The sequence below is a fragment of the Fundulus heteroclitus genome, chromosome 5 (assembly GCF_011125445.2).
Source record: "Fundulus heteroclitus isolate FHET01 chromosome 5, MU-UCD_Fhet_4.1, whole genome shotgun sequence".
NCBI classification, from domain to species: domain Eukaryota; kingdom Metazoa; phylum Chordata; class Actinopteri; order Cyprinodontiformes; family Fundulidae; genus Fundulus; species Fundulus heteroclitus.
In genome coordinates this window covers 17,238,232-17,310,048 of record NC_046365.1, presented here as the reverse complement: position 1 = coordinate 17,310,048, position 71,817 = coordinate 17,238,232, and the positions used below count along the sequence as shown (strand labels likewise).

Genomic DNA, 71,817 nt, shown 5'->3' with positions numbered 1-71,817 from the left:
ATGTTCAGAGGATGGATTGGACAACACTTTTTCAGACATTTAAAGCTTAGGGTACAGGTTTAGAACCTAACCTTGTGTTAAATGTCTGCAGGTTTTCCCTGACCTGCTGTCAGCTGTTTGCCTTGGTCTTTGTGATACTGACTAATGTTCTCTAACACATATCTGGCTTTTATTTACATGTAACAGAAAAGAAGGGGGGTAAAATGTAAATCTACACCTCACTTCAGATTTCTAAGCTGAACGTTTTACTTTCTCTTCCCATTTATGGACCATACCTTTTATACCATCTATCACATAAAACCCCAAATAAACAAATGTAACTTTACTGGCCCTCAGGACTGAATTTGTCATGTTTTGGTTGTTGTAGAAGTGATCGTGTGTTTCAGAGGCCTCTTAGATCGGAGAATGTTGCTCTATTTGGAGCTTTTTACCGTCTTTTCCAGTTCACCGTTTCAGTTCATTTTTATTTTTGGCTCGGTTCAGGACTTGCACCAACTGGTTTCATGACTGCTGTGGTTGTTTTTCTCGTTTCGTATTGGTTGACTTTCTGTATGTCCTTTCTAAACGTGCTTGCAGCTCAAGGGGGCCACTTCAGATCCCTTTTTTTTTTTTTAAACTGTTTCCGGTGTTTTATACCTCACACCGTTTGGGGTTTTCTGTTGATGTGTTGGCAGAAGCTGACTTTGGTTACATTGGAGTGTTTTGTTTTGTCCACCAGGTGGTGGAGCATCACGTCGGCTCTGGCAGGCAGCCTGTGGTCAGTCCCAAGTACTGTCCTGGAGCCAACAACAGCCCAGGTTACCGGTGTGAAACCGGACACTGCTGTGGAGAAACGGGCTGCTGTACCTATTACTATGAACTCTGGTGTAAGTCAACTGTCTTTACTCTGAAATCATAAAAATCCTCTTCTACTTTCTCATTGTGGTGTCCATATAACATCAAATAGTCCCTGCTTAAATTATAATAAAACCATTTACATGTATAAATCAAGCGGAGCACTATGGCGGAAGCCGTACTGATCCACTTGTGAGAATAAAATCTGTCGGGCTCTTTTTGGCATTAAGACAACAATTATTTTTGCCGCATTGCCAGACAGGACACTGTTAAAAAAAAGAAATCATAATATCAATGCTTGAGTATAAGTGATAAAATGGCATACTTAAGTTTTCTGTCAGTTATTTTTCATTGTATTTAATATATTTCATTTTACCTGAACACTATGATTTTAAAGCAAACTTAAAGAAATTTTAATTATTAAAGGAATCTCACAAACAGCAGGGATTATTTATTCAGCTTTTCGGGTCAGACGTTTACAGAGCAGTAAAAGAAAAAAAATTGGTTGCCCCCTTTTACAGATGTCTTCTGTTTTTGTTCTTAAGTCACACTTAAATGTTTCAGGTCATCAGACAAAGTTTAGTGTCAGACAAAGATAACCTGAGTAAATGCAAAGACCAGTTTCCATTTTGGTTTGATTTCACAAGCAACACCCAGACCGGATTACTGCCAGACAAACATAATCAATACATCCCTGGAAAAGAACCTATCTGACAACATGAAGTTGACCCCAGAATAAAAACGTATGCCCCGATCTTTAGTTATTCAAGAAAAGATGAGAAACAGTTATTGACATTTATCAGATGACAAGGGCTACAAAGCTATTTATAGTTCAGCATCTACAACAACTCTGTGGAGAAACCACAAAACATGAGTTGCAGCAGCATTTAATTTCCCTTTAGGAATATCCATCCATCCGTTTCCTAACACGCCTATCCCTTGTGGGGCCACGAGGAATGCTGGAGCGCCTATCTCCAGATGAGAGACACCAGACCCAGCTAGGAAGATCACCCGAAGGCAGCTATCGAAGCAATCTGGGCTTCCATTACACCTATGCAGCGCTGCAGGCTGATGGCCTTGATGCCAAGGCGCATTGATGAAGTAATTCATGCAAGAGGAGGCCCAGCCATGTATTGAGTGCATAGAAATGAACATACTTTTCACAAGTCTGACATATGTGCTTAAAACATCCTTTTTTGATCGGCTTAATTTTCTGAAACGCTGGATTTTGGGTTTTCTTTACCTGTAATCCATAATCATCAATATTACAAGGATAAAACATTGCGATATTTTACACTATATGTGTAACAAATCTCTATAAAATAACTTCTCTGATATGTACTAATGCGGGTGACCCTCTTTAGTTTAATTTATGCTTCATACAACAAGTAAAGCCGCATATGCTAGAGCAGGGATGTCAAACTCATTTTGGTTGAGGGGCCGCTTACAGCTTAATCTGATCTCAAGAGGGCCACACGAGTAAACTCACTGCAAGAATAAATAGAACTAATAAGTGTGAACTTGTTGATTTTTATATTAAATTAATTTCACTTTTACACAATATATTATGAATAACCTCGGCGTTTTTAAGAAAAGTATGTGCAATTTCAACAATACTTTAACTCAGTTAAACATTTACTTGTGCATTATGCATAAGAACTGATCACAGTGATTATACAACGTTGAAAAACATTTATTCAAATTTTTTGGAACTTAAAAACGCTGTCCTGCATGAGAAAATACATCAAACAGATAAAAATTAAGAAATGATTTAAATTTTTCCACACCTAAAGCTTAATCTGCTAATTAAAAAACAGCGCCCCTCGTGGACAATATAGGAACTGCATATTTTCAATTAAACGAAGTACATGTTTTTTTCAATAATTGTTTTATCATTCTCTTCCCTTTATCTCCTCTTTCTTCAGTACTCGCAGTACTGCTCCACTTGTGAAAGTCAGATCTGATGAGCTCTTTTTGGCATTAAGACAACAATTCTTATTGCCACATTGCCAGACAGGACATTGGGAAAAAAATAATATATATATATATATATATATATATATATATATATATATATATATATATATATATATATATATATATATATATATATATATTTTTTTTTTTTAATAATGATAATGCATTTAGCCACAGGGCTGGACTAAATTGTTCGGCGGGCCGGATTCGGCCCGCGGGCCGTATGTTTGACACCTCTGTGCTAGAGGCACAGGATGCCAACATGCATTGATCTTGCCCTTTGTCACCCTGTGTCTGATGGACTGTGCCGAACATTGTTGCTGATTTACAGAGCTGTCTTGTTTCCGGCAGGGTTTTGGCTGCTGTGGACGGTGCTGATCCTCTTCAGCTGTTTCTGCGCTTACCGTCACCGGCGAGCCAAGCTGAGGATCCAGCAGCAGCAAAGGCAGAGGGAAATCAACCTGATCGCCTACAACGGGGCCTGCAACTACCCGTCCTCGATGCTGGACCTCAGTATGTTGAGTTTATCCTCATGTAATTCAGGGCAGGTTTAAATGTGACTCGTTTGAAGGACTCGTGTACGGCCTTTGCTTTGAATTGAGACACTTTATACTTCACAAGTAAGTGAAAACATTCTCAGTGTGGTAATCATGGCCCCTTCCAACTAATCACACCATATTTCTTGGACACCCCACAAAGAAAATGTTCTTTGCCGAATATGTCAAGAGCAAGAACTTCCAATCAGCGCTGCAAGGATAATGTTTTGTTCCTACAGCTCTGGAAGAGAGAACGAAATTCTCTTTCCTGAGTTTGTTTTAGACATTAAACTTAACATTTTGTCCCATTGCAACCACAAATTTAAAACTATTATCTACAGCACAAAGTTGTGTATAATTGTGAATTTTAAGACTTTGGCAGATAAGTCAAAGACCAAACTTTCAAATCTAATAGAGAAAATGTGGAAAGACTTTAAACTAGGGCTTCATGGGCGCTCTCCATCCAATCTGGTTGAGTTAGAGCAAAATGTTTAGTCTCTACAAGATGTGCGGCTGTAACTGCAACAAAAGGCGAAGTGTTGACTATGGGGCGAATACAAATATATGCCACACTTTATTAGATTTTTATTATTATTTTAAAAACACCTGTCATTTTCCTTCCACTTCACGAATATGCACTTCTCTGTGGGGAGGAGCAATGATCGGATCAGTTATTATTATCCTGAAAAGTTTCTTATGTCAACGATGAACTCAAGTTACCGATGTTTGAAATTCTGATAAACCGACTGTGCTGCCAGAGTTATTTTTACTTCCCTCTTGGTTCCAGGGAGCATCAGTTTTATGTTAATAAATGTGAAAATATGACTGAACACATATAGCAGTAATAGTGATATTAATCAGAACTCTGTATGTAACAGATGTCACGATGAAGCCGATTTGAAAATGTATTTTTAAGAGCAGTATTTATGGAGCTATGACATGTAGTCCCAGCCAGACAGTTGCCTAAAAAAGACTGCTAAGAAGTTCTTAATAGTTTTTTTTATCATCACTTTCATTTTTTTTGACAATAAATACTAAAAATATCGTAAAAGAAATCTTAGGTTCATATCCCCCACCCCTTCTTCTTAGTATTCTATAAAATCTTTATAGAATACGCTGTTTAAGCATTGACGGAGGACTTTTGCAGAGCACAGGAAGTAGACTTGTTAGGGTCTTTGCTAAGCTAAAGAAATGATGCTGCTTTAGTCAATTGTAATTATAAAAGCAGCCGTTTGGCTTCTCGGTGAAGGTGTTTGTGTTTTAGAGCAGAATGACATAATTCAAAATGCTTTTGTTCTTTTCCGGCAGGTTTTCTGACGTCCCTGAAGCTGCCCTCCTACGAGGAAGTGACTGCCCAGCCCTGCACTCCTCCGCCTCCTTACAGCTCCATCTTCGCCCTCCAGGGAGGCACCGCCGCGGGGCCCAGCTCCTCTTACCCCCACCACCACCACCACCGGCACCCCTGCCCTCCGTACCTGGGCCCCGGCCCGAGCGGCCTCACCTCCTCTCAGAGCTCCGACAACTACACCAGCTGCTCCTGCGAGTCCTGCTCCCTCACCTCCCCGTCCAGCACCTCCTTCTCGGTCCAGGTGACCGACGAGACGTACAACAGCAGCCACGTGTCCACGCCCAGCGAAGCCGGGGGGGACTACGCCGTCATGCTGAGATCCTTGCCGTCCCCGTCGCAGGTTCCTCCGGACGTCATACCCGCAGCCACTCCTGACGTTATACCGGCGCAGCGACGTCCCTCCGCCGGCAGCGACAGACTCTCGCCTCCTCGCCCTCCTCTTTCCCTCCCCTTGCACTCACAGTCCTCGCATCCCGCTCGCCTTCCTCTCTCCCCCCTTGTCCTGTTGTCCTCTGTTCCTCCTGGTCAGGTCCATTTCATCGTGCCGTCTGATCCGACGGCCGCTGGTGAGTCCCCGCCCCGCGATGTGGCCCCGCCTCCTTCCGCGCAGCGTCCGCGCTCGTCAAACGCGGGTGATTGCAGCGGAGAAGGGCAAAAACGAGAGAGAGCAGAAGAAGAGGAGGAGGAAGAGGAGGAGGAAGACGAGGAGGATCATTTCAGCCACCGACGGCTCACAGGCGACTCTGGCATCGAAGTGTGTCGCTGTCACGTGAGGAGAGGGGAGGCGGAGCTGCAGAAACGGCCCCTGGATGAAGGGAAGGGAGAAGGAGCGGTGCGGGGAAGTGTTGACGGTTCCCTGGGGTCAAAGCACAGCGCGCGGTCATCCATGTCGGGTCCCTGCGAGACGCGGGGCAGTGAGGCTCCTTCCTCCTCCACCGTCGCCTACAAGGCCGGCGAGGCCGCCGTGACCTTGGAGTCGTCGTAACCCGACAGCCCGCGTGAGGTGGTCGATTGAGCAGGAATTAGACGTCCATGCTTTGCAGCATTCCTATAGGTCAAGACTAGTAGGTGAGGAACGGGTAAATCACTGAAGGAGAGTCTTGCAGGTCTTACCGTAGTAGTCGAAAGGACAGTAGGTGTGATGGAGCTTTCCGATCGCTCTGTTTCAAAAGAGAAACTCCCAGAGAGACTCGAAGCGGAACTTTTAAATTATGGAGAGCATAATGGGTTTCTGGCAGAACAGACAAGTGACTAATTTCTCCCTTATGTCGTTTCCTAGCTGAAAGCAGCATAGCAGTAGCTACGGCTTCGCTGTTACCTGGCATGCATTGCATGCAAACCAACCACAATGGTATTCCTGCTCTTCTGTCATTCACTCTGCACTGTCCTCAGAGTGTCGTTCTAACACGGGAACCCTATGTGTCCGGTTCTGGTCGGCTTCGGGTGATTTAAAAAATGAGATGAAAAGCCTAACAACTCGGTTTTCTAAATATCGTTTCCACAGGAAATGCCGACCTTCTTCTGGAAAACCACCAATCAGTCAGATCGGTTTGCGTTGACTCGCTTTAATTGGTGATCGGCAATATTTTCAGTCTATAAACACATCAGCCGACAGAATGTTACATTGATGCACTTATTTGAGTTTGCTCAGATATGAATTGGGGGGAAAATATCGGAGTTCTTCATTTTTCTCTGAAATTCAAGGCTTCCACCTCAGTCAATGAACTTGCAGCTTTTCTTTTTTCTTTTATGTGTTATCAATCCTGACTGATGTAAACTGGCAGGCCAGGCTTCAAAGAAAACGTTCAATCGGTAAGAAAAAACCCGATCGGTGCATCTCAAATGTTTTTTTTTTTTTTTTTTTTACATTCTGGAAAAAGCTGTGTATGTGTAAAGCTAAAATCCAGCTCAACCTTTGACTGTTCTAGATAGAATCCAGCAAAAAAAAAAAAGATTAGGATCCACTGCCTTTGAGACCACTCTTGATTTCCAAGCATTAAAGTGCAAAGCACATCATCAAGCCTGTTAAACCAATAACAGTTTCCCTGAAGTGGCAGAAAATTATGCTTCTACTTTTCGAAGTGCGGCTTCGAAACAGAACTGGATAGGACAACGTAGTCTTATTTCTCTTTCTACAAAGTTGGAGTCACAAAAACTGAACAAAGCAATGTTAAAAATGGATGTTTTTACTAACCTGCATCCCGTTGGTTGTACAAGGAGCGTGTTTTAAAGCTTTCATACCTTCACGGTGGTATCACAGTGGTTCCACTCTGTTGTTCCAGACTGTTAGGTGTGCGTGCTGTAATTACCAAGTGTGTTTAACCTTAGACTGAAAGTGTCTTAGCGTGTTTCCAGCCAACCGTTGTCCGATTTGAAAGGCAACGTGAATCTGTTTTCCTCCATGAACTGACGGTTGAGTTTTTTTTTTTTTTTTATATAGCATTGATACTTTAAAATGAACTTTTGTCAACTGATGATGAATGTAGAAAGGTTATGCATACTAGCGAGTAAAAACACAGTAAGCTGCATGCAAAACCACTGCAGGACAATGCAGCTAAACCTTTGGGAGCTTTAAAAACAAATGGAGCGGTTTTATGTCTAACCGTGTTTTGTAACGTTGAATATCAGAGATGGCATTGTACGGGATGAGGGTTTTGATTTTCTGACCTTCGCCTCATTGGATTGTTGTATGTAAAAATAACAAGCTGGACACAGCGCATGTTTTCTATCTGTAAAGCGTTTTCTCTTCTTCCTCAGTGTTTCTCTGTACAACCACATGGAGCTAAAGGATGGCCATACATTTTTGTCAATTTAAAAAAAGATGAAACAGAATTCCAAATTTTGGTCTTAAACTTTGAAAAACATAAAAATAAAACTATGAAAGTGAAGAGAAGTTAAGGTCCAATCATGTGGATTGGATGTTCAATAATGAACAAAGTGCTTATTTTATTCTTATTTTAAAATACCAAATATTTTATTTTTATCAATCACCATTTTCTATTAATGTAGTCACAAACAGGTAAAAATTTTAATTTGGTCAAACTTTTTCATATTTATAATTTAAAAAAATCTGCAAGAGAAATCAGAAAGTCTGATTTTTTTTTTTTTTTTTACATACCTAGACACTTGTTCTGTGAACACCTATGCTGTATTTGTGGGAGATGCTGTTTCCTCCGTATCCCTCAAAAGTCATTAAAGTAATTTACACCACAAAAAACAAACAAACAGATGAACAGTATACAAAAAATAAACACACACAAAATGCTGGTGTGTTTGATAGAGGATTAGTACTTTTTTTACTACAAAACACCCAGCTCTTCCATATATGGGCAGTGACCTCGCGGGATGAAGCACAGATTTAGCTTAGCTGAGGGAGACAGAAAATGAGAAAACACTTTTTTTTCTCTTTGCCGAATATTTCATGCATTTTTTACCTTTTTTAAAAATGAAAAGAAAATACAACCAAATTTCTGCAAAAAGCAAACTAGCTTGTTTCAATTTCATATCGTGAAATTTAAACTAAATTAAACTTTTTTTTTTTTTTTAAAGAAAATCCAATTACCAAACCATGCATGGTCTAAAGGAAATTTCTTTCACACATATGTATCCTTTTTCATGTTTTTTTGTCTGTCAATTGACAAACTGCTTCAGCTGTAGGGCCAGAGGCTTCATGCGACAAGGATGGATTTTTGATGGCTAATAAATAGCTTACAGATGTTATTAATCAATCCAAAAAAGCTTTATAACTCATCCATAAGTGTTTATTATGTATACTTAAGGGCAAGTAAGAGACAAACGTGACCCTTTTCTGTTAAACTATACATTTCTTCTAGAGTTGCTTAAATTAAAAATTTTAGTCTGTTACTACCTTGTAAACCAGTAGTTTTCTCTTGTGCGCCTATTATGCATAATAAACACTTAGGAAAGCGTTATAAAGTGTTTACAGATTAATTAATAATGTATATATAAACTATTTACTAGCCATTTATGAGGGGAGCCTTATTGTAAAGTGGTACCCTTAGTTTAAAGAAATAAAAGTTAATAAAATAAGCAGTATTCTCAGTTACATTTTATGCGTTCATATTTCCTATATTCCCAGCAGCAAAGAACAGAAAACAGATTTAAAATGAAAAAAGACTTGTAAATGAAAAGCAACTTGGAAATTATTGAAACAGGAAATAATTAAATTAAATTTTATTTTTATAGCACCAATTCACAACACGTCATCTCAAGGCACTTTACAAAGTCAAATTCAATCAAACCATCCAGACAGATTGGTAAAAAAAAAAATCCAATCTAAGGAAACCCAGTGAGTTGCATCAAGTCTTGTCAAGCAGCATTCACTGCTCCTGAAGACGCGTAGATCCACAGGGACGGTTGTCTGCATTGTTGATGGCTTTGCAGCAATCCCTCATACTGAGCATGCATGAAGTGACAGTGGGCAGGAAAACTCCCCTTTAACAGGGAGGAAAACCTCCAGCAGAACCAGGCTAGGGGGGGCTGGCTATCTGCCTCAACCGACATGGGGTTAGAGAAGACAGAACAGAGACACAAAAAAAGCACAGAAGCACACATTGATCCAGGAATCCTGCAAAATACAACAACAAACTTAATTTGAAAACCTAAAACCTTCAAGTGAAAGAAAGAAAGCCATACATGAAAAGTTAAAACTCAAAATACATGTAAAAAAAAAACTGCATTCAAACCACAAGAAGCTTCCATTAAAATTTTTGAATACTTTTTGTTTCGTTTCAACATTTAAGATCAAAATCTGACTTTCAGTTTCAAGTTTTAAAGTTGCTTTTTCAAAACAAGATCTTTGAACAGGCAAAAACTATGGCCCTGATTTATCTCCATACAGATGGATGTCAGCAAGATGAACCGGCCTGTAGTTAACGTCGGTACCAAACGTAAAGGTTTGGGACAAAAGAAAAAAGTTCTCACGTCAAACTTTCTATGTGTTTGTCCTGCTGCTGGAACAAGTGTCTTTGTAGTTCCCTGACTGAAGGCCTCTTGGCTGTGTCCTTACTGAAAAGCTGGCTTGATTGTCAGTTCAAATGTTATCCATGTGAAGCTTCAGGAGATGAGCGACGCGAAGAGGGTTTTTGTTGCGGTTCATCCTCTGATTATCTCTGTTCAAAGCTGTGTAGAGTGTACGCCTAGTTGCTGTTCGTCCTCTGGGCGGCAGAAAATCCTTGTAGAATCGATTTGGCCTTCGCTGATCGAAGTACTTTGTGCCTATAGATGAAAACAGATACTCTATGAGCCATTCTGTGGTTTTTAACATGTTTTCTTTAGACTGTGATTAGTTCTACTTTGGCAAATGTTTCTACAGTGCTGAACATTGTCTTTTATTTTGTGAAAAACTGTACATGTGAAACCTAGAAAGAAAAACTGTATTTAGCAATAGTACTTGCACTTTTTTCGTTCTTTGTTTCTATTCCATGCTGATTAATAGGACGTAAACTGTTAGAAAACATTTACCTCTTTATAAAAGATGTATGAGCCATGCTGGGTGGAGACTGTACATCCTTTGGCTTAAAGTTCCTCCCAAATGCAAAGTGAGATTATGAGGTTTTACCTCAGCTCAGCTTTTCTTTTTCTTTTTTGTGTTGGTATTTTTAATTCACTAGCCTAAGCAACATCAGGTTGGAGATTAAATAAAAATCATCTGCAGTAATATGTTGGGCCTTAAAGGGAATTTTCGGCCCCATTAAAGTTGTGAAAAAAATCCTTAAAATAGATTTCTTTGAGAATCCACCTCCACCATACCTAACTGTGGGCATGAAGCACTTTTCCACATATCCATCTTTTAGTCAGGCCAAAGCACAAGGTTCCAGTTAAAGTTCCAGTTTAGCAAACGCCACATGTTTATACGCGTGATGGTAGGAGAAAAAAGGCATTTTGCCTCATTAATAACCATTTGGCATGTTTATGCGTCTAATGGTATATAGAGACTTTGTCAAAAAACTACATTTTTCCTAATTTCTACGTGTGCTCCTACCGCTCCTGCAATAAATGATCAACTTATTTGAAAGCTTTTCACAAGTTTACCAGAGGCGCAGACAATTGAAGAAGCTACTATTTATGCTTTTCGTTAACTAAAAGATGCCACGAATCAAATGCACAGCACATGTTATTTATTTCTTTTTATTAAACCGGTTTTTATACCAAGGAGTCGTGGATTTTCCTTTTTTTCCCTATTAACCCTTCTCTGTATTTTGCGTTCAGAAAGCTGTTTGACTGTTCTAGCTCTCATTTATTTTAACAACTTAACTTTTTTTCACTACTAAAGACAACAAACTATTTTAAGAAAACAAATTGTTCATTGTTTTATCTGAACAAAATCAGATGAGATCAGAAGAGGTGTTGCAGGATTCCGTAATGTAGTAATAATTTATAAAGAAAAAGGCACAAAATGAAGTCAGCCCCCCCCCCCCCCCCTTATGTTGAAACCAAACAACCTGGAGTTCACATCCTTCCTGCCTTTCCTGCAGCTACAAAAGCCCAAACTGTGGGCCGAGGCCTGATGCTAGACTGTTACCTTGCTTGAGTTTTGTCTGCAAAAGACTGTTTGCTTCTTCATCCAAAGCCACTTTCTTCTTCTTCTTCTAAGCTCACCTTGTTGCAGCTGTGCTTCTTTACTCGGATAGCAACTAAACATCAAATCCTTCTGACTGAGGACATTTCAGTTGTCTAATGGGGTGCAGCGTGTTTTCCTTTCTCTCCTGTAGCTGGGAGGCAGCAGGAGCTATAACAGTGTCTAAATGTTGCTGTCTGTGTAGTACTTCAGATTAATATTATTACTACGTGTGGTGTACTCTGAGGGTCTCTTTGTGCAACTCTACCTGCAGCTCTCCGGCGTGTCGTGCGCATGTGTGAGAAAGTTTTTGTGCGGCTGTGTTGTTGAAGTTCTTGCGTAGTGTTAAGTGTTTATGGTACTTTTCATAAAGTCTGTTGAGTAATAACGCTCAGTTTTATGTGTACCAAGTTAGGTTTTTTGCATCTTAATGGAAATTGTAGCTATTTTGAAAGGTGATGTTTTCAAATGTGTCCTGTTTTTTTGTCCATTTGCTGTTTTTTTTATTATTATTATTATTGTCATTTGGATGTCATCAAACAGTTGTGCTACTTTTTTTGACAAAAATAAATATGCTACCATTCATAGGTCTGGTTTTCTTCATTATAGATATGACGCTGCTCTGTTTGCTGCATTGGGTGTAAATATTCTGATACACAGCAAGAGATGTGTTAAAAAAAAAAAAAAAAAAAACTTCCACACATGGAGATCTGCCACTCTACCTCTGGATACAGCAGTCAAAGCTTTACGCACATTTTTAGAGTTTAAAATCACTCTTTTGGTTTGGCCATACCAGAATCATGCACTACAATTCTTCAATCTTCGAGATCCTTTTCATATTTTGTTACGTTATAAACCAGTGTACACCTGTTGGTGCTAGCTCAAAAGATGGTTTTAAAATACCCTGTAATCAATTTATGACTAATATGCAGTCCAGATTTGTCAGGTCCATGTAATATGATTGCTCTTCTTGTGTTTTTCCAAATTATAAAATGGCTTCCATTACTCTCAAACCGTCACCGTTTGGCTCGACATGCAAATACGCAACAGAGAACTCACCGAGAGTCATGCAGCCCATAACAAGGGCCAAAAACGGGTTACAACCATAACTTTCAATGCAAGGATGTCAAAATAAATGAAGGGGGGGGGGGGGGGGTAAATACACTCACCCATACTCTTTTATATTTTATTCATGGGAAACAATATTTTAAAATAATGTATAATTGTCCATCCATTTCATTATGGAGGTACCCTGTGTCCATGCATTCCTTTGTTAGTCTGCCACTTGAAACCCCAATAAAATACATTGAGGTTTTTTTGGTTGTAATGTAACAAAGTACAAAAAAGTTCAACAACTATAAATAGCTTTGCAAAACACAGAATGTAAGGCAAAGATGAAAATTACTCTGTAGGTTTGCTACAGAGTAAGAGTAAAAAGTGCAACATCAACAAATGACTTCGATGTGGGCCCCGGTATTCACGTGACTATGAAGTCTATTTTTCAAATTTTCAGAACATCAGTTTGTAGAGTGTTTTATAAATATGTATCCTCTCATGCGGCATGCATTTTGTTGCTTCCAAATACCAGAAATATATATTTACAGGAATAAAACCCTCTGCAATCACCTCTGAGCTTGAAAACAGTAAGACTTCTTTGCAATATTGTTTGCCGTTCATTAAAATCACTGCAGACTCATGCGCACAATGTTAGTGCGGCTGTTATTACATGGCACATCTTTTTGGTCAATGAGCAAATCGATTACTAATTTCTTCAGTTTGTCTTTTGAAATCATGGCTTGTTACAGATCAGTTTCCAAACAAACTGGTTTTTAGAATCTATGTTTCTGGCCCCAGTGCAGTTCAATTTGTGAAACTTGATCCCTGGCTTTAAAAGTGCAGATTAACCAAATGTGTATATCTGCATTTAAAACGTCTATGTGCTGGAAGCGAACCAAAAAAAAAAAAAAAAAAAGAATATCAATATTTTAACTGTAATAAAATGCATTTATACATTGCATGTTATCTATAAATATGATTTGAGTATCTCACTGCTACATCGTTGTTGAAAAGGAGCGTTGAAAACAGGATTGTTGCAACCTCACAATCTCTCTTTTTCCTGCTTTGTGGAGTATTAGGAGCTCAGAAAACGTCGCAAAGGTGGCTTAATAAATCTGTAGTATCAGTGACCTTGAGTGAGTAAATCTGCAGACACAGTTGATGTTTTAGCACCATCTACTGGTTAAAGCCGGGTTGACAAAAACATTTCATTTATGCACACAAAACAGTTCTATCAGCACAATTTTTGTATCGTAGCAGGAAAATGGTCACTCTTATGGAAATACTGTGCAAATTAGACTTAGTTTGCAACAGTTAATGCTTATTTATTTAGCAGCGACTTAAACAGAAAGCCTCTGATTTAATCACTAAAGGACGAGATTAAATGTGCTGCGAGTAGCTGGAAAAGGTGCGGCCCCAGCCATTAAGACAACTTTTAATTATTACACATAATATGTCTAAAGGACTTTAACGTCTGTTTTTCCCTGACGCAGCTGCTGCTCTGTGATTGGTCGAGCCGGACCAGCACCCACCCCCTACACTGACCACTCCCCGTCCGCGTATTTTTCCACGTGACTGCTCTGCTGAACGCTCCTGCAAAGTTAAAAACAGACTTTGTTTATCTTGCAGGCCGTTTGCTGAAACCCAATCCGACCAGTTAGCTCGCCATACTTCCCCGTCGCAGCCGCTGACACTTCGCTGTAGCATTTCTAAACTCTCTGCCATCATTTTTTGTACCCCCCCTTCAGCTCCCCATCTTTATCGGGGACGGTGCACCGCTGGAGAAAAAGATAAAAGACGGTTAAACCAATCGCAGCTTTTCTCCACGCAAACCCAATCTGTTCGGACAACTCTTCAGTAAACCAGAGCAGGCGTGCGGTATCCGTCGAGGAGTGGGGGGGATCCTCCTGCCGCTGATCGCAGCCCAGCACCGTGACTGACTGTGAGGTCGGTTTTTTTTAACCGAGCACTTGCAAGAGCGCCATGGCGACCCAAGTGGATGCGTGGTCCTCCGCAACGCAAGCCGACGGTGAGTACGTGTGTGCTCGGACCCGCGTTTGGTGGCGGATTATGCGTGGGGTTGAGAATAAAAGAGGGGGAGGGTGTGGGAAAAATAATAATCACGGTGGTTTAAAACTGCTGAGACGCGGCCTGCAGACGTGTTTTCCACCATGCATTGTGCCCGTGCATGGGATGGGCTGCAGCGCCAGCCACGCTCCAGCTACCATGTGCCCTTGTTGGAAAACGCGCTCTCCACGCACCGTGGACGTGTGCCACTCGCAGCACTTTGGGGGGGCAGGTGTGCTCCCCCTCGATGCGCTACTTGAGTTTATTTTGTTGTAAGCGTGCCGTTTGACCCGTCTCGCGTTTAACCCTCTCGCGGCCTTTGATTGGACGAGGCCACTTCCGCTTTGCGCTGAAGACTGCTCAGCGATTTCCTATGCGTTTCCATTTTGACGTGTAATCGCGTTTCCACGCAGAAGGAGCCCACATAACCTGTCCCGAACTCCCCGACGTAGTTTTTATTTATCTGTTTTTTTTTTTTTTTTTTTTTTTTTTTTTTTTTTGGCAGGAATAATCACGGCGCGCACGGGGACCGTTTACCTGTCCCCTTGGACTCCTATTGCTTCCACGGGGACGCGCTGCAGATTTATATTGTTTTCATGCATAACGTTTTTTTGTGACTAAATGAAAAAGGCACTAAAATATATTTTATTCGAAATAATAAAATGGCCAATTAAATGGGCGGGTTCGTTGTATCTTCATAAATTCCTGCACAGCAATAATACAGTTTTGATGAATTCCTCCTTGTTCATAGCGGAGCTCCTCGCGCACGGTGGGTCCATGCTTGCGCTTCGTGCCAAGAAATGACGTCAGCGCGGTTATCCCACAACAAGAGGCACCAGGAGAAGGTTTACGTAACCCGCGAGGCTGTGTATTTAAGTGTTGCGTAACGAAACCTATACAGTGCCACGCAAACGTATAGCTCTCCCAACACGATCCACGGGTTTCAAACTATCACACATAAAAGGCTGAAAAGTGCGGCATGCCTTTACATTCAGTCTCTTTTTGCTCTGATACCCCCTACACACGATCCAGTTCAACCAATTGCCTTCAGGGGGCAGGGCGAAGGCCGGGCAAGGAGAGCAACTATCAGAGAAGCAGCCCGTGGTGATTCTGGAGGAGCTGCAAAGATCCACAGCTCAGGTGGAAGAATCTGTTGACACGGCGGCCATCAGTCGCAGAAGAAGACAAAGCCATTGCTAAAGACTTGAGTAGTTCCTGTTTTTTTTTTTTTTTTTGTATGTCACAAGTCCTATACGGGACACGCAGAACATGTGGTAGCCTGTGCTCTGGTTTGATGAGGACAAAACAAAAGATTTTGACCTGCAAAACGCCACATGTGGAAAACTAAATGCCACAGGCGGACCATGTTTACTAATCGGGTGTTCCGTGGTCATATTTTTTTTTTTTTTTTTACGATACCGTGTTCTCTGATCACGTATTTTATTCAAGCTCTCTGTTCCCCTTTTGGATCCAGCGTCTGCTCGTTGAGCCGTCTCGCTGCTGCTCGGTTCTCGTCTGTTTTTAACGATAACCTTAACGTTCACATCACGTGTTCTGAAACTAAGGACCTGATGTCCTTTTGTCAGTCTGGATCTTGTCCTGCAACACTGTGGCTCCCTTAAAACGCAGGCGTCCCCAGACGGTCGGCTCAGCGCTGCCCGTTCTGCCAGACGGACTGGCAGGAGATCAACATCTCCAGGTCTTCTTTGACGTGTTGAAAGATGGTCGGCGTGTTTATGGGGGGCCACTGTTTGTCAGCTTGAAGGTCACTCATTTCACCTCCTTCATGCGACGCCTCCGTTCCAGCCTGCTTTTGACCAGCTGGTGCCTCTCTCGGTTCTGGAGGATCTTATTGATTAGATGAAACCTTCTGGTTCCCCCAGTGATCCTATTCCCCCTCACCCTTTTAGAAAGGTTTTTATTACCACAGGGCCCTCTGTCCTGGCAGCCGGGAACAGCAAAGTGTGGACCTTGGTGCTTTAAAGCATGCTGTTGTGAAGCCTTTGATTAAAAAACAAACAAAAAAACAGGTCTTGATTCATGGATTGTCTAAAATTTTAGTCCAATCTCCAAACTCAACTTCCTTTCAAAAATACTGGAGAATTTTTACACATATTCTTTTCTTTCTTTTTTTTTTTTAAGTGAAATTGTATTCCTGGGGTTTTTCAGGCTGGTTTTAAAAGGCTTCACAGGACATAATCTGCTCTTTTTAAGAGTTTTTAGTTAAATAATTCTAGCTTAGTGCTGGTATTTAAGATCTCCTTGTGCGTTTAGCCTCCATAGCTGCGTTTGACAGTTGATTGTGGTATTTTAACTTCTCACCTAGGGCAATGTGTTGGTGTTTCAAGTGCATCCTTGGCGTGGGTTTGGTCTTACTTGACAGACAGAACATTTCGTGTCTGCATAAAGGAGTTGGTGTCGTCGTCTACTGTGGTTTTTGGCTGTGTGGTGCCTCAGGGCTCTATACTAGGACCCTCTCCTTTCTCTCTGCGTCTCCTGCATTTTCCACATTTGGATTTTCATTTTATTACGCTGCTGATTGTGAAATCTACATATGACCCCCTCCCCCTCTCTGTTGGGATACCTAAATAAAATAAATACTTTGATGGCCCTGAATTTTGTTTAAGCTTTAATGACAAAAAGACTGGGGTCACGTTATTTCGTCCAAGTGGTCCTTGTGAAAAATCCACCCTGTAAATGTTGACTTTAAAGCTGACACACAAGTCATCTTAAATAAATACATTGGATGAATAGGATTAGATCACTGGTGGAAGAGCTTCAGAATAAAAGGGGCTAAAGCAAATGTACGCCGCTCTCTGCAGATTTTAATTACTAAAAAAAAAATACATTGAGAGTCACATCATTTTCCTCTCGCTGCTCCACTCTGCACTGCTTCGTGTTGGTGAATCACATAAACCCCCAGCAGTGTGAACACTTTTGTGAGACGCATATCCAGCCGTCCGTCCCAGAACTATAGGACTACCCTGTTGGGTGTGACCTGAGGATGATGTCCGAACCTCAATGGTCTCTTCAGCCAGACCCGGTCGATGAAGCTCTCTCTGTTGTCGACGTACTGTCAAACACTGCAAAAAGGGAACTAAAAGTAAGTCAGATATTCTTGAAATGAGTGTTTTTTTTGTCCCTTGATTTGAGCAGCTAAATAAGACTATTTGCCAATGGAATAAGATTTTTGCACTTAAAATAAGAACAAATCAACTCCATCATCTTATTTCAAATGCGGGATATCTAATTATCTTATTTTAGGGGTAGAAATACTAATTCCATTGACAAATAGTCTTTTTTTTAGTTGCCCAAGTCAAGGAAAAATATAGTAATTTCAAGAAAATGTTACTTACTTTTAGTTCCCTTTTTGCAGTGAACATTGAGGCTGCTCCTCCGTACAATATGGGTCAGAGCGGACGTCAAGCTCACACTGGGTCAAACTAATCAGACCCTGAAGACGCCTGTTCTGACTCAGTGTTTTTTTATTTTAACACATTTAGTGCTTACTGTTAATATGAAGTGAGCGAGGTAGCAAATGTTGCCTTTCTTCCACCCGTTCCTTGCACCTATGACAGCCATTCACAGCCATTGTGTTGTGTTGACGCCAAAAAAAAGTGTGATTACACGTCGGCCTGAATGAGAGTCTAAACTGAACGATAAGCCTGAGCAAAAGACGCAGCGACTAACGTAAAACGCGATCTACTTGATTGTGCCGCAATTACAAGGTAAGTGTAACTGAATCCACATCCTGAAGCCTTAACACCTATAGTCCGTCGAACCTTTCTGTGAGGAATAACATTAATACGGAGAGGTATGCCCTGGAGAACATTGAGCGCAACTTCAGACATTTCAGTGCACAAGATCTTAAGAGTTCAGAGAGTTTTGGAATAAACATTTATTTTTTTTAAAGAGTTGCAGGTAAATGTGGATTTATCTCAAGTGAAATTACACTTGTTTCTTTCTTACCTGACCCATGGTGGATGCTGCTGTAGACGGAGAAGCTAAATTTTACCCTGTTTAGTTGGTTTCTGTGAAAGATTTGCTCTTAATAGCTATATCACGTAGAACCACAGTGGTAGAGTATGCAGTTTGGGATAAAATACACAAAAGCAGTGATGTATGCAGAACACAGATCACTTATCCAAACAAAATCTGGCTGCAAAGCAATGTGATTGATCTCCCCCCCGCCCCCCCTCCCACTAATGTTACTGGGAATGATATATTTTATATATTTATATTTTATATTTATATATCTGCGTGGGCCAGGCATGATGTGGCCAACTGGTAAAATCAGGCTCATCAGATAGTATTCGTTCTCGGCAGTAGCAAATGCTGCGGGTCATTTTTTTTTTTTTTTTAAGAAATCATTTTCCTGCTCCGACTCCCTACAGGAACGCATTGAACCGGCAGAGCGGTTTTAAACACAAGGTTAAAAAAAAAGGCGAACAGTTGAAAACAACGCTTTTCATTTAGTGTGTCCTGTATTATTCATGCTCAGGGGTTTCTGGCTTTTAGACGTTTTCCTCGTCATGTCCGTACGAAGAAGACGGCGACGTCACCTCCTGCAGACCCTGATGCTATGAGTCTGTCTGGAAAGAAAACTCTTATTCCTTCGTTGGCAGATGGTTTTACTCAGTTTTAAGCGTAGATGTGTTTCAGACTTCTTATCTCTTTCTGTTGGAGTCCTTGATCTGCGTGTCGGTCTGAATCTGCTCCTTCTAATGTTGGGAAGCTTTTCAGCTGGTTGTTTAGTCATGATATTTGTCATGGTGTCTGTGAGTGTTAAAGCAGGACTTGTCCTATAGGGGCAGATTAAAGGGCAGTGCACCCCCCCTCCCCCCCACCCACCCCCCCAAAATCCATCTCTGGGAAAATTTCTGCAACTCCTCGAATAAACGCGTCCGCATCATGGAAGAAAATGTTGCTGTAAATGTCAAATCCGATCTCTTCGTGGCCCGCTGAGTTCATTCTGCGAGCATCTTGGTGGTAACCTCCTCTCTCCCTGTTAACCCTCGGGCCGCTCATGCGTTAACGAAATGTTTGCTCACACTGTCTGCTTCCATTAAGTCCCGCACGCGTAAGCAGGACGAGCCCATCCACCCACCGTCACGTCTCAGATTATGCTTTGGGGAAGTTGCTGGCTAAAGATTGGAGCTGAAAGCCAGACGAGCTACAGGTTCATCCGCTCTCTTCTGAACTTTTGCATGAACGTCGTGTTTTTTCTGTGGCTCTGCTGCTGTTGTACATAGTCTCCCCCCCAGAAGCTAGCTTGGTAAAAGTCCTGAAACGTCGTTGCACCTCTTGACGTTAAAAGAAGACATAGTTGCTGGTAGCTTGTGTGGTCTTTTTTCCCTGGTTTTTTAGCTGTTCGCACACAAGTCTTGGCTTTTTTTTTTTTTTTTTTAACAAACCCCATATTTAGGGAAAAACATCTATCCTGGCTTCCTTTCATTAGACAAAATGACCGTTTAACCCCAAACACATCCACGCCCTGCCACCCAGACTGTATAGATAATGCAGGCAGGCTGCCTCCTTTATCTCATTGCAGAAGGTTTTTTTCCCGTTGTTTTCAGCCTCTTGAATGGAGATCATCTTGTGGAGGTTTTGTGCAGCTTAAATTGATTGTAATAGTTCATTCCACTGTGCAACTAGCTATTACAAAAAAAAAATCTATAATCTATATACAATCTATATATACAATTTCTTTGGAGAACATTTGTGTGCACCTAGCCTACGTTTTCAGATTTGCACATTGGTGTAGTACAACCATATGTTTTTTTTATTGAGCTTTTTTCTGTTTTTTTTTTTTATTTATTTGTTTATTCATAATGGTAATTAAATGAGGAAAAAAAGATTTTGGAGAATTACATTTTTGTATATAAAGCGTAGTATTTTTTCACTCCCTTGTATTTGAGGACCAGAGGCGACGTCACACTGTGCGTGAGACAGAAAGGAGTCGCTGTAAATCGGTTTACTGGTCCGAGCAAAAGACAAAATGATTAGAAGTCGACGCTTTAAACAGTTTTCAGTATGCTATATTGGGTATTACCTTGGCTTACTATAAACACCAGTCTGTGTGCGTAGTAATGACTTTTTTTATGACCCGCTCTCATCTAACATCCTGCTAAGGTTCTCGGTTACAGTTTTTTATTTTTTTGACCGTACAACCATGTCTTCTTAGGACTAAAGGGGGTGGAGTTTTTTTTTTTTGTTGTTGTTTTTTTTTTAGTCGGGGCACCTGTTCTGTAAAATAATCTCCCAGAGGAGATCGGATGAATGAATTCACCGTAATTTTTAAATTCCCTTTGAAGACCTATCACTTCTTGAACAGATTACTCCGAAAGTGTAGTCAAATAAAAAAATTTGCACTAGTTTTGTCACTTTGCACGTGTTAAAATATGCGCCTCTGCTTACAAAAAGAAATCGAATGTGATTGGCATATTAGTTTTCGCCATTGAGATTAGAAGCCTAATACAAAGGTGCTTTATTGTGTTTCAGAAATCATCTTCAGATACGTGTTTAAAGTCAGTATGTGGTAAAAGACCATATGTTCTTGTCCTAATGTTGTTTATTGAGCTCATGCTCCTTATCTGCCACAATCTTTGGTTCTGGACTCCAGTTGCTTGTGGTCTTGTTTGCAGACGTCTTCGACTCGGATTTAACCTGCACAGGCGTAAACTTCTTCTTTCAACCCAAACCTAAAACCACCTTTTAGTCCTGGCAGTTATGCAGCATGTATGGGTAGGGCAGGGGAAATCTATAACCAGCCGTATGTATATTTAGAGCCTTACACATGCGCTGTCCCTATGCGAGTCATGTGAAACTTCTGCCCCACTGACTCCGTTCTCATTTCTAAACACTCCTACTTGCATGTATGCCAACGTTAATCCAGACGCTTCAGCAGATCTGCAGGCCTGGAAGTCTTCCCACAAGGCATTGCAGAGGCATACGTTCCCTGCCCTGCGTCCTCGGTGCGGAGCGCAAACCGGTTCGCTGCGGGAGTGTTTCTGGAAGATCGTCGTGCCAGTTGTGTGACTCTTTTTGCTGCAGAGACGTGCAGCGCTGGCGCTTTGTTGCGCAACTCTCAGCAGTTATGGTCAAGCTCTGTTATCGCAGAGCACCGTTGCCCTCAGCGCCTTCAGGCTGCCTGTTGTTCTGCTTGTTTTCCACGGGCCGTTTTGAGTTTTCCTTCAACCTCCTATTTAAAAAAAAATTTTTTTGTTGGTGCTTCATTCCAGTTGGCTGCAGAAACGGTTTGGCGCATAGCCATTAGTTAGTTCCTAATTTACGATCTTGCTGGGGCCTGTGGCCTACATCGGGGAAGGAGGAGGTGCCAAAGGAAGGGATGACACATGGTCGCCTGTTTACAGATTTGTGAAGGCAATGGGTGTGGCTCTTTGCTCGCACTGGAGCAGGTTGAGTTAGGAAGGCGTCCGGGTTTAGATATGCACATTGCTGACTCGACTGAAGTCTGCCGTTCTGTTTTGTTTTTCCTTCTTTGGTGTTTTCTTTTTTTTTTTTTTTGTAATAAACAATTATTATAATAAAAGTATTTTATTCCCAGGTTGATGGCAGGAAGTTGCAGCGTTTACTTGGAGCATGATGTATTTTTCTGTTCAGAGTGAAACCTCTCTGATGGGGGGGTCCTGTTGCAGAAGCTTCAGTCACATGTTGGTGCTTTACAAAAGTATTCACACCCTTTACACTTTTTTTCACCTGTCGTCACATCAGAACTACTATTTTACCGGGATTTAACTTGACAGGCCAGCAGATAGTACTTTACAGCTGTGTGTGAAAGAGGAAACGAATGCACGGTCTTCAAATGTTTAGTAAAACAAAAAGAAACGAGATACAAATCTTTTTACAGTCACCTTTTGTTGACTTTTGTTCTGTTATTGCAGCAGCAAGTCTGTACCAGGTTTGCCAATCTGGAGACATGAGATGTGTTCCCAGTAGGGCTGGACGACAATTCAATAACAATATATATCGAAGGATAGATGTATATCGATGATAGAAAAAAAGGGTCAATAAAAAGTTCAATAGGGCAGTTTTCCTTCCTTTTGCATTCTAGCCTATCATGTAGGTAAATATTACAGTCGTTACATCCTCCCAACCAATCAGAAACGGACCCAGGAACACTCCGCCCCCTTCAGAGAGTTCAAAGAGCACGCGTTTAATTTTTATTTTTTAAATACTTGCAGTTTTGGTAAATAAGTTGGTTGATTAAAGGGTTGAGTTTGAATTCAGTGTTTCTTTGTGTTCTATACCTAAAAACAGGTCGCTAAGCAACAGCATAAAATGACCAGGGCTGCACTTAAAATATATGTTTTGAAATATGAATTTGTTGATAATTATCGATATCGATCAATATGATTTCTATTTTATCAATATGCTTTTTTTCTATATCATCCAGCCCTAATTCCCATATTGCTTTGAAAATTACCGCAGCTCCGTAAGATTGGATGAAGAGCATCGGTGAATCAATAGCTTTCAAGTCTTGTAACATATTCTCAGTTTAATTTAGGTCCTAACTTTGACTGGGCCGTTCTAATACATGAACAATGCCTCAATCTAAACCACTCCGTTGAAGCTCTAGCTCTATGTTTAGAGTTGTTTTTAGCCTTCAATAGGCTTTCTTTCAGTATTTTCCTCTTTTTAGCTTTTTCCATCTCACCGTCAACTTCTGCTTCCCTGTCCCCGCTGAAGAAAAGCATCTCCACATATTGAGTTTTCCACAGGCAGCACAAAGTAAAGTTTTGGTCCTGTCAGATCAGAACACCTTCTTCCACACGTCCGCCGTCCCTCACGTACGTTCGAACTGTAAAAAAAAAGTCTTCTTATGGATCTCTTTCATCAGTGGCTTTCTTCTTGCCACAGTTCTGTTAAACCCAGATTTGTGGAGTGCATGGTAAATAGTTCCACCTGAGCTGTGGGTTTTTGCAGCTCCCCCAGAGACACAGAGTTTGGGGCTAAGAAAACGTTTGCAGGAAATGTAATTATCTTTTTTTGTTTGGAAACACTGATTGTTAAAACCACCCCTATTATGATTGAGATGCTGGGCTACCTAAGGAGTCTGGACGCTGTCTAATATCATTTTATTACGTGTGTTGGGGCGGCACACTTGGATGAAAATGTTTTGTTTGCATTGCCTTGATGCAGACTGAACCGTATGAAAATGGCAAAAAAAAAAAAAGTTGCAGTTACAAGGAATGCTTTAGTTAATGGTGCCTCCTAGTATTCAGGTTCCCACGAAGTAGAAGAAGGATGTTGTTTTTCTTGTGATATATTTATCACAAGATTCCACCAAATACTATTTCCTAAAACGTTCCTGAAACTGGCCAGTTCTAATGCATGACAGGCCAAAGGGAGAAGCAGCCAGAGGACTGAGGGTCTTTAAGCTGTTCCTTCACCTCGGTGTGCTTTTATACAGGCTTTCCAATCTGCCATTTAAGGGATTTGGGATTAAATGACACCCTCGGGCGTCCCCGTTCCTTATTTGCCTCATCGCTGCTTTCCACGTCATGTGATCAAACTAGCACCACCCATGGCATATGGCGTCAGGTCCACTGTTAAAAAAAAAAAAACAACTGGTGTCAGCATTTCTCCAGCATGTGCTCACTTTACTCCCTCCCTCCCTGCGCTGCAGCTGCGCTGCAGCTGCGCTGCCCCCTCTGCTTCTCTACACTCTAACCTGATAACTAAATATAGGTTTTCACCCACAAAGGAGTAGTAGTTTATTAACCTGACCTGAGACATGTCTGTAGATATAGGAATGTAAGCACGGGTTTTCTCGACTACTTGTTGTCGTGTTTTAGCATTTACTAAATGTTTTATCTGGTCTGTATGTCAGTTTTGATTCTGCTCCAGGTTTAGGCTAACTTGGTGAGCTACTTTCTAGAAGTGATCATAGTTTCAGCATGCAAGCATACCTAAAACCACATAAGAGCATTTCCTATCAGAACCAGCTTACGTTAGCATATCACGCATGACAAAACCAAAACAAACTCTCACTGCTTGTAGCACAAGTGAAAAGCATTGTGCGATAACATTATAAATCTGATCGTATAGATTAAGGTTTTGTGGCTAAGGAAATGGCGCCGTCAGTCTTTGGTTTTATTCTCCGGTCGCGATGCAGCGTCTGTTTTGCACTCAGCGCCACACCAAACCCTTTTGCATGCGCAGCTCTACACAAAGGTCAACGGTAGCGGTGGCTGAAAGAATGCAGGGCTTGGGAAGGCCAGACCAGCAGCTGGGATGAGCCAAATGCTGGAGGGGAGGAAGCAGTGAAGGCAATACAAAATTACTCTTTATGTAGTCTTAAAATTGAGTTTTATATAGCCTACAGCACAAAACTCAGTCTCTTTGCAAATCAAAATAGGGTTGGAATTGTAGAAGATATTGAAAAATGTAGTTCACTGTTAGGAGTGCTTAGAAAAATTGGCTGCCAAATATTTTGATTTTTTCCTTTTTTTGTTTTTTTTCACAGCCTATTCAGGCCTGACATGTGACCAGACACTTAAAAGTCCCATTGTTTGGTGATCTGTAAATCCATCATGCTTACATTGCAAGCCAAGAGTTTGGAAGCTATATTAAATTTATTGGGGGAAGAAAATGGTAGTTTGATTTGCTTTATAAAGAGTCAATTATCAAAATAATTTTTTTTGCTAAAATAACGAGATATTTAGTTTTTTTTTTCTTTTTTGCTTAGACTTTGCTTTGTAAAGGTAGGGCATTTCTCTGTCATGGAAAAACAGGATTTGTTTTGCAACCTTTGCACTAAAGTTGTGACTCTTGCTAATCTTATAAATCCTAAAACCAAGCTCTTGTTTTCATTTTATTAACATTTATTCTGCTATGGCTGGGTAACAAAATCAAAATGAGGCAACTGGTGTATATCAAGGAGCAAAGTCTAATCATGCAGAAAATACATCCCAGAGTGTTAAAAAAGAAACTTCCATTGCTTTTAAGGCTGGAATAGTGAAGTGAAATGCGAAGTTTCCTCCAAACTTTAGGCTTGCAGTGTGAGCGCTGCCAGGTCACTCCCACAGCACATTTTACCGTCTACGTTGCTGCTAACTGAAGAGCACTCCAAACTCATCCTATTTTCGGTACCGGTGAGGTATTTTTAATGCACTGCAAAAACGTATCTAAAAATAAGTCAAATGTTCTTAAAATTTGTGTTTTTTGTCCTAGATTTGAGTAGTAATAAATATTATCTGCCAATGGAATGAGTATTTTGACCCCTAAAATAAGATAATTAGACATCCTGCACTTGAAATAAGATGGAGATAAATTGTTCCTATTTTAAGTGCAAAATCTTATTCCATTGGCAGATCATCTTATTAACCTGCTCAAATCAAGGACAGATACACTCATTTTAAGAAAATATTACTAATTTTTAGTTCCATTTTTGCAGTGTGAAATCTGGGGGCAGAGATTGGGGGGAGACTCTGTGTTTTCAGCAACATGTCGAGCGACAGCAAAGCTTTTAACAGATACCAGGAAGGCTGACCAGAGTACAGTGGTTCCTCTGTTGTGTCCCGTTTGAATATGCTGGATTTGGAAAAGTTTACAGCCTTATGGAAATATCAAAGTTCAGAAAAGGATTTACATTCTCGAGGAAATGCTCACAGAGGCTGCCGTTCATGGTTAATAAAGCTAGCCAAACACTAAACAGTGTAATTTGAAGTCATATACTGTTATCTAGGGACCGCTCTCACACAGGACCACGTCACCTCTGCTGCTAATTTCATTAATGGCCATCTATGCTAGAAAACAATAACCTAAATGTCATTTTATTCTGGTAATAACAAATCGGAAGTGGCTAAAATCAGTTTCTGCGGTTATCAAAACCATCGATTGGAAATCTGCCACAGCATTCTGGTCCCGTCTGTGACGCTCTGCTTCTTAATCTAATCTTCAACATTCCTGGCTTCTGACCACAGGGGCGGTAACCGTGGATCACCAGCCCGAGGCCAGCTGTCCCTACAGCGACGACGACGACGGCCTGGACGAGGTGGAGGTCAACGGCAACTGGACGCCCCAGGAGAAAGCACTCCACGAGGCCCGCCTCAAAGCCAAGGCCAAGCGCCGCCTGCGCCGCTCCTCGTCCCGCAACTCCACAAGCGACTCCGTCTCCGAGTCGGGCGAGACGCCGGGAGGCGACCCCCACGCCGCGAAGGGCAAAGTCCACAACAACGACCGCAAGTCGAGGACGGGGAAAGGCAGAGGCCTGCCAAAGAAAGGTAGGTGGGACGGTGGGTCTGAAGATGTTTTCTGGTCCACGCTCCAAAAAGTGCGGCCTAGTTCGACTGGAAGTATGATGGCTTCCTTCCACCGATTGAGTAAATGACCGGAGCAAACAAGTCATGTCTGAGAGCTTCCTGAAGTGTCCGTTTGTCTTCCTGTCCTGTTGTGTTCAGGCGGGGCAGGCGGGAAAGGAGTGTGGGGGGCTCCGGGGATGGTCTACGAAGCGGAAGAGCCGGACGTACGGGACCCCAACTATGACGAAGCTGCTCAGGTGAGTCGGCATCTGTAGAGCCGTCTGTGAGGCATCGTCTATAAGAACGTTTTCATGTTCCAGGATTTTCTTTATCTTCTCAGAATCACTTGGTTTATTTCATTAGAAGGGGGTTTTAACTTCTGCGGTGCCATTGAAAGACATTAAATTCAGATGAGCAGCATAAGTTTGTGATAATAAATGTGCTGAAGCATCGTTGGACTCAGAATGTGCTCAAAAGCTTTATTGTTCTGAGGAGGACCCCGATCAGAACTGGGGAACCTTTTTATCTGATACTGACATAAAGAACAGAAACATTTCCTTTGCCACATCCCTGCCTGCTCAGTTTATATCCAGCAGAGTTGCTGTTTTCTTTTCCCTTTTTTTCATCCAAACTACCGGCAGCTTTTAGCGAGATCTGTTTATTACTGAGACCTCTTCATTTTACAAAAAACGGTCTTTAATTTCCATGATTACACATAAATGTTGGCTATTTTTCTTCTAAATCCATGTATAAAGCCTCCTTTAAATGTGGGCAAACTGCATCATACCATAACATATTTATTCCTAAAGCGCTTAAAATACAACATAGCAACCGAAGTGCTGTTCAAACATAAACCGAAGAACAACAATAAAACAGTAAAACAAATATGCGAAAACAGAAATAAAAAAATAAAAATCACAAGTACAAGGTAAGAGTGCAATATTAAGACACAGATATTAACTCACTGTGGGTTGAAAGCCAAAGAGCAAAAATGTGTTTTTAAGCGAGTTTTAAAAACAGAAAGAGATGGGGCCTGTCTGACCGTCAGCGGCGGCTCATTCCTCGGCGTTAATAAAGAGTATTTGGAACTGCTAAAAGCATCTGGTGAGAAGAGCTAAGAGCACGCGATGGCATGTAAAGGTGCAACAACTCCGATAAATAAGGGCTTAGACCATTCAAAGACTTAAAAACAAACAAAAGAACCATTTCCCCAAGAGTAGACACAAACTTCAGCGCATGCAGTAAGCTTTGTGAGTGTGTCTGTGAGAGTTTTTCCTCAGAAAACATGATGGTTAGTCATAATAAAAACAGAATTAAATCCAACAGATTTCTCATTAGAATAATAATCGACTCAGAGTAAATAAATTCAGTGTGTTTTCTAAGTGTTTGTCCAACAGAAGCCTGATTCAGGCCACTGTGATACATCCTCACACACTCAGGTCAGCTGTTAATTAAAAGATTTAAATACATATTGAATTATACAAATTTTTTCTTATAAGGCAAGGACATTGTTAGGGGAGTAAAATAAAATAAAAAAGATGTCCTTAATATCTCTTCAACAAGTGAAAGTACAGCTTCTGTGTGTGCCTATTTTGGCTGAGACGAGTCGCTGCGCTGCATGTGATTTGGCCAAAGCTCATTAACGACACGCCGACTCGCTCGATTGTTTAATCCAGATGGCCCCGTCCCATCACAATCAACGCTGTTTTCAATCTTTAACCCCGTTTATCGCGTGAATGCGGGATGTGTTGCCGGAGTGGGTTGCCGTGTTTGTATCCTCGCCGTTCCCGGGTGGGAATTGAGCTTCTGTCTGTTTGAGAGAGAGAGAGAGAGAGAGAGAGAGAGAGAGAGAGAGAGAGAGAGAGAAAAAAAAAAAAGAAGAAGAAGCCTGATAAGGGTTTTTGGGAATGGATCAGAGAAGCGGGTGTGATTCGGCCTTGACTGGTGCACAGAGTCAGTACAAATATGTCGAGTGTTGAAACGGAGCGGGGACGGAGTGGCACAGGGAAATAAACGGGGACGCGAGCGAGCCGGTGTGCCCTTTGAGTCAGACTGCTGAGTAGATCAAGGGTTTCTGAACGGTACAGGGTCATCATGTGCCTGGGAAAATGTCAGCGTGGGGGGGGGGGGGGGGGTTATAACAGGTTTAAAATAAGAGGAAATGATAAATATGGAGCCTTCCTAAAGATGTTACACACCTTGGACTTTTGCGTATTTTGTCATGTTTACAACCCAAACTTTGTATTTTTTACTTTATTTGTATTGTCATAAAAAGCTTAAGTGTGCTAAGCATTCCTAATTCACCCAACTTCCACCCCAGACTACTTTCTAGAGCCACCTTTCACCAAAACTAAAGCTTACAAATAAAACTGTCTCTACCAACTTTGGACATGTTCAAACTAAAACTCTGTCCTATTCGTCTTTGGGCAAGCTCAGTCAGATTGCATGGAGAGAGTCTGTTAATGTCAATTTTTAAGTCTTGCCCCAACTTCTGATTGGTTTTAGCTCTGGTCGTATGTTTAGGGTCATCCTGCTAGAAGGGGAAGTCTTGTTTTAGGCATCCTCTAGCAACGTTTCTTTCAGGATTGTTCTGTATTTAGCTCACTTAGCTAAACAAAACGGCTTAAGCTCAGTCAGATTGGATTGGACAGCAGTTTTCACATCTTGCCACAGATTCTCTGTGCGATTTAGATCTGGACTTTGACTAGACCATTCTGAAAATTTTGTGCTGGGATTTAAACCAGCCCATCATATCGCCTGGCTGTGTGTTTAGGGTGGTTGTCCCGCTGCTAGGTAAACCTCCACCCCAGCGTCCAATCGTCATCGTCCCATCAGCCCCGACCGAGCTTCTCTGTCTCTGCTAGGAGAGCTGGAGTCTGACTGCGGGGTATTTTATTCTGGGTGATCTGCAGTGTTAGTGCCAGTTGTTCTCTACACACGTTCTCTTCCACGGAGGCCATAAAGTTAAACTTCAGTCATTTTCCTTTTATTTGTAAGCCATTCATAATTACGTTGCGTGCCATCTTGCGTTGGTCGTTCACACGAAAAGTTGTTGAAATGAATAAAAGTTTGGGATTACATTGTGACAAAACGCGAAAGGGTTCGATGGGGTTTGAACCTTCAAACCACTCGGACCGTGTTTGTGTGTTTTGGGGACGTTTGTGACTCATTGTGTGTCTGTGCGTGTTTTCCCACAGGGTGACACTGTTTATGAAACAGTTGTGCCGGAGGTAGAAGAGAAGGAACTAGAAAAAATGGTCAACCCAATCGTCCTGGAGTACTTCGAACACGGAGACACAAAAGAGGTTGAGGTAAAGGATTTAAGCTGAAGGTTTCTCCTGCGTTTTTTTGCATACTTACAACAATCATGCAGAACTGAGGGGGTTTAGAGAGTATAGATGTTAAGAGACGGTAATGGAGCCTAAATGGTGCTCTTTTACAGTCTTATTTGTGTGTGTAAGTACGTGGCACAGATCCTGACTCATGTTCACTGCTGTGCCGCTTCCAGGTGTTGCTGAAGGAGCTCAACCTGGGCCAACACAAGTATGAGTTTACCTCGGTGGCCGTGTCCCTGTCCCTGGAAGGCAAGGCCAGCCACAGGGAGCTGACGTCCCGCCTGCTGTCCGACCTGTCGGGGAAGATGCTCACGCAGGGCGACATGGCCCACGCGTTCGATAAGATGCTGAAAGAGCTGCCGGACCTCATCTTGGACACGCCAGAGGCCCCTCAGGTAGAGCGGACGCGCTCACGTACGCTGAAGTAGAAAAAAGGCAGCAGCCATGAGCTCTGGGTCGGTTCTTGGTGTTGTTTGCTTAGAAGGGAGGAGAGGCAAAGCAGGGCTTAAGACACTTAAAAGATTAAACATGAGCACAGAACATTTGCATCTGTTTTTTTTTTTTTTTTTTCTCCCCCCACTCTGTGTTATAGCTTGGCTGTTCCTAGTCTGCTGGGTTCCTCGGTGGATAGTTTGCACTGTATAAATCTGTTTAGTACCATTTTTTTCCAAATGTTAAACCGTGATCACCCAGCACCGTTTAAAAAAAAAAAAAAAGCCCTGACTGATCAGAAACACGCCTCATACGTACAGACATCAGCATCATGTTACACCAAGGATCTGAAACACACAGCATATCACACAGCATCGATCTGTAGGCCGGTGTTTACATGTGACCTGCAGGTAGAATTACTGAAGGCTTGAGATTTTCTAAAAATGTAACCCTTCAAAACCTTAATGACACTTATTTAACATTTTAATTTGTTGAATTGAAATTATTAATTTGTTTAAATAAATTAGTTTGTATGTTAAAAACTAAATCAGCAGGAAGACTATATAAAAAAAAGATGGAATTTAGTTAAAGCCAATCAGTTAATTTCTGCAGTACTGTTAAGGTTCTGACATTTAATCAGAGAAAACAAAAGTTGCATCTTAATTTTTTTTTAGGAGAATACAAATTAGTTATATGTTATCATAAATTAGACACATTTTCTTTTTGCTGAGCCTCCTTTGCCATTTGGAGGGCAAGTGAATGCACAGTATCTATATCTCATCGCTGGCCGTATTTTGCACTGTTCAAAAACACAACTTACCTGCAGGTATTGGTGTGAAACGCCTCATGTTGTAAATAAGTGCAATTAGAAAATTAGTTTCTTTTTCCTTAATTTACTGTTTTGTGACATTATAATTTGTTTTGCTAAATTCTATGGTATTTGAGAATACCAGAATATGTCCATTATCTTATATTGTTGGCTCTGATTAGATAAAAAAAAATTTGAGTAGTCTTTGCACCAAATACTTTTGTGTTTTTACTTAAGTAATATTTTTTCTAATTATTTGTTGTTCTTGAGTAAATTAAAGTGAAACTAATTTTACTAGAGACTCTCTGGATATTCTGCCCATCTTTGCTAATAACTGCACCAATTAGTTTTGATCGTAGAAGCAACTAATTGCAACTTGATGTTTTAAGAAAGGATGGATTTTTATATTGTGCTTTAAAAAGTTTGGAAAGGTCAGAAATTTGATTCAAGTGTTTCCCAGTTCTGGATAAGTATAGAAAAAAATAATATAAACATATTTTTATTTGTTCCCTATCTAATTTACCTAGAAGTTTTATCAGTCTCACACGCTCCACAGCTTCTACCATAAATTTGTTTCTGAAATTTTCAGTCTGGACCCCGAACGTTTGACTTTTGAGTCTGGAAACGTGTGGAACTTGAACACGGAAATATGTGAAGGGATCTTGGTTAAAGGATATAGGTCCAGTTCAAAGTGACTGTGCCCAACCCTCACACACTTTAAAGACGTTTCCTCTCGTTTCCCTCAGATGTTAGGCCAGTTTATCGCCCGAGGCATAGCTGACCACGTCCTTCCCATGAACTTCCTGGATACTTACAAAGGGAAAGTGGACTGTGAGCACGCAAGGTAAGCCGACACAAGTTATGTCGACCATATTATCCAGCCAAATTAAAACAATTGAAAAAAAAAAAAAAAGCATTATAGAGCGGCCTGTGAATTTGTTTCCTTTTTGTTTTGTCCAGAGTGGCTTTGGACCGCGCTGCAGTGCTGCTGGCCATGAAGAAGGGCATGATTGGTCTAGATAACGTGTGGGGTGTAGGTGGCGGTCTGAGACCCGTCAAACATCTCGTCAAAAAGGTGAGCTCAGATCAAGCATTGAGAAAATTACACTTTTAATTAAATCTAATACTGTCCAATGTGATTTGGTGACATATTAGGCAGCTTCAAACGCCTGAACTCAAAGTGTTTGTATTGACCGCCTCGGGATCTTTGTTGTTGTTACGTAACATCAACAGGAGGCAGAAATGCATGCTGGGTAGGGATCCACCGGCCAGCGCTTTGCTGTGTCAGCAGAGCTGCATACCAGAAGTGTGCACGTTGAAAGCGAGCACACAGGAGAGGCCGGCGCGCACCTTCTGGTTGTGCGCCGCAGCTTTGTTTGGATTACGCTCCACCATTACAGGCGTTTTGAAGCGGACCTTTCAAGTGATGGCTTGTCACATTGTTACGCAACATTTGTGAAAGCTCGTGTGCAGAAATGAGAAAAATAATCGGGTCAGGGTGCCCTCTCTCAGGGTATTGTGTGAACATCAGACCTTTAGACTGTCCTGTCTGGTTTTGGTTTTCCACCAACGCCTCTCACTCTCAGGAGTTTCAGACATTTTTTTTTTTTCCAACCCTTCCAGCTCTCTCTCAGCCAGTTGAAATAAATGTCGTTTCCTCAAAAAGCAATGGAATCCGATCTTGTTTATCTAAGATTACTGTTAACTAAAACTGCATGTTTAAACTAGTTGCCTTCCAGTGCCAGTGGCTGATGTACTCTACAAAATGCGTTTAAACTCGCTATTCAACTTCCTGTCTGAGCATTCATTCATCATTTCCATGAATGAGTCCCACGTCTGGTGTCATCTGCAACCGGACAACAGTCAATAATAGCATGCACGATAAAGGATTGCCTTGGACGTGAGCTGCTAATGTGTAAAATCTCAGTATGATTGGGCTCAGTTACAGTTCATAGGAGCCTAGAAATAATTTTTTCCCATTTTTTTTCCCCATTTAGATGACTTTTTTTCTTTTGTTGAGACTCAGACATGCACAGATTTCCAACTCGATGACTCAGAAGCACTGTTCTAGCTCAGATGGTTCAAAGCATCTTGCAGAGAGAGTATTTTCAGTTTTCCATGCAGAGGCCGATTGATTCCTGCACATAAATGATTTAAGTAAAGCTTTTCTTGTCAATGCAGCGAAAATTATTTACTGAGGGTGTTGCTGGGAGGTGACGCGTGCTTTTACTGATGCGTTTCAATCATTCTTTCTCCCCAAGACAAATGATGGCACAACAAAGATATTTAATATTTAAAAAAAAAAAAAGAATTGGTTCCACAGGTGCACAATTATTGTGGGGTTTCTTTAATTTACACTGGGTCAGAATTAGACATATGGGGTCAAATATATATTACCCACTATTATAACTCTAATATTAAATGGGCTTGAGCAAGTTGGACAGAAATTTTAGTTGAATATTTTACCACTGCTCTTATCAGAAGTGGAGTAGTTCGTTGAAAATGGTTGGTATCCTAGTATGGAGCCGACTTTTAGGCTCATTGTAAAGATTTTCAGCTGGGCTGCAGTCGGGGCCGTCCCAGAAGCAGCTTTGACGTGTGTTCGGGATGAATCTTTATGAAGTTTCAACCGTCTGTCTCACTGTTACCTCTGATTAAAGGACATTGGTTAGCATGTTCAAAGCTCAACCGCCGCCATAAAGTGGAAGATGCAGGAACACGGCGTCACCCTTCTCAGTAAAGCAAGTTTGCCATCAGCATGGTCTCAGAGGCCAGACCAAGGGAAAAAAAAAAACACTCATGTTATACATTGAATCACCCTAAAAAGGAATAGTTCAGATAAAACGGTCGCCATGGAGACTCCGTGGCGTTGTCAGTCAGCAAACACTGCCGCACATTGCTGTGATTTCTTAAATAAACAGCCAGTGAAATAACTTCATTGTTATTGTGTGTTATTGACGCATGCGTTTCCTTGTTCCTTTCAAAAAAAAAAAAAAAAAAAACGGAAGTCAGTGGAACTTAAATCTTGTTCAGCTCCGGCTGCAGTGTGAGACTTCTGGTTCCTTCCTGCAAAGGTTTTCTGGTTCAAGCCTCCGGCTGGATGTCACACACTTTGACTCTGGGCCTCGTTTGTCTTTGCTGCAGATGAACCTTCTCCTCAAGGAGTACCTGATATCCGGAGACGTGTCCGAGGCGGAGCGCTGTCTGCGGGACCTGGAAGTCCCTCACTTCCACCATGAGCTGGTCTACGAGGTATCCAGTCAGTCTCACCTCTGTTTCTGTGCAAGTTCTTTCCTCGCCCTTTTATCATAACACGATTCATGCTGCGAATCAAAATCTATAAAAAAGTGTTTTTTTCCCCCTTGCTAGTGTCTTGTCAAGTAAACTGAAGAAAGAGCTGTAAACATAAATATCTGCTTTTTGGCCTGTTGTATTTTTCTTTTCTAAGGACATTGTATGTTTGGCAGTTACTTTCTCTCTATTACAGTGAATGTGATCTAGGAACTGAGCCCACATGAATTCAGAATGGCCTGCATGTGTAAATCAAGTCTTTATGTGTCTCTCTCACACACTGACTCACAGTTCACACATTCATTTCTGGATTTAGATTCTTTTTGGGGTGGCGCTTCTAACTAAAGCTGGCAACAGGCATTTAGCAGACGATCTGTTTGTGTTAAAGAGCTCGACTAAAAACGCACTGATTTCTGTAAGCTGATGACTAAACTAACACGGCGTGAGCACTGTCTACCAAACTTTGACCGTGCATTAAGTAGTAAATTAGCAAAGACAGCCCCCTCCACATTTATTTTAAGGTTTTATGACATGTTTTAAATTAAATCTACTATTTCTATAACAGTAGAATATTCTCGCAGTAAAAATGTGGCAGGACTCTGACAGATCTTTTTGGAGATGTTTGAATTTGATCTCCTTACTGTTTATTGTGGTGAAATAAATTGTCCCAAACAGATTTTCTCTTGGATTCTGGCCTGAGGTCTGGGACAGCCACGGAGAGTTATTTATGTATTGTTTTGACTATTAGCTTTGGATCATTATTCTTTTTAAAGAACCAGTAATGGCCGATTTTCAGTTTTCTGACAGGTAAAAAAAAAAAATGTAGTGAAAAAAAACCTCCTTGTATTTTAAAGAGTTCTTGATGGCAGCTTAGAGATATTTCCACTGCATGTTCCACTGTACCTCACAGTGGGCATTGGGTGATTTTCCTTGTGTTCATGCATTTAGTTTTTCTTTTACATCCCATAACGACCAATGCGCACGGTGCCAGAATAAACTCGGGTGCTCGCTCAGCCTCTTGTTTGCCACAATTCCAGCTGTTTAAACGTTTAATTTATTGATTGTAGGAAAGTTCGGGTGAGTAACGTTTGTCTTGTTGCCCAACTTAAGAGAAGCACACATCAGCCTTATTTCAATGGCATGTTTTCCTGTAATTTCCCATTTTAAAGTTCGGCTCATGTAATCAGGCCTCTTTGCCATATTTATACAGGGAAACGGGAAGTTATGAATTTATAAATAATAGTTCATAGAGACTTTGATCAATTTAAAAAAATATATATAAATAAAAAAGACCTTGGTTGCATTTTTAGATGTGCCAATTATTGTGGCATTAGTAATATATATCTTTTTTTTATTCTTAATGTGGGATTTTACCTCCACATGCAATAAAAATAAAGATTGTACATGTCTAAAAAAAAAAATTGTGTGATATTTTGCTGCAGCAATTAAAGATAAATTTATTCCATATTTACCAGAGGTGCCAATAAATACTGGACGTAGGAAGATGTATAAGATGACTCATGTGCAGTGATGTTATGTGTCAGCACCATATCTGTGCAGGTCCTAGTCAAGGACAGACGCATAGATCTATATTGCATTAAACAAAATACTTAAAATAGGATTGGGATCAAATTTAATTTCTAATTGATGAAATGGCCCTTCCCTTTCAACCATTTACTCCAACATAAGTTCATATGTCATATATACATTTGTTTTATGTAGCAAATTTTAGGAACACACCTAGAAAGCATTTGTTCAAGGATTAAATTAAGATTAAGATTACTGCTTCAATATAGAGAAGTATGCATGTTCTTTAGTCCCATGTATGTGTTGTCTTTATCGCTTTTTAGTTTTTATTCAATCCACCTCCCTCTTTCTTCCCACGTTTCCACTGCAATCCAGTGAAAAACTCTGAAATAAAGTAACTAAGCAGGAAAGGTAACATGGTAGTATTGTTGGTGATTTTCTCAGTAAGGACTGAGTTAATAATTTATTGTCTTTATGTTATTGAACTCTTTGTACAAAAAATGTACCGTAGATGCTTTACAAAAATTACTGAAAATCCAACGTTGGAACATTCGAACCTAGCAAAATTTTGTAAAGACATGTTTTCCAGAAACTTGTAAACTCTTCACCTAGAAATCCGACTATAAAGATTCATCTGTGAACACAACAGCAGTGCAAAGCATAAATCTAAAAAAAAAAATCCAGATCAACAAGAGAAAAGCTTCATTGGCAGAAGATCCGTTTTCTTCTTCTTTTTTTTGGCGTAGCCAGAGCCTAGACCTGAATCCGACAGAAAAAAATCTGTGGGCCGTGTAAAGACGTGCTCACGATCTGACCAATTTTAAGCATTTTTGTCTTTTTTTCAGAGAATAGTGGGCAACTATTGCTAAGTCGAGCTGAGCTATACTCAAATAGGCTCCTTCCCAAAAAGGCAGAGTGCTGCGATAAAACCTAAAGGAGTTTCCACAAAACATTAGTTCAGAGGGAGACTAAAGAGACTTTGGTTTGTTTCCCAGTTGCCTTGTACAGGTTACGGACCATTCTGGAGCCGTTTTTAACAGGGCTGTGGATACATTTTATATCCATATAGTTTATAGTTTCAGTTTTACAACAAATGTTAAAGTTTGAATGTTATACAACTGTCCTTTGATTTCCATTGGATTCTACAGACCAGAGGAGCTCTACTGCTGCATTTGAGTCATTAGGGTTGTGCTCTTTTAAATAGTAATTGTAGCAGTAAAATCTGAACAAGTAAGTGCAAAGTAGGGATGCAGCTGACATATATTATTCGAATCAATTAATCTGTTGGCTTTTGTTTTTTAATTGATAATCCAATATTTTTTTATTTTTTTTATTTTATTTTTTTACAGAATTTGAGCCAGTCAGAAGCTACAATTATGGCATTTGAGGTCTGGATAGAACATATTTACTAAAAAGGGTTTTCATCTTTAATGCAACATGTAAATATTAACAGTTTTGGCTTAATTGCTGCACTGACTGCCTAGCAGCAAGACAAATTTCTCCTACGGGGGACAATAAAGGAACTGAACTGAGTGGATTGGCATGTTTTAAAGTGCGTATACTCCAGTTAACTATTACTCGATTACTAAACTAGTTGACAATTATTTCCATTATGGATTAATCACGATTATTGGGATTGTTTCAGCCCTAATGCAAGGCGAGGACATTAATTTACTCATATTTTATGTATTGGAGGTGGGGAACACTGCCGCCATGTGGTGCAAAGCCCCCGTTACTTCTGCCCTTTTTATGTTTCATGTTTGTTCTTCATGCTGTGCTCTGTTGTTCATGTCAGGCTATAGTGATGGTGCTGGAGTCAAACGGGGACACCGCCAGTCAAATGATGATGAAACTGCTGCAGTCCTTCTGGAAAATGGGCCTCATCACTGTGGACCAGATGAACAGGGTAAGGCGAGCTCAATTTTACTAGCTTGCCAGACGGCCACATTCACAAACAGCCGCTCACAATGGTCGTCCTGCGTTCAGGGTTTCCAGCGCGTGTACGACGAGCTGCACGAAATCTGCCTGGATGTGCCTCACGCCCACCCCATCATGGAGGCCTTCGTGGATCTCTGCTACCAGGAGGCTGTCATCACCAAACAGCTGCGGGACGCTTGTCCTTTCAGGTTAGATCCTTATAAATCACCCATTCACAGCTTTTTATTATAGTTATTCCAGAACACCAATTCTTGATGTTAGGGGAAAACAAAGAAACATTAATTAAACAAAGCTGCTGTCTGGCCGAAGATAATTTTGTTAGTATTCTGTTCAATGTATTGGTTAAGGATAACAATTACACACAGTTTGTTTTAAATAGATGTTCTACGGCCTATTTGCACAGCATCATGGGAGTTGTTTTAAATATGCATCATTTATCTAATTGGTCAGATCACCTCAGAGTTCTTTTGGTTACACCTAGTATTATTTTAGAAAACCATGAAATACTGCTTGCATAAATTTGTAATTATCTGCTTGATAACCGTTATAATTACCATTAGAAAAATAATTGGTTCAACTGTGGGTTGAACATGTGTTTTCTAGTGGTGCTTTAAGAGGCTACATCTGATGTTTATAGCAAAAATAACAACTTGGTTGTAACTTCTTAGTAATTTTATCAAAACATTTCAATATCTTGACTGAACGCATGGCATATCATTTTAATGGTATTGGAGTCAACGTAGTTCTTTAAAATATTGATACTGCATGATATTGTAATAATGACAAATTTGCGATATATTGTGCAGCCCTACTTCAGACACTCGATTCAATCTGACTGAGCTTGAGATCCATCCAAACCTTTGTGTGCAAAGTTGGTGGAAGCATACCCCGAAAGGCTTGCAGTTTTAATTGTATTAACTCCCAGGGGGCTGAATGCAAATGCATGCCACACTTTTCAGATTTTTATTTTTTACATACAATTTTGAGAATCAGGTAATTTTCTTTCCACTTCAGAACTATGCAGGTCTTTGTGTTGGTCTGTCACATGGTTGTGATGTGAAATGTGAACATGCTTGCCAGATATTGAACAGTATTTTTCAAAAGTAAGCCATACTTAGTTTGCTTCAGTGTTGTTGGAGTAGCAAAGGTGACTTATACGGAATATTTCCCATTTAATGCCTATTCTGAATGTAATCTTAATATAAATGTAAAAACAGCAAAGTCATATAGCTAATAAAGTTGGCTTGTCAGGTGAACTCATAGTGGTAATCTATATTTTATGACATTAACTCAATAGAACAACCTTTCTTCTGACTGGTCAGTTTGACTGGGCAAGAGGGGGTCAAAATTTCCATTTTGTAACTCAAGAGGTAAATGTAAAATGCAGCCAAGTTTTACACATAGATATCAGCTTCTGGTATTCAGAAACTGCACAAAAACGAAGCACAAATGCAAATCTTCCACAGTCGCACAAATCTTCGCAAAGCACTTCATGATGCAAGCTAGATCATCATGCACAAAATGCCTTTGCTCTAAATTTGTGTCCATGTAACACGTTTTTTTTTTTAACTTGACTTTGTCCACCAGAGGGCGGAAGCGCTTTGTAAGCGAAGGAGACGGAGGACTGATCAAGAACTAATGGACAGGTGGAAAAGCAGGAAGAGGAGGGGGAGTGGGGGCGTCTACAGCCTCTCTCACCCAGTTTCTGCGTCTGCGTGATTCCCAACCTGGAACGTTCCTCTCCGATTTAATGTCATTTCACAAACCAGCATTCGCGTCATACAGAGGAGCTGCCTGGGGCGCTCGGATCCCTTCATGTCGTTAATTACAGTTTTTGAAGAATATCCTGTATCTCTGGGGTTGTTGCGGCCCTCCTGGCTCGGTCTTAGTACCTGTTAGGAATAATTCAAGCTTAAGCTGCGGGAAAACAGGTGGATAAGCCTGAGTTGTGGTGGGGGTTAACAGTTATAGATTTTTTTGTTTTTGTTTTATTTGTTCTACCTTTTTTTTTTTGCCATGTGTTTTTCACGCAGGCACTAATAATGAGGGGGGGCGGAGCATACTGTACAGTCGCAGAGCTCACAGGCAAAGATCTAAATCCGCTCGTCCTCTGCCACAGACTATCTGAAATAATTTCAAAGAAATTGTTCTCTGTACATTCTTATTCTTGTGTTTCTCTCAGTTCTTTGTAAACAGAGCCTTTTTTTTTTCTTTTTTGTTTCCATCCTGGTCACCTAGAAACCTCGCGTTTACTTTGAAATGCATCAGTCGCATTAAGATGTGTCGGGTCACTGTTTATTTGAAGACTGCATTTGAGCAGATATGCATTAATCGCCATCCAAAAGAAACGAAACAAACAATTGGGGTTAATATGTTTAAAGGCTAGTGATGTAAAAATGAAGCAATCGTTATTTAGAGGAATAAAGATTTTTTTGCTTGCTGTTATGTAATGTAATACAACTACATTGGTCAGCAGATGAATCTGAAGAAGCAGCTTAAAAGCGGGTAGGAAAAGTGTTTTTTTCTTTTTCAAATAAAACTGGGATTGGTTTAGTGCCTGATTGAACTTATTCCAGCCACTTCATACCTTGGGATACAGTTTGTCAGTAAGACTTTTCTACCCCCCCACCCCTCTGTCAAACAGTTTTACATGTTGACCAAAGTTGTTCTAAATATTTGAGTTGAAATCTTTCATTCAATAAAAAAAAAATGCAACAAAATGGGGTCTCTTGTTTTGTTCTCAATTTTTTTTTTTCCTTGTTCCTTTTGAACATATACAAGATACATATGCAGATGGAAAGTTTCAGCAGGCTTAGAAGTTTAGGTTTTAAACCAATTTCCCAAAATTTAAACATTGTACAGAGCTCACACATCAAACATAGCACAAGGTGCTCTGCTCAGATCAAATTAAACGCTTTGTGTTGTGGGGAAAAAAATAACAACAATGCACGTCACCTTAAGAACTCTGGGATTTTCTTCAAAGGCTGGTCAGAATATTTGGTAAGCTAAATTGAGCTAAAAAATGTCAGTCCTGGAAGAAAACCTGTATGTTGCAAAATACGTGAGATTGGGGAGAGGAGGATCTCAAAGTCCTAGTTGAAAAGTGTGTGGCACATCCCAAAGATTAATGTTCCTAGATGCTATTTGTCCAAAGTGTTTGAAGTTAAGGTTCTTTGCAGAGGATGTCTGTCTCTAGATGTGAAAACCTGTTCATCTTTCAGACGACTTAAACCATGTAACATTTTGGCGTTCACCTAATTATGTGTGAGGTCCATAAAAGAAAATCCCAGTAAAATGCTTTGCAATTTGTGATTGACTATATTCTTCCCACTGAATTAGCTCTGACTGAAATCATGCAAAATTGGCATTGGAATTCAACTGAAGTTGGCAATTTGAAATTAGACGTCCTATATAATGGACACAGAAAAAAAACAAAATGGCAGAAATGATATGTAATAGAAAGCTTGTATGAGAGATAAGGTATTTACAGTTTGTGGATTAAAATGGGAAACAGGCAAGACCGGTGGTTTATTCGGCTCTATCTCTAATGCTGAATTCCATTTGCAGTCGGACCTCGGAAATCCCGGTTTCCGATCGGAAAAATCAGCTATGAACGGCTGCAAAAAATCGTGAGTTTCCCGCCGGAAAGTCGGAGAAATGTTTTTTAAGGTCGATTGTCCGATATCAGCTCCTCACACCAACAGTGATTTTTAATAAAATATATGTTTTTTATTTTATTTTACAAGTTGTAAGAGTGCATCTAATATCAATGTTACATGTAGTGGCTGCAACTCTGGACCGAACAAATTAAAGGTTGTGTGTGTATGTGAAAAGTACAACTTTAAAGGACATAACTACAATGAACAAAACTATTACTTTCCTAACCGTAGCCATATTGGAATCCTAACCTATTTTTTGTTTTTTATTCATTCGTTTATTTTGGAAATCCCGACTTATGCGACTGCGTTAACTGGAACACTTTTTACTCCATTTACCCATTCCCATCTCCTATTTTCGATTTCCGCGGCAAACGGAATGCAGAAAATCCAAGATGGTCTCCAACAGTCCTTGTTTTTATTTCCTTGCTTTTATTTTTATGAAGTCCGACTTATTAAAACATTCACAGCCCGGTAATATGAACGAAGAACGGGTTCCACCATATTGTTACACGTTTTAGTGGAGGAAAGGACGGCAGGTGGAGGCGCCTCGCTCCAGCAGTTCCGGATGTACACGTCAGTGGAAGGCAGCCGTCAACCAGGAAGTGGCTAGCAGGCTTAGCCAGCACAGGATCATGAGCAGCTGAGAATTTGGGTGTTTCCACAGGTCAGTCCTACACCTTCTCAATGAACATGGAGCCGTAGCTGTAAATCAGAGGCGCAGGCATCCACATCCGGCCTAAAGGCCAGTTACATCTATTCTAGTTAGCTCGCCGTTGCTGTGGAAACTTGCGTTAGCCTTTTAGCGCAGCAGCGTGAACGGTAACGCTGGGGCGCGTGAACGCGTTACACAGGTGTCTGCAGCATTTAATATCAACCAAGATAATTCACGGCCTCAGTTTAATTTAAATGCCGCTTTGTGTTGAATATATTTATTTTCGCCCACTTCTCGACATTAGCTAGGGCGCTACGAGGCTCCCACAAGACAGAAGTACACAGTAGCAGTTACTGGGGAAAATATAATCTATGTGTATTTTTTTTATATTATTATTTGTTTTAGAAAGACCTAATGGTGCCAGTTATGTAGGAACCCCAAAGTAAGAGTAACTGATATCAAAACATCTGCAGGATTAAATCTTTCCTCTTTACTTTGTCTTCACATATACCTAAATATTGCCCTAAATAAACAGCAATATGAACAGGATTAAAAGACGTACAGTGGCTGGGATTATACAGTCACGGTTTACGCGGCACATCTTCAGACATGTGCAGTCAAATTATGCATGAATGAAGAAAACTGTATCAAGATAGACAGAAAGGCCTTTTAATGAGATGCCAGAGACCGTGATGTGCTTCTTCTGGCCATATGGAGCCTAGGATAAGGCCTGTTGCTGTGCACTGCTAGTCAGCTGGCTGAAACAAAGCTGGTACATTTCTGTTCCCCATACTCGTTGGTATGAGTGCATGATTCATGGAAAATAAATAATTTCAATACTATCACTACAGAATTGCTTTATTAGAATATTTGATTACAGTTACCCCCCTTGTTCAATTTAGCAATTGGGGGGAGGGGGGTCTGAGTCCATCCAACTGACCAGATACATGGTCGATACGCAAAGCGTAATTGCTTGAAACTCAAACTATATCAGCCTATCAAAAACTATCTAAGGCTAAGCAGTCGTTTGTGGTACTGTACACACGGACATTGCAATAACGATGGCGATTTGATGATATCGTGTAACAATACTTACAAGAATGACAACTTTTGCTGTTTGGAAATATTTCCGGGTGTGAAAAACACAGATTGTCACAGTGTGGAAGATGAAGGAACAGCAGCGCCCAGTCGACTTTTAATTGTTCAATTCAATTTTATTTATATAGTGCCAATTCACAACACGTCATCTCAAGGCAATATACAAAGACAAATTCTATTAAATCATACGGACAGATTAGTCAAAAAGGAAATCCAGCAGATTGCGTCAAGTCTTGACAAGCAGCATTCACTCCTCCTGGAAGGGCGTAGAGCCACAGTGGGCAGTCGTCTGCATTGTCGATGGCTTTGCAGCAATCCCTCATACTGAGCATGCATGAAGCGACAGTGGAGAGGAAAACTCCCCTTTGACAGGGAGGAAAACCTCCAACAGAACCAGTCTCAGTGTGAACGGTTAGACAAGACAGAGCAGAGACACAAAAAAGCTTCGGAGCACACATTGATCCAGGAATCCTTTCTATGTTATATGGTAATAGCGGATGATCTGTCTCCCCTTGATGGTGTCACAGCTAACAGAACGCCAGACCAGGTGTACCTACCTGAAGAGAAAAAAGACAGAACAAAAAGTCAAAAGTTGAAATAACAACAAACAATTCAAATTGGAGAACAGTAGGAGAACTCAGCAGAGTGAGAAAAATAGGCCCTGATGTCCTCCAGCAGCCTAAGCCTATAGCAGCATAACTACAGAGGTAGCTCAGGGTAACATGAACCACTCTCACTATAAGCTTTGTCACAAAGGAAGGTTTTAAGATTAGTCTTAAAAGTAGACGGGGTGTCTGCCTCACTTATGGGGCCCATATTGTATGGAAATGTGCTGAAAAACAAGGGCCCAGTGTTAGGTATGTATGCAGGCTTGACGGAGGTCAACCTTGGACGAAAAGTGGGACCCATTTGGGTTCTCAAAGGGTTGCGCAAGCTAAACACACTTTTTTTAAAATCCGTTTTAGAAGCAGGTAAGACCTGTAAGGGGTGCTCTTCTGGTTGATCAATTACCATCAGTTCAGGCCTCTCAACCCCGTATCTTGTCAGCTTAATGTCAAATAAAGACCAGTAGTGCTCTGGGCTCATAGGCCACATATCGTCTTTCTTATTAAATTTTATTTATTAATTTTATTATTTATTAGTTATTTCCTGTATCCCATAGTTTTTTTAAATCAGAGGATAATCTAGTATAAACACCAGCCTAACATGAGTGAATTCTGAAAAGTAACTTGAATCTAAGAGCTAGATGTTGGCACGCTGATTGCCATGGTTATGTGCTCCAGTGTCGAGCTGGCCGTAAACTGTTTATTTTACACGGTAACCTTTGGAGGTTTTCTCAGGTTTCTCAGGCTTTAATACATCAATACTTTTAAAAAACGGTTGCGCTCCCTTCGTTGCCACACTGCAAAAAAGGAACTAAAAGTAAGTACAATTTTCTTGAAATTAGTGTATTTCTCCTTGATTTTATCTTGTAAATAAGACTATTTGCCAATGGAATAAGATTTCTGCACTTAAAATAGGAACAATTCATCTCCGTCATCTTATTTCAACTCTGGGATATCTAATTATCTTATTTTAGGGGTAAAAAAAAACTCATTCCATTGGCAAATAGTCTTATAAAGCTGCTCAAATCTAGGAAAAATACACTCATTTCAAGAACTTACTTTTCGTTCGCTTTTTGCAGCGCACTTTTTCCTTTTGTTATAAATAACGGGTCAGTTCAGGCTGTTTCCGTTCCTTCAGGTGTGACTGAAAGCTTGCGGCAACAGGTGGAGAAAATGGCTGAGCTACTTTACACTTCACACAATGGAGCAAACTCTCTGCTGCCTCTCATATCCTCAGTAAAAACTCTAATCACAGGGATGATCTTATATACCTATTGTCCAATTATTTACAAAGATTTACTTCAAAACCTCATACAGCTTTCACCGTATGACCAGTTTTCTTATTCATTTTGGGTGAAAAAGGTCCAGGTTAACAGGAAAAATAAGGTTAGTTGATCACACAGTGATTTCTAGTCTATTTGGTATGAATAATAGGAGAAATAGTGAAAGAATCACCTGCCAGGGACCAGCTTGCTTCATTAAAAAGCCACTTCTAAGGTCACGATGAGACTCGTTGTTGCATTGCTAGCTGTAAACCTTCTACTGAAGAATATAAAAAAAACCAGAGAGAGAGAAAAAAACTGGAATAAAATCAACAGTTTGTTCCAGTTTAAACCTTTTTCTGCTTTACCTGGGCGATAAGCCAGCATCTTGTTTTTGGGCTGTGTTTATCATAGGGCTGGACGATAATTCAATAACAATATATTTCGATCGATGGACGTATATCGATGATAGGAAAAAGAAGGGTCAATAAAAAGTTCAATAGAATAACAGTTTTCCTCCCTTTGGCATTCTAGCCATGAAGGGTAATATTACAGTCATTACATCCTTCCAACCAATCACAACGCAGATCCAGGAACGCTCCATCACCAAGCTCCGCCCCTTCAGACAGTACAGAGAGCATGGGTTCTAATTTTTTTTTTTTTTGCCAAAATGTTGGTTGAATAAAGGGTTGAGTTTGAATTCAGTGTTTGTGTGTTCTGTATCTAAAAATAAGTCACCAAACTACAGCATAAATAGTCAGGCGGGCACTTAAAATATATGTTTTGAATTTGTTGATAATTGTCAATATCGATCAATATGAGTATTATTTTGTCGATATGCTTTTTTTCATCTTAAAAACTAATGCATTTCATAGTTAGCTGTAAAACAATGACAACTGAAGACCATATTATACTTCTTATCTCAGTCATTCAGGCAGCAAGCTCGGATCTGCATTTCTTGATTCAACTAAACGTCTTTACGTCTGACTTCTACCTGCGTCCCCTATTATATCATGCTGGAACAAAGTGTACTTCTCCTTTTGGGGGGGGAAAAAAAACCCTTTCACAAATGATGCTTCTAACAAAGCATGTCTCATCAGTGTTTTTGCTGCTGTTGTACATAGGATCTACCTTTTTGTATAAAAATGAACGATTTCCCTCTTCTTCCTCTCGTCAGAAGGGCAGGATGGGCAGGCAGAGGAAGAGGGTGGTGACTGGCGACGCTCCTCCCCATTCAAGGAGAGACGAGAGGCCCTCTGCGTTTAATCGCAAAGAGAAGAAGAAGAAAACGGACATTGGGAAATTGTTCATCAACATCTCCATTGGGCTCTGCATATTCAGCCTCATCTGGTTCTTTTACGCCGTCTACATGCGGTCCAGTCTGTCGAAGCGCGTGGTGACTCTGCATCCATCGCCCCGTGTCCTCGATGCCAACAGCACCGCCGCGAAAGTTTCCCCGGAGAGGTTCTGGGGCTCGTACAGGCCTCAGGTCTACTTCGGCATGAAGACAAGGAGCCCCAGGTCCATTGTGACAGGTAGGTGGACGGTTTCAGTCAGACTCAACTCAAACAGAGACGCCGCTGTTTAAAGGAAACCTAACTGCTTGGTGTTAAACTGAGTTTATCTAAACTGGGAAAATATCAGCAGACTAAGTCAAATTTGGGTGGATAAATACCATATTATTGGAAGGTTTTTGGACTGGTGGCTAATTTTAAACAATTTTAGTGTCAGTAGTTTGACTTGTGCATCAGTACAATTTTATCGGTCAGCAATTTAAGGAGTTTACAAAAAAGATGGTGACTTTTAATTTTATTTATTGAAGTTTAAAAATGTGCCTTAATGAATTTGGGTATACTTTCTAAACCTGCCAGGCTGAGCGGTTTCACTCGTTCACATCCACAGTCGCCAGGCACGCTATAACAACTAAAAACATTTTTATTTTGTGTTATTCTGTTGGCTAATCTACTATTCCAAAAGATACAATTCCTACAGCAATGAAATCAAATGGCATTCTTTGTTTTTTGTTGTAGTAAAGTTAAATATGTTTTGTATACCATGTTGTAAAATATGAAATTAAAACAGACTGCAGGCACATAAAAGTACAAAATAAAGATGCATGCAGATTTATTGTCATCCCTGGTGAAGATATGAAAAAGCCTTACCTTAAATAAGTGCTACTGAGGCAAAATAGTCTACCTTTTAATTTGGGTGCATGTATTTAGTTGCCATAGAATCCCATAACAAAAAACTCTTAACAAAATCACCAGTGATTGATGGTTTTTAGAGGAAGAATTGGTTAACAACCTTTTACAGCCTGATATCTGGCCTTCAGGGTTAAGATTACATAAAAGCAAACAAAATAACACAAGGTTAAACATAAAAAACCTGAGTGAATGCCTTTCCATAGTCATTAAGAGCTAACAGTACAAAACAACATGGAAACACAACACCATGATATTGGTTACAAATTGTGTCAATCATTCATGACTGCAAAGCTGGTACTCGTTTACAAAAGTGCTTCCGTTTTTATCTAAAATAAATCAGCCAGGGTTTCATTCTAATTCTGCGGGTAAGGAGGGCCATATGTGTCGGGGCCCCTTCACAGTATAAGCAGTTTTTCCAGAGAAGTGTCACCCAACGCTGCCTTGCAATTCACACTCAATGCTCCACAAGCTACTAAACCAGTACTTCTAAGAGGAAGAAAAATCTCCTGATGACGATGATCCTTGCAAGTTTAGTTACGTTTTCAAAGGTCATTATATTCAATTTCTTGAGAACATAGCATTAATGTGAACTGATGGGCTTCCTATCCAAGATCCTGAATATCCTCCTTGGTGGCTTAATTGCTTTAGGCGCTGCTTTTGACCAAGAGGTTACACACAGTAATTAAAATGAGGAAGAAGCTCTTTAAAAATTAAAAAATGTGTGCAGTACGAAGTGGTGGACAGTCTTTAGTCTGAAAGAATGCAAATTGCTTTGCATCAAATGAGAAGTATGTATAATACCTCTTTTCCACTGTTAAGTGTTGTGAAGTATTCGTAAAGCTGTACGCCTGTTTCTCTTCCAAAGAGATACCATCAAAATCAACAGTAAGATTATGAAAGATCAGTAAGGCGACACTCTGATTGTTTCCATTTTGTGGCTTTTCTTTCTGATAAAGTCATTTAAAGATGTGACAAGTCCCTGCTAAATCTTACATATGAAATAAACCTAAACAGATTTTGTTTGATCCTCTAAATACAGTAATCTAGGTTTACCAAACATGTCTGAATATTTTATTTCCAAACCCCTCCTCAGATGTTTGTACTTACATTTTATTTCAGTGCACCGAGCTTAATAAAATGGTTTTAAAAGCTTTTTTTTTTTTTTATTTTAGCTACCAATGCTTTATTTGCCCACTTAGATTGATTCGTCCCTATTCGCCCACTTCCATTATGGCTGCAGCCAAATTTTCATGTTTATATCACGTTTTTGAAAGAAGACGCTTTTTCTTTTTCTTTTTTTTTCTTTTTTTTTTCAGCTGCAGCATTGTAGCCTTCTTGCTTAGATGCTAATTAATTTCCTTTTTATTTCATTATCTATACAGGAATGATGTGGATGCGTCAGTTTTCCAACTCGGACATGAACCTTAGGCATACTTGTGAGCAGGGGGATCATTTGCAGGGCTATGGCTGGCTCATGCATGACGGACTGACCTTTGGCGTCCAGGAAATTCGAGATAATGACTTCACGCTGACCACCGAGTTTGTCAAGAGGGTTGGCGGGGATCACGGAGGAGACTGGACCTGGAGGATCACGGCCAAACAGCACGTGAGTCGTAACCGAACCTTGCTGTGGTGTTTTTGCAAAGACATCCTTTCAACGTCACAACGATGCTCCGAATGATTTGAGACAGGCATTGTGAAAAAGACTGAGTTCCTATTTTGTCGTGTCGTTGCTGCGCAGAGCTCCGCCCCCCAGCCTCCAGTCATATCCCTGATGTTTTACGCGGCAGCGGACACGCAGGGCTCGCTGCATACTCACATGGAGGAGAGGAATCGCCTCGCTTCCATCACCGGTTTCTCAGAGGAACTGGGAAACTTTAAGATCACTTTCAGGAAACCCGTCACTGGGGAGCAGTCCAACACAAAATATGCCAGGTAAATGCTCAGATAGAGGCCAGACACACCTTTAGCTAGAACGTACAAACAACTAAATGTCTTCTAATTCTGGAAATGACAGCCTGAAAAGGGCTCTAAAGCCAGATGTTTGTGCAAGTGTAAGGAATAAATCTTTAGCGATGTCGGAGAGAAATCCTAAACCTGGATTGAAACGCACGATGGAAGCCACAGAGGTCATAAATAGCCCTTTCTGGACATAAATGAAATTAAAAATACAATAAAATGTTTAACCATGACTTGGAAAAATCCTTAAGTTTTCAAATGGAAGGTTCTATATCTCGATCGGCTTGTGGTGGTCTAACTTGGTGAGAAGGAAAGCGTTGCTTGGAAAAAATACACTAGGTGGCAGTAGAAGATAAAATCAGCGTTTTTCTTTATCATGAAAGCTTAAACCTTTAAGCTTTAACGGGGAATAAAAAGCATGGCAAAATGACTAGTCTTGTGTAAACAAAGAATCTTGTTTTTGTTCATGTCTTCTCTGATAAATACTTCCCTTTATACACAAAACCAGCTATTTTGTAGTTCAGGACAAGCACTCTGAGTGCACCATTTAGCTAAACAAAGTACAGTAAAATGTTACTGTATTCACTCACATAAATACATCAACTATTTATATTTGTAATATGGTGAGACATACCCCTTATCCATCACCTATGACAGGAGAAAACATTACACATGCTGAGGTTATCTGTCAGGCAATATGAATTACAGATGCACTGAGAAATCAGCTAGTGACCTGAATATTTTTGGTGAACACATCATGCTAATGACTTCCAAGTTATGCAGACGACAACACTATATATTGTGTGGGTGCTGCTACAGAGTGTAGAGGACGCAGATATTAGCTATTTTCATTATGACTGCAGTGGTTGGAATGCTGTTGGAGGACACAGATGAAAGAAGTAATAAAAAAGGAAAGCGCATTATCTGTGACAAGTCAAGAGACTGTTAATTCAGGCTGCGAGAATGCAAGACCTTTAGCCTGAAAGGACAAGCGCTGACCAACTGGCCCCGTTCTTCACTTAGATATTTAACACGTCTCTGAAGCAGGAGGGAATGTAAAACAAGCTCCAAATGCTCCACCATCATCTTGGTGCCCAAGAAAGGTACCATCAGGGGGTTAAATGACCATAGGCATGAAACCCCTTGAGCGATTTGTGTTGTGGAATTTAGCATCTATAAGATATCACGGGTCCCCTGCAGTCTGCTTACCGATCACACTTGGCAGATAATGCAATCAGCTTGGGACCACACCCATCCTGCACCTCCATGACCATCCAGGGACATATGCCAGGATCCTGTTTGTAGAGATGCACCGATCCAGTTTTTTCCAATCCGATACCGATACCTGGGCTAAGCGTATCGCAGTGTTCCCACGGGTCCTTGAAATCCTTGAAAGTTTGTGAATCTGAAAAAATAAATTTAAGGCCCTTGAAAGTTCTTGAAAACAGCCAAAAAAAAAAACACCTTGTCCTTGAAAGTCCTTGAATTTTTTTGTGGGGTTGAAAGTTCACACGGATGACGACTCGTGTCATTATTTTACTACCACACGATCTTTTAAAATTATGTTGATTCCGCAAAAGTACGTTCGCTCTTCTTCGTTAGTTGGTAGGCTACGGTTTAGGCCTACGTGCGTCCAATAGGTTACATTCACGCAGTGTTGCCAACTCAGCGACTTTGTCGCTATATTTAGCGGCTTTTCAGAGTCAAAGTCAAAAACTAGCTTAATCAAATATGAAAGTAAGTGAAATAAATTTATATAATTCTGAACATCTCAATGCTGCACTTTTTTCCATAAAATTCCATGAAACGTTAGGCTAATGTACATCTTATATGTAATGTAGTATAGCCATGTACTGTGGATATAAATGTAGGCTATTAATATGATCAATATCAGTGTAGGCTATAAATTAAGTCCACTTTCTTGCATTGCTTCGGACCCAACAACTTCTATGCCGTTTAGTCTTTTATTTAATTTTCATTGTATTAAAATATGATAACCTACTCAGCGGTCACAGTAGGTAAATGCCGCCACGTGTGGTCCTTGAATTTGAGGAAATTGGTCCTGGAAAGTCCTTGAAATGTCCTTGAATTTGATGTTCACCAAGGTGTGGGAACCCTGGTATCGGTCGATACCCGATTCCGATACTACTGTTGAATGAATAAACCGTGTACCTTGCCATGTGAGTGAAGTTATCAGGCTTTAGAGAAACATTGTTAAAAAAAATTCTGCTTGTTCTTTAGCACGGTGCTTTTGGAGGTGCTTGTTAAAGTTTGTGGTGTTGAATTTACCGACCTTATCACCTCCCCTCACAGCTTATGCATTGCAGATGCTGCATGTTGCAGTCAAACTTGTTGCTGGATCAAGTTTGAAATGTTTCCAAATAGCAGACTTTGGCTCGGCACGGCACTTGCTCTATGTTGCTCTGTGTTTACTCATCACTAGCTGCTGTGTGTGTGCTCCGTGTAACCGCCATTGCAAGCATAGTCTAGAGGTGACTAGATGGCCATAACTGTGTTGTTCTGTATTAATAAATACAGAAATGACTGAATCGGAATGCTGGATCAGCATCAATCATCCGATATGCGATCCAGGTAACTAGTCAATACCGGCGCCGGTATCCGATCCGGGTATCGGATCGGTGCATCTCTGGCTGTTTGTGCACTTCAGCATAGCCTTTAACGCCATCAACTCAGACGTCCTCCACCAGAAGCTCACCCACCTCATGGTGCCGGCCACCACCTGTCAGTGGAGCACCAGCTTCCTGACTGATTGGCAGCAGCAGGTGAGGCTGGGGAGCATCTTGTCCCGCTCAAATCCAGTCAGCTGCATCTGGGAAAGATGAGGGATTTCACCAGCTGCTGTTTGTCCTGTGTTCATCCATTACTGTGTGGTTTGACTCATCCACAAAACAGACAGGTCAAGACCACAGCGAACAGTTAGACCTGCACTGAAGATCATTAGGGCTGACCGTCCCTCTGTCAAGGATTTGGAGAGGTCAAGGATCAGGAAAAGGGCAGCTAACATCTCAGCAGACCCAACACATCCTGCACACAAGCCGTTTAGCCTTGTATCTGCGAGACTGGCGCTACAGCATGGTATTAGCTGTCACTGATGAACACAATGAACACCTCACAGCTTTTTGTTGTCAGTTACACTGCTGTGAAAGAAAATTTGCACTATGTCAACCTCATACGACATACATACTGCTCTCAGATGTTACTTTTTATAGAAATGGTTCATTTCAATATAGGCCATATAATAGCTGTAAAAATAGGTTTTCCATTATTTCTAATTAGGCAGAATAATAACTAAACAAAGTCTTCAGTTTCAGTTATGTTCATTGTTTTATTGATGTGCATATTGCTGAAACAAGGCTTTGAAATTTGAATACAATATCATTAGCTTTTGCTGCTTTGCTGTCACTCAAAATCATAACTAGACATTGTTGGCGCTTTAACCACAAGGTGGCAGCAAAGTGCTTCCGACGTATGTGGCGAATTTGCATCACCAGGCCAGAAGCAGCTTGAATCAGCAAGGAGTTAAATGTTGTCAAATTTACAGACTGCATTCCAAGATAAGCCAAAATACAAAACTTTATATGAAACTATAGACACCCTAAAAATCCTGTGCCCGTATTCACAAAGGTTACCAGAATCCTCTCAGAGAGCTTAGCCTAAAAATTCCTTGCTAGGAGTTTTAGCTTAAAAACGCTGCTGAAAGCGCCTCTGAGGAAGGAAATTACAGACATTTTTATCTTAGTGAGGAGCTGTGGTTGACCCCTGTTGCTTCGCGGAAGCAACCGTCTATATTGCATAGTATTTTCTATATTGCATGATAATCAGAAAATTATTGTTTGATTGTTAAAGAAGTTTATGTGCTCATTTCCTCCACTGTTTAGTTGGTTGATCAGTCAGACAGGTCTCCCTGTTTCCGCCATCTTTCCTGCTTAAGACCCTCTTAGGCTCTCTTAAAGTCCTCCTCACTACTCCTAACATTTAGCCACTTTAGGAGCTCTCTTAACGCCTAAGATATTTTGTGAATAACGTTTATCTTACTGAGGTAAGTCCTAAAACAGCGTCACTAACAGCAATTTTTTAGCCTTAGGAATATTTGTGAATACGGACACAGGTTGGTAACAAAACACATAAAATTATAGTAGGTGTGTACTTTTTTCCTGCCCTGACTCTTTTTATAACTGATTCATCTGGATCTGCTTTTGAACAATTTGAATTTTTTAACTTTCTCCTTTTTCTAGTTACAACTATCTCCAGACCTTGTCTCCTGGCTTGGAGAAGCTGACTGACATCGTGAAGCTCAGTCTGAACCGCAGGTTTGTCTACAGCCCTCCGTCTGGCGAGAAGAGGCACTACATAGGCGTGGACACCTACAAGCCCCCCCACCACCAGAGCCAGCAGAAAGCTGCCGACCCGCGCAAAGAAAGCGACTTCGTGGTCCACCAGGTGACGGTTCAGACGCCTTTCCAGATGGAGATTTTGTTTGAGTCGGGGAGCTTCTACAACCGCCCCAACCAGCTGGTCGGTTCCGTCATGACGCAGGAGCTGGAGAGGAGGAAGGCTGAGTTTAATGCTAAGTTTGAGAGGATTTTTGGACTGGAGAGTAAAGGATTTAGCCAGACGCAGATCAAATTTGCCAAAGCAGCGCTAAGCAACATGCTGGGTGGAATGGGTTACTTTTATGGCGAGTCAGTGGTGCAGTCAGTATACAACGAATACCCCCTCCTGTACCCCGAAGGTGCGTTATTCACTGCTGTACCATCCAGGTCTTTCTTTCCCAGAGGCTTCCTCTGGGACGAGGGATTTCACCAGCTGCTGCTGAGCAAGTGGGATCCCCAGCTCACCAGAGAGGCCATCGGCCACTGGTTCGACCTGATGAACATCGAGGGCTGGATCCCCCGTGAGCAGATTCTCGGAGACGAGGCTCGTAGTAAAGTCCCGGCTGAATTCATCGTTCAGCGGAACGAGAACGCGAACCCGCCCACTCTCTTCTTAGCGCTGCAGGAGCTCGTTGAGCAGCTCCCTTCCAAATCGAGCGAGGCCGAATCTAAAGCGACCTTGCCCTTCCTTCGAAGGCTCTTCCCCAGGCTGAGAACCTGGTTTGAGTGGTACAACAGCACGCAGACGGGGCCGAAGCCCAACTCCTACCGGTGGCGCGGGCGAGACAAGGACACCAATCTGTTCCTTAACCCTAAAACCTTAACCTCCGGACTGGACGACTACCCACGGGCCTCGCATCCCTCAGCGGACGAGCGTCACGTGGATCTGCACTGCTGGATGGCCTTGTCCTCGGGCATCATGGCCCGCATAGCTCAGCTTTTAGGCGAGCCCCATCAGGACTACAAGCTCCTGCACGACGTCCTCAAAGACAACGACCTGCTCAACGAGCTCCACTGGTCCGAGCAACTCCGCGCGTTCAGCGACTACGGCAACCACACGCAGAACGCGTCCCTGCAGCGGGAGAAGGTGTACGTGCCCCCCGGGCAGCCCCGCCACCAGTTCCCCGTGGCCCGTCTGGTGCGCTCCGTCCGCAGGGCGCCCAAGCTGCAGTACGTCAACGCCCTGGGTTACGTCAGCCTGTTCCCCTTCCTCCTCCAAATCCTCCAGCCCGACTCGCCCAAGCTGGAGCACATCTTCCGAGACATGCGAGACCCCAGCAAGCTGTGGACACCCTTTGGCCTGCGCTCTCTGTCTAAAACCGATCCCCTTTACATGGAGCGGAACACGGAGCACGATCCGCCCTACTGGAGGGGACCGGTTTGGATTAACATCAACTACCTGGCAGTCAGGGCCCTCTACCACTACGGCAACACAGAAGGTCCATACCAAGAGAAGGCAGCTGATCTCTATAAGGATCTCAGGACTAACATTATGAACAATGTTTATACGCAGTATGCTGAAACAGGGTATATCTGGGAACAGTACAGCGACAGCACCGGCAGGGGCCAAGGAAGCCATCCGTTCACCGGCTGGTCATCCTTGACAGTATTAATCATGGCTGAACATTACTGACACCCCTGATTTCATCTGTTTCTCCATGTTATGATCCAGGCAGCATCGACTGTTAAGATGTAAACGTGTATTTTCTCTGTCTACGCTGACAGAAACCAGGAAAGAAGTTACGTCTGGCTTCATCATCTCATTTTTTTAATGAACCCTTTAATAAAAACAACAGGTGTATACATTTCTATTGCTGGGTGGGAATAAAATTAAACGGGTGCAGCTTTCTCCCTGCACACTAATTTCCCCTTTACAAATATAGTTAAGATCAAAATTATTCATACACTTGGCAGATTTAGACTTGGATAATTTCTCAACCAAATGTTTTTTTTTTTCATTTGAAATTAGACTGCAATCTCTCAAATAAAAAGAAAATACTTAGTATTAATGTTGGAAGAAAAAAATGTTTTGTTTATACATTTCATTAAAAGAATGAAATTTGAAAAAAACATTTATAGCCTTTTCATTAATCCATAGAAAAATCTTTTTATTAGCATCACTTAAACCAAGTCCTGCTAATGGCCGACCGGCTTTTTGCACGTTTCCTCTGGTAAATTGAGTCTTTCTTTGGGGATGAGCGCCACATCTTTGACGTCCTTACCATCACGCTAATCTGTACCTTCCTCCATGGATCCACTATCAGATTCAAGTCAAGACTCTGACTGCGCCCTTCGGCAACACTTGCATTCCTTCCGGTCGGAGGAAATAAAAAGATCATTTTCAAATGACGCTCTAAATCTGCCAGGGCTAAAAATAATTGTGGATTTAACTTTAAATTTCCCAACATCTTCACACCTTTACCGTTAACAGACTCATTGTTGGAAAATGAAGACAGATAGTAATACGGGTGCATCTCAATAACTTAGAATACCATAGAAAATATAATTTTGGGTTATCCAGTTCACAAAGTGAAACTCGGATTATGCATTTGCATTACACTCACAGAGTGATAATTTTGGTTATTGTGCCTCACAGCTAATGAGCACCCCAAATGAATTTTCCCTGAAAATTTGAATAATACGTGAAAAATAATTCTAATGTAGAAATGTCATCATGCTAACAAAAATTATATACTCTCAGATCTGATGGGGGCTCCTATTGCAGGAACTACTGCATCAATGAAGGGCTTCATGGAGGCGACTAGCCTGTAGCTTTAAGGTGAAGGAAGCCCGGGTTGCTTCAATAGTGACCTTTGGCTCGTCTACATTGATGGGTCTGGAGTGTTGTCATTGCTTTCTTGACGATGCTCCATGGCTCCCATGGCTTTAGATCATACAGGCATGCTAACCAGTCGGTCCTGGCTGGAAATGTAACACTGGAACTCAAGCAGCTTCGGTTGTGAGCATCAAAATTTGCTTTAATCTGTAAAGACAACTTTGGACCGCCGAGCAACGGTTCAGATGCTTCTAACTAGGGCTGCACAATAAATCACAGTTGATATACCAACAGTAATTTACCAGTGTTGTCACAATGACTCGATTTTCAATTGTTGTACAACCTAAATACTTCAATTTTCATTGGTTCAGTAACGTGTCAGTTGGATTTGATGGCCGTTAACATTGTGAATCTCCCCCAGACTCTTGAATGGGCTTTGCTTCAAATTCCTCTTAATTGGCCCAAGTTACCTCTGTTGCTTGTGCACATTTTCTACAAACCTTCCTTCCTTCCACTCAACCTTTCAGTATGCGCCGTGATGGTGATACAACACCGAAGGCTGGCTACTTGTGGCCTAGACTCCTTGTGGAGGGTGTAGGTGACATCTGGTGGGCACCTATCCACTCAACAGCCGTCATCACGGTCTTGTAGATCATAACATCAATTTTGGAAAAAAATGTTTTGCAACATTCAAATTTTCTAGGAAAACGTCATTTTCTTTAGCTATAACATAAATAAATCTACACATTAGCAGAAATCCATAGTCATGAAAATTGGTGCTTAAAACACATATTTCTGTGGCTGCGTTTTACTCTTTCATTTGAATTACTGATCTAAACTTTTTCATGATATCTTTGTAAGTTAGGAGCGAACTTACATAAACATTGTTTATTAACGCCAGTATGCAAAAGGCACAGAAATGTTTGTAAATTATGAAAGTCACAGGAATGTGCAAAATTAATAATCTCTTAATCTAATAGGGGTGTGCTGAACTATCTTTATGGCAGAAATGAAAACTGAAATGGCATCAATTGTCATGGCGCGTCTCCATCCTCCTCCTCATTAGGATAATGTAATAAAATATACAACTTTAATACAGATATATTCAGGGCATCCTCACTCATCTGCATTCACACTATGTGCCGCTTGAAGACAGGCGTCTATATTTGTGCAAGCCGCGAGTCCTACCGGTGAGATCCGAGGACAGTTTTCAACGGGCAGCTGGTAATTACATACGTTTGGGGAATTTTATTTGAGTTCTACTTTTACTTGGCAAATTCGGAGCTATGATATGTTATTGTGCCATTTTCCTCAGTCATGTGTTGCTCTATTGATTCCGTCTTAAACGTTGGTTAGTTTTGATATTGCTTGTTTCTTCAGACTTTCTAAAATGACTCTACGTTTCTGAAATGACTGTTCCAAATAGCAGGCATTTTGTGTACACTGTGGTTTGTTTGGCCAGGGGGGAAACAACGCCGAAGTATTGGATTTGTTTTGTCAAAACATTAAACGGTTTAAATATATTTTTTGTCCGACTCTGTGATTCTTTTCTGTTTCTTTAACTGACTGAACTGTAAGAGTATTGTTGGAAGCAAATTGGATATTGAATCTTGATCCTTGAGCTGCGAACTTGGGGAACTTCTGACTCGGTGCTAAAAAGCAACCCAGGTTGGGATTTTTGTCTCGTTCCAGATCTCTGAAAACAGGAGTATTCGAGGGTAATCGGACATGCCGGCTCTCAGCTGCTGCCCGCAACGCATTCATGAGTAGAGAGAGTGGGGAGAAAAAAAGCACGTCTGTAAAGTCTTGTCTTTATACGCTGTTATTAAATGTTCATAAGCATTCAGACATGAGCAGCTCGGTTCGAGGCACCTCACATCTGATAAGGAGAAAGCTCTAAATTCACTCCAGATCTTTACATTCGTCTCTTTACATTTCTTGGTTTTCAGCCGGTCCTTGGTGATCCTCCTGCAGCAAAGCGTGCCCAACACGTGACGCTTCCAGGTCCGAGCTTCGCAGCTGGTATACGTTTGTTTTCTTAGAATGGCACGATTGGTTTATGCCAAAGATGTCCATGTTGTACAGAGAAATACATTTTAGTAACGTTATTCCAGAAATCCTGGTCCTTCGTCCCTTTTGACTAACTGGCCATCACCTCCCATGAAAGTTCAACTTGTCTCTCCTCTTTCTGGCTGTGCAGAAATCAAGTTTCATATCAGCAGTACAGAGAGTCTGCTGTAGGTCCTAAGATAGGGGTCTGCAACCTGTGGCTCTTTACACCTTCAGCTTTGGCTCTTAAAAAGTTAGACCCAAAATGCGGGGGCGGGGGAATAGGTCAATGTTTCTAAATGTAAAGGTAATTTAAAATTACTAGCTTTAGGATGCATTTAGTTCTGCAATATATGCATAACATTTCCAGAAAGAAAGAAACTAATGGTGTGGTGAATATTTCACTATAGCTAAATATAGTATCTTTTTGTCAATAGGTTGCAAACGACTTGTTTTTTTCATCATTTTGATGCCATTTGCTATAAAAATCAAATGTCCAATTGAAGAAAGTGCATTAAACCTACACATAAAAATACTGTTGATTAAATAACTGTTGATCTTTAATTAAAAAAATTAAACAAGTTTCCTGTAGTATACTATAAAAACAAGCTCTTGTTTCGAAGAGATGTGTAACTTTTGTGGCTCTAAACAAAATGTGTTTAGCTGGACCAGGGGCAAAAATGGCTCTGCGGGTTGTAAAGGTCCTAAGAGGACATTTTAGAGTTTTTAGAGACTTCTTTTAGCATCTTGTGGCCTGCTTTTAAGGAGAAGCTGCTTAGACAGTCAGACCTTGGGCTTGTTGGCAGCACACCAAACCTCTTTCAAAAGTACCAAAGTCAGAAAAGAGCAGATTACAAAAAAAAAGTCAATCTGGAAACTTCCTTTTAGGTGTGTATGATGAGGTTTGAAACTCTGCCTTGGACTAAATATCTGTATAAGCTTCTATATTCCTACTGAAGAGAAGCATGCCCAGAGCATCATGCAGCCAGCTCCGTGTTTATCCAAAGGGAAGATGGGTTCAGGGTGTTGCGCTTCACCCGGATGTTTTTCTTCCTGCTGACAAAGGTCAGATTTGCAGAGTGAGTAATATTTGTCCTGTCAATCACTTGTCGCTACTTCCTCTTTTTTGTCTTAGCTGCAGTTCCTGTATTTCAGTTATAGATTTTCTTTTTTCAGTATCTGCAGATTTTAATTCAAATGCATGCTCATTATAAAAATCTGTTTGATTAGCATTTTCAGACATGGGCAAGAACAAGCAATCACATACAATTTGTCACTCACCGTCAAGCCTAGCATGTCTATATTGTCTATTAAATCATTAGGATGTGCAGTGCCTTGCCTTTCACATCCCTTAAACCTTTCCACACTTTCTCACCGCTTATGATTCATTTCTTTTTTTTTAATTCTTTTCAAAAAATGGCTTTACCTCCCACTCTTTAATAAACACCAGATTTTTGGACTATTAGCTGTCATGCGGACAGATTGTCTTACCCGAGCTGTGAAATTCTGCAGCTCCTCCTGAGTTACCATGGACTGCTACTCTGATGAATGGTGTTATTGCTCGGCTTGCCAGTTTTTTGTTTTTTTTTGGAGGGGGGTGCCATTTGATGCCACACTCTTCATTTTTGGACAGTGAACAGTGCTCCATAAGAAAATCAAAAAAAATAAAGATTATGCATGACCTATCTGCTGTGTTCCTTAGCCTTCATGAAGATGTTTGTACATTGAGGATTTCCAACAGCGAAGGCGTTCGCAGAAAAGCTGGATTTATATTGAGCTATTATTATGCACAGTGCTTATTAACTAATAAGGTGACTTTTGAAAGAAACAGGTTGCACTGGATACTGTTTAAAGTGTTTGTGAGTTAAGAATGATGAATGCAAAATGGGCAACACATCTTTTTAGATTTTTTCCATATTTTCTAAGACCATGTCTCGTCTCTCTCTCTCTCTCTCTCTCTACTGTTAACGTCCAGCATTGTGTTGGTCTATTACATAAAAATTAATTGATATTTGTGGCTGTAATGAGTTCAACTGTGGAACAGCTGCAGGGTTATATGTTTGCCAAGTACCGCGTCGTCAGAATATAAAAATGAGCAAAAACAAGGGTATTGTCTTCTCCTTTTTTTCCCTCCCTCCCCGCTATTAAAAGCATTGAAAGAAGATGGAACAAATCCCCTGATGTAAAAGGCAGACAGTAGCTTCAATACTGTGACCTTAAGTACAGCAGCCTGATCATTTTTTTTTCCTTTTTCAAATGGCACATTTGAAGGCCTCTAGCTGACGTCAGGTTTTTTTTTTTTTTTTTCTTTTTTTCAGTATTTTCACGGTTTCCATGGAGCACGGTTGTTGTGAGGGCCTGGTGCTTAATTACCCCACATCAAAAGGCATGGAGTACATTGATGGCAAATTCTTTTCACTCCTTGACATGTGCTGGCATACATTCACACGGCAGGGCACGCAGTGGCACTGTTCCCTGTTAATGCTTCGCCACCGTATGCATTCAAAAAAAAAAAATAAAAAAGAAAGAAAAAACCTGTGGCACCGAGCGGCACTCAGTATGCATGCGTGACCGCCGGGTTACAGCCTCTAGACTTTGCTGAATCCTTTTTGAATGGGCTGCATCGGCGGTTGTATCGCTGAAAGCTTAGCACGGCGCTGTTGGGTTGCGCTGCTAAAAATAGGGCCTCTGTCAGCTAGCAGAACAGCAAGTAGGCTGCGAAGCTGCAAACGTTTTGGCCAAACGTTTTTTTTTTTTGTTGTTGCAATTTACAGTATCGGAGAGGGGTTTGTTAAAGCTCCGTGCGCTCATTTGTTTTGACGTGAAAACACCAGGGGTATCATGAAATGGTCCAAAGCTCATCATTTGACCCTATGACCCACTGACGCAGGGAGCGATGGTCGGGGATTTCGGCCACGGATGAGACATATCCTTTTTGCCTCTCTGTTGCCGTTTCTATTTTTTTTTTTTTTTTTTTTTTTTTTTTTTAATGGATTCTCTCGGCTGTGACCGCGTCGGATTCGTTTCTTTGAGGAGCGCGCACAATCTGAGTGACTAAAGCGCTCGCTGCGCAATCCACCTCCCCCCCACCCGAGACCCCCTTTTTTTTCACAGGGAGATGGGATAATAGCCAAACGGCATCAGAGCTAACTAATGTGACTGCATAATAAACAGATGAGTCAGTGTTCATTTGCATATCATGTCATCGCGTCCCAACCTAATCAGAGGCTTCTGGACGGTTAATGTTAGTGCTTTGCGTAAACGCGCCTGGGATGCGGTGTCCCAAAAAACAAAACAAAAAAAAAAAACAGCGCTGCGGTTCACAGTTGGTTTTTATTTTATTTTATTTATTTTATTTTTTTTTCCTGAAATAATGGAAATCAGCGTAGATGTGCGGCGTTATTATAAAGCTGTCTGATAGTGGGGGCCCCCTCAGTCCACAGCACTGACTGCTGTAATGAATGTAATTACTGGGAAGGTATGCTAGAGGGAGCTAATTAATAAGGCATTTGTGAGTGGGGGGAAAGTGGATTTTTTCGCTACAACTTGGCTATCATTTTACCTACAATAGAGAGAGCTACTTAGAATTAAAGCAGTTATAAGTGGATAATTATGCTAATGGCTCAATTAGGATTTAAGATATGTTGGCAGGCTGTATTTGTGCGCGCTCACTATTCGGCTCTTGCACAGGCTCCCTGCATATGTGGGCTCGTGCATTCACAGTATCTCACTTCAGATGTCCGATTCTGTGTCCTGAGGCCGTGTGATAATATGTGTTTTTCTGAGTGTGACACAATTTTTTTTTTTTTTTTTTTTTTGTTTGCCTCCGATACAAATAATCCTGTAAACTTGCACATCCTTGAATGTGCAACCTCTCCAACCGTGCTTGTGTAGGCTATACCTGAAGATTTCCGTGGCTATAAGCTATTTAACGGATCCATTTTTAATGAGATCACTGCATGTTAATGTTGTTTGCGAAACTCTTTGCGTTGACACCACTGACCTCACTGGTCCCGCTGACATCAGGCGGGGTGATCCGCGCCATCCTGTTTATACTATGTGCCTCCTTGCAAAAATGTGCTTCAGGGATCCAGCATCTCTGGAGCTGCGTACTCTGCCTTCGCTGCCCCCCCTCCCAGGGGAAGCTTACTGTGTAGTACCAAACTCGCTTCAGCCAACATAGGTCTGTGTATGTTATGTAAGGCCCACTATAAATAGGTTCACCCGGGATCTTTTGTCTTTACCTGATTCGCTCTTAGCCCAACAGTTTTTATTTCTGGAGAGAGCTGTGGAAGCCGGTGCAATGTAGAGCCGGCCGTTTCCATAGTTACTTTTGTTAGCTGCGAGCTCTTAACATTCTTCATCTGTTTCCTCACATGTCTGCCGTTTGGCTATTTGTTTGAATCTGTTTGCAGTGCATGTCTGCGTAATGAGTGGCCGTGCAACCAATAAAGCAGTGATGGAAACGGTTCTTTCTAATTAACAACGTATCTTTCATAAACACTGCAGTGTCACCCGATGAGAGAAAAGAGCAACAAATAGAAATCAGTGTGGGTGCAGATGAGTCAGAGACCAGAATATGTAGACCTATTAACTTCTGCTGGTCAAAAGTACAAGCAATTAGCTGTGTGTTGTGTGAGATTCACTCGTATCACTTGAAGCAGATATTTGCATTTATCGCCAACATACAGTGCCTTGCAAAAATATTCATACCCCTTTTGAACTTTTTCACATTTTTGTTGCAATGCAATCACACGCTCCTGTCTGTTTTATTGGGATTTTATGTGATGGATCAACACAAAGTAATGCATGATTGACCAGCATTTTCCAACATTTGCTGCAAATTTAAATCTGAAAAGTTTGTATTCATCCCCCCCCTGAGTCAATACTTTGTGAAACCACTGTCACTGCAGTTGCAGCTGGAAGTCTTTTGTCATATGTCGATACCAATTTAGCCCATCTAGAGATATTTTCCCCATTTTTCTTTGGAGAATAGCTTAAGCTCGTCCAGATTGAATGGGGAGTGTCTGTTAACATCCTCAGGTCATTCTCCAGAGTCTCTGTTTAATTTGGGTTTGGACTTTGAGTGTACACTTTGGCAATAACTATGCTATTGCAATTCTGACTGTATTTTTCGGTTTGTAGTTCTGCTGGAAGGGGAACCTTCAACCCAGTCTCAAGTTTTTTGCAACATGTTTTTTACAACATTTTTGCACACAATCGAGACCTCTCCAGGCGCAAACCAGTGAAAAACATGCAGGAAAGACAAGGATCCGACAAAGGAGTGTAAAACCTGTGGAGCTGTATACAGGGTAGGAGGATCGGGTGACTGTAATTACAATAAAGGCCCTAAAGCTGTGTAGAGATAGACCGATAAAGGTTTTTTTTAAGTCCAATGCCAATACCAATTATTTTGACATCGGTCTAACCGATACCTGATATGTGCTGCCGATTTTTTTTATTTATTTTTTTTTTTTGGAGGGGGAGGGAGGGATAGGTTCTTGAAGCCAATATTGCTTTTCCTTCCTCCATTAACATGATAAAAATGACACAATGATAACAAATGTTACTGAAGTTTCGATTTAAACAAGAGAAACTTTATTAAAACAAACAAAATATGTATCTGCGAACGCATTCACATATCGGCCAATGACGATACAAGAAAAAAACTGAAATATCGGCCAACTGTGTCGACCTGCCGATGTATCGGTCGACCTCTAATGGAGAGCATGAAAGTAAGAAATGATTGTTTTGGAGTGCATACAAAAGAAATTCTGAGGTTAAGATGACTAATTAAACAGTAAACATGACCAAATAATCCAAATACTAAAACACATGAAGGAACAGAAATACAATAATCAGACAAAACTGAAATCCACAATGAATAACTAAACACTAAGTCATTGGGATCCTGACAGTATTTAGCTTTAAAGTCAAAGTATTTTTATTAGTCTCCCTTGAGAGAAATGTGTGGATACAAGGATCAGCTGCATTATACTACATATTCAATCACTAATAAAAGGAGTCTCAGTAAAATAATAAATATACAATAGTAACAACAGTTCATTAATCACCGTTCGACTAAAACAATGATATTAAAACTGTGCAAATCTACCTTTAAAATGAAATAATATCAAACACCTCTGCCCTCCCAGTTTGCCACTGTAGCTCATAAGAGGCCATAGATGTGGCTACCCGCGTGTCCTTTCACTTCCCCTGTTAATCTTCTCATTCCAAACCATGCGCTCATTAGCAAGTTTTATAGACAATGGATGAACAAATATTTACATCTGTTATGTTTGCATAAAGGGGTACCGTACATACTTCCGGAGTTCAGTAGCACAAATTCAGAGTGAAACACTTGAGAGTAGTCGGATAAAATCTTATCTATCAGAGGATGGACTGCTCAAAAAGTTCCTGTGGAGACAGAGGAGGAGCCATTCCCATTGTTTTACTTTCTGTCTTTAATAAGTTTAAGATCTGGGTCTTTGTTTTTACTGTCAAATTACCAAACCAGCTGGTGATGCCATGCCTTTGTAGAAACTCTATGGTAGCTCTGTAGAAAATTACCATTATGTTGGTACAAACACCAAACACTCTTAGACGACGGGGAAAATGAAGACTCTGGGCAAGTTTTGCACAAACACCAGCCACATGTGTGTGCCAGCCAATAGTGTTATCAACATGAAGCCTCAGGTATTTACATGAACTCACCTGTTGAAAGCACTTTCAAATCACAAATAGAAATGATTTAACTCATTTGCTTTCATTGCGTCGTTTTTTTTTTTAGCAAATACAGGTTTTTCTGTTTGAGTCCATGTTGGTCATACTGCGGATGGAATCCCATAGTCTCTGGGTGTTGGACCTGGAAAGGTTCAGTTCTACACGCTCTTTGTGCTGCCGTCGAGCCTTTCTCATCTGTTGGTTGAGATCTCTTTGTGCAGTATTACATCAACTATCTATGCTGCAGAAAACCACCCCTGCAGAATGATGCTCCCACCACCATGGTAAACTGTTTGGGTGACGGACAGCGTTGGTTACATTTTCATCTCTTCTGACCCGAGCACCTTCTTGCCCCATGTTTGCTACGGTGTCTACATGGATTGTGACAATTGATAAACAGGATTTCTTATCGTCTTCTTTTAACAATGGCTCTCCTTAGTCCACTTCCATAAAGGGCGAGATTTGTTGCGTGTTCATCTAAAACTTGTCCTGCCGACAGATTCTCCCACCTGAGCTGTGGATCTCTTGCAGTTCCCACAGAGTAACCGCGGCCCTCCTTTCTCCTTTCACCTATCCAGCCTGCCAGTATAGATGCATGTCTTTTATAGGTTTGTCGTTTTGCCCTACTCTTTACATTGTTGGACTGAACAGTGCTCCTTGTATCATAGTCTAACCCAGCTTTTACTTCTCCACACCGCTCTGCGTCGCCTTAATATGTTGACTGGTCTTCACGTTGCCGTTTGTTCTGTGTTACTGAAATTGGGGCTTCGGAGGGCAGTTGGTTGCACTGGATTTTATCGGGTTGTGTCAGAGTAAACGGGGTTCAATGCAAATGCCGGCAACGTTTTCTTTTCTTTCTTTTTTTTTCTTTTTTTTACCGGTTCTGCAGCCACTTCAATAGTATGCACTGCTTCATGTTGCTTTATCGCAGCAACTCGCGAGGACACTTTGAGGATTGTAGTCGCGATGTGACAAAATGTGGAAAGACTGAGATGGTATGGTTGTGCAAGTCACTGCACCGTCGCTTTGCCAGGACTAACATTTTTCAGTTTGAATGAGTCGTGCATGTCTTAAAACTGGAAAAAAAAAAGAAATAAATGTAACGTGCCAGACTTTATTTCTGCGAGTTTTCTCTGCAGGTTGTGCAGGCTGTTAGATAACACCAGGTGCAGCAGTTGGACCGGGCCCAGGATTTGGACTTTCAGAGTTGCTGCAAGGTGGATCCAGCAGAGAAAACAGGGCAAGGTGGGAGCAGTGTGGAGGAGTCTGGGTGGGGGGTGGGGGGGCATGATTAAAGAAACACCGGGCCACTCCACCATCACGATCCTGCCGCTGAAATATGAGTCTCACTCATCCATGTTGTAGAGAACCAAGCAGTGCACAGGCGGCTGGGGACCAAAGTGGGCGAGCGTGAAAGTATTTTTGGCTCACACGGGAAACCTGCCACACCAACATCATCATCATCAGCAGCAGAGGCATCGGGGCCTGGTACCGGGCTTCCCTAACCCACTCCCACTCTCAGAGGAAGAGCGGGAAGAGAGAGATGTTCCCTCAGCAGAAGAACCACGCTTCCGCTGCTTTTATTTTTCCTGTTTGTGCTTTTTTTTTTTTTTTTTACATTTCGATTGCCCAGCGTTTGAATGATGATGCAGTATAAATAACTGCAGAGATCGACATGACAGAGAGAGAGAGAGGGAGAGAAAGAGAGAATAACGAACTTGGCAGCTGAGGCGAGTTCCTTGTATTTATAGAAAGTCGTGTTTCCGGCAGAGGTTTTTGCGGTTTTAGCAATCCCAATCCATTTTTGCGGTGCCTTACAGGCTCCTATTGTGTTCAGGCTGAGATTGAAGATGTTCCCTCAATTCATGCCCCGGGGGCAAGATTTGACTGTGAGACGTGTCAGAATGTGATTTGGGGGAGGCAGATGAAATTCTCAGACTCTGATCTGGCCTGATTTTGTTGGACTGATCCAGAAAAATGTTCTTTGTAAGACATTAGTCAAAAGTGCAAACCAGCACTGAAGGCTAAATGTAAATATGTGTGTTATGTGATACATCTTCCCATACATTCCTCTTTGGGTGATTGGCTGTATTTTCCTGAATTTATTTTATGTATTTATTTTCTTTTGCGCTGGATGCGTTTTGTAGATCTAGTACCGTTGTTTGGATTTAACCTCTTGATAACAATGGGAGACTTGAAGTGCTGCTTTTATTTTTTTGCTTATTTTAGAATTTGAAACAACAACGACAGCCTCTGCATCTCAGTGGATTTTCTATGGATCCAATTCTTCCATTATTTACTCTCAAACAGTGTGGGCTGCTTAGCTGGTTGACAGCATGCCAAGGCATGGAAATATTCAAAACTTACTGCACATTAAACTTATATTTGAAGACATAGCTAACTAAATTCCCATAGTTCAGATTACAAACCAGTCGAATAGAGAATTCATGTTGCAAGTCCAGGAATGAGGGGGAAAAAAAGCTTATTTTTTTTTAGTTTCTAATTAAAGCCATCTAATTATCTTTTTTGGCCTAAAACAGCTTTGCAATTATTTTTGTAATGCAAAACATACAGCACTGGCTGCATCTATTGGAATCCATCTTGGAAAAGATGTGTAAAAAGTTCTAAAAATAAAGTGATCTTTCATTGAAAATTTTCAATCTCACGCAGAATGTTTTTTTTTTGTGTATGTGTGTGTGTGTGTGTGTGTGTTGGGGGGGGGGGGCTGCCCTTGATTTTGGCACATTTTCTCAGGAGAGAAACAAAAAACTATTTGCTTCCTTTCTGTTGATACTTTGTGTGCCTTTTCTCGGTGGGATAGCACTTAGACTTCTGTAACCATGGTTCTAAAATTGCGGTACAAGTATTTGGTAGTATTTGGGCTGACTTTAGTGCCACTCAAGAGACATTTTTCAATTACCTCTTTGCAAGATAGATGCAGCAACTGTGACGTGGTGGAAGAAAGTGGTCCAGGAACAAGTGCTGCTGGCTACTGATCCTGTGCTCTGAAGTCCAAATATTGATGTGGAAGCAATCTCAAACCCCACATGTTCCAGTTCCACATTCAAAAACCAGCGGGCCAAGCTAACGGCTGTTAGCGATACGGGCTAGCGCCATTGTTTTTTTCTGCGTCTTGTACTGTCAGACACTGTAGCAACATGGTTGCTGAAGGATGTACTGCGTGTGCGACTACTGTAATGAGGTGCAAAGGGTCAGAAATGCAGAAATGCCTTCAAGCTGTAAGTTGTTTAATACAAAGCAGACATTGGATTTTGAGATTGGTGTTGGTGAGGAGCGTTTTCCAGTGGGATTTCTCTGGATCTTTTAGTCAATTTTTACTTCATTAAATTTGAAATTGTGTTGCATTCATCAATCATTAATGGCGTAACACAATGAACTAAAAAAAAAAAAAAGTCCAAGTCCTGGTGTATTGCAGTTTGACATAATCCTAAATGCGGTGGTATTTGAAAAGCAGCATGTCGGTGGCACTTGGTTTGAAACATTTGGAAAATGTTGTCCTATAGCATTGGAGAATGTTGAAGCATACTCTCACAGAAAAAGATGTTTGACCATTTCTCTCTGCACAGTCGCTTTAGATTCATTTTGTTCTCTCTTGTGCTCTCATACTTTCAACTCACCCCACAGGTTTCATGTTAGATGTAGGTCTGGTGACATGAGTGGCCATGAAAGAAGGTTGATTTTTATCACTGATGACCCATTTGGGTGTTGATTTGCTACATGCTTCACATAACTGTCTATTTGAAAGACACATTAATGACTGATTCTCAGTCAACTCACCTGATATTTCCAAGAGTTCAGGCTCTCTCGCACAAGGTTGCAAGAGAAACAGGTCTACATCATTACAGATCCTCCACTCTCGTTAGCAATGGCCATGAGGGTCTTTTCCACATATTCATCCATTGTTTCATGCCAAAGCTCACATACAGAGTTTGTTACTGGAAGGTTCAATCCTAGTTTTATCTGCATTGGGCATTGATTCCCGATTAAAGCACCTATAGAGTTTAGCACACTTAACATGTTTAAGGTTTTGACGTTAGGCGGATAAATGCTTATTCTGGCAGCATTTCAAACAACCGGCTGCCCAGCTGGCAGCATCGGATGGTTGTTATGGAGACTTGGTGACCCCCAAGATAAAAAAATAAAAAAATAGTGTGATTTAGATTTATAATTTGTTCCCCACTTAATAGATGTATACAAATGTTTTTAGTGTGAGATTAGATTAGTTACTTTCTTTGCCGTTGTACAAATCTTTACAAGGAGCTCCAATACATTTGGCCGGGAGGTGTTTTTTTTCTATATATATATATATATATATATATATATATATATATATATATATATATATATATATATATATATATATATGCACAGACTAGCTTTTCTTCGCTTTGAAACCTGAGGTTACATTTAAGAGCAGTTCAAGATCTTCACTATTAGTCAATTCGATGTGTAGTTATGTTACATACCTCAGTGCTGGGAACCAGAAGTTATGTATTAGCGCCATGTGAAGCAGATTTTAAATTTTTTTAGCTGCTTTGTTAGAGTTTTTCAGCAACTTTAAACTGCTTCTCACTGTCCGTAGCAGGACTATGAAAAGGCAGTGCTTTTATAAACTAATAAACATAAATATAGTCCACATATGCTGGGGTCCACCCTCACCCTGTTATATCTCATATGTAGGAATCTCCGGGGCTGCTCCTTCATCCTGCTGCTTTAAATCTATGAGGCAGCCATCAGCAAGAAAAAGAAAAAAAAACTCCCACTCCTTGCACAGGAGTGAACCTCAAAATATCATGGTCAGTGGGTTACATGTGCAGGGTGATGAAAGTACCTTTCTTTGTTGCAAAAAAGACTGTACCTTTGTGATGGACGCTTATTATTTTTTTTTGCAGAGAGGATTTTTATTTTTTCAAACCTCCCGGTAAAACACGTAAAAACATATCTGCTAAGCATATTGGGCACGCGTATTGGCACGCTGACACAGACGGCTTCAAACATACTGCAGAGGGAGCGACATATAAAGCCATAATACGCCCGTGCCTCCTTGAAACTACCTGTTCCGTTGAAGTGCCAAGACATCTTTTCATTAAAGCAACGTTTCATCTTCTTTCCAACGCTCTGAACCTCTTCTGAAGGATGGAAACGGCCTCATGTTGCAGTGCGTTCCATCTCGAGCCATTAAGCTTTCCTCTGAGAAACGGGAGCATTTTTCTTCAAATGCAAAGCAACAAGACAAAAGCTGTCATTTGGCTTTCACAGGTGTGGCAGTTAGCCCTGCACTATAATGTCAGTAAGTGCTAACATTACGTAAATCCATTACTTTGTCCCAGCACTGTGGCATTTCATGGAGGAGAGAGGTTAGCCACACTGTAGTTATCATAACAGCGTCCCGTGATCTGAACTCTGTGTGATCAGATTGGTTTTAATAGACTCTGGATTACTTGGAGGCAGTCCCTCCAAGCTAAACATCTCTGGGGTTGGAATTAGAGTGCAAGTCCGAGGTGAAAACCATTTTTTCCGGAGAATGTCACGGCTGCTGTGAAAGAGCTTATGTGCTATTATCATACCTTGCCTTAAAAAAAAGATAACAGAGTAGGAACTTTGAGGTCCTTTGATGCATTTTCCCATTGCTCAGTATTGATGGAAAGCACTAAATTTGAGAATCAGACTGTTTCAAGTTGTCTTCCTGCATTTGTGCTGCATTTCACATCCTTTATTATTCCATCATCCCGATGATCTTTTTTTACATGGGTCCTTTTATTCCGACTCAAAAACAAAATAACAGAATATAACAGCTTGTATCCCTAGAGGTGTGAAGAAGAGAATTTCTGCTCATGGTTCTCTTACCGTGAAACAAATTTTCTTGTGTACATGCGCTAGTGAACTCTTATTTGCAGTGTTAAGGCTGCTGTGAAAGCTGCATTTAAGTCTGACCTCGGTTTTACTGTTTTATTTCCCTTTTTCAGAGCAATTTCAAGGTGAGGAGACGTTTCAATGCTTTGATCGGGAGAGATGTGGGGTACCAACTGAAATTGCCATCATAATATTTAATCAAAGACATAAATGCCACAATTATTGCACAAAGTTGTCAATGCCTACACTTTCAAATATGAATTTAGACTGATTACATACATACAATACATACATTTGATAGATAAGCTGTTATTGTTTAACCATATATACTTTTCAAAGTTCATCATAGCTGTTTCATCACAATTGCTCAGTATAAGTCGATGACACCTGATCAATTCTTCAGGAAACCTTACTTAAATCTAGCCTTTTTGCCTATGTATGATGACCACAGCTGAACTCATGAAACCTTTTGTTGAAGTATGTGTTTATTGTGTAACTTATTTCAGAACCATATTTATTCATTTCAAATGATCAAACATCAGCCCCGCTTAATGCTCCACATTTTTA

General features: G+C 40.9%; 3 protein-coding genes across 4 annotated transcripts in view; all 3 read left to right on the top strand.

The window, feature by feature from the left end:
• LOC105939858 overlaps window positions 1–7,755 on the top strand; it is an 8,629-nt gene extending 874 nt beyond the window's left edge. Inside the window, exons 2-4 of the mRNA XM_036136631.1 lie at window positions 719–866; window positions 3,163–3,324; window positions 4,656–7,755. Coding sequence (XP_035992524.1) covers window positions 719–866; window positions 3,163–3,324; window positions 4,656–5,680 — 1,335 coding nt within the window. The 3' untranslated portion in view covers window positions 5,681–7,755. The remainder of the gene's footprint in view (window positions 1–718; window positions 867–3,162; window positions 3,325–4,655) is intronic.
• Window positions 7,756–13,913: 6,158 nt separating this feature from the next.
• On the top strand, window positions 13,914–40,718 carry pdcd4a (programmed cell death 4a). Its single transcript, XM_012882199.3, has 11 exons — window positions 13,914–14,360; window positions 26,347–26,646; window positions 26,824–26,921; window positions 29,862–29,975; window positions 30,173–30,394; window positions 31,986–32,083; window positions 32,200–32,314; window positions 34,384–34,491; window positions 37,853–37,963; window positions 38,044–38,183; window positions 39,583–40,718. Exons 1-11 carry the CDS (start codon window positions 14,315–14,317, stop codon window positions 39,632–39,634), a joined length of 1,404 nt encoding a protein of 467 aa, XP_012737653.2. The 5' UTR covers window positions 13,914–14,314; the 3' UTR covers window positions 39,635–40,718.
• Window positions 40,719–42,170: 1,452 nt separating this feature from the next.
• mogs (mannosyl-oligosaccharide glucosidase) lies at window positions 42,171–58,127 on the top strand. Of its 2 annotated transcripts, none has more exons than XM_012882201.3 (5): window positions 42,171–42,318; window positions 46,452–46,806; window positions 48,858–49,081; window positions 49,217–49,410; window positions 53,691–58,127. In XM_012882201.3, exons 2-5 carry the CDS (start codon window positions 46,458–46,460, stop codon window positions 55,459–55,461), a joined length of 2,538 nt encoding a protein of 845 aa, XP_012737655.2. In that variant the 5' UTR covers window positions 42,171–42,318; window positions 46,452–46,457; the 3' UTR covers window positions 55,462–58,127. The 2 variants fall into 2 exon arrangements, with proteins under 2 accessions (XP_012737655.2, XP_012737654.2); XM_012882200.3 differs by having other exon boundaries at window positions 46,449–46,806.
• The last annotated feature ends 13,690 nt before the right edge of the window (window positions 58,128–71,817 follow it).

Excerpts from the sequence above, each read along its gene's own strand:
- pdcd4a (XM_012882199.3), top strand. The coding sequence starts at position 14,315 with ATGGCGACCCAAGTGGATGCGTGGTCCTCCGCAACGCAAGCCGACG. Across the intron at positions 26,922-29,861 it reads ACTATGACGAAGCTGCTCAG|GGTGACACTGTTTATGAAAC; the intron begins GTGAGTCGGCAT and ends GTTTTCCCACAG. Across the intron at positions 29,976-30,172 it reads GAGACACAAAAGAGGTTGAG|GTGTTGCTGAAGGAGCTCAA; the intron begins GTAAAGGATTTA and ends TGCCGCTTCCAG.
- mogs (XM_012882201.3), top strand. The coding sequence starts at position 46,458 with ATGGGCAGGCAGAGGAAGAGGGTGGTGACTGGCGACGCTCCTCCCCAT. Across the intron at positions 46,807-48,857 it reads CCCCAGGTCCATTGTGACAG|GAATGATGTGGATGCGTCAG; the intron begins GTAGGTGGACGG and ends TTATCTATACAG. Across the intron at positions 49,411-53,690 it reads TCCAACACAAAATATGCCAG|TTACAACTATCTCCAGACCT; the intron begins GTAAATGCTCAG and ends TCCTTTTTCTAG.